At 38.4% G+C, this 72089-nt stretch overlaps 1 protein-coding gene across 1 annotated transcript; it reads right to left on the bottom strand.

Moving 5' to 3' along the window:
• Positions 1-21683: 21683 nt before the first annotated feature.
• On the bottom strand, positions 21684-62245 carry LOC126235739 (TATA box-binding protein-like 1). The gene is made up of 5 exons (XM_049944522.1): positions 62106-62245; positions 53412-53728; positions 31923-32173; positions 31624-31718; positions 21684-22987 (listed from the first exon to the last, which is right to left on the bottom strand). The coding sequence occupies exons 2-5, from the start codon at positions 53709-53711 to the stop codon at positions 22752-22754; spliced, it is 882 nt and encodes a 293-aa protein (XP_049800479.1). The 5' UTR covers positions 53712-53728; positions 62106-62245; the 3' UTR covers positions 21684-22751.
• Positions 62246-72089: the final 9844 nt, after the last annotated feature.

Genomic DNA, 72089 nt, shown 5'->3' with positions numbered 1-72089 from the left:
TTTATACGAAGACAATCCTGTATCATGGTTTGCGCTTGTCGAGCTTCTTTTCGAGTTGCGTCATGTGTCCGACGACAACTTACTGTGTCTCGTCACGCACCTCCATGATCACTCGGACTTAATTTGCAATCTACTCCTCTCGCCACTGCCTCCACCAAAGTACAAGTTCACAGATAAAATGATCATGGAACGACTCACATGATCACCACAAGAATTAATCATCAAGATCTTGTAAGAGGAACACCTGGGGGACCGAACTCCATCACAACTCTGGCGCCACCTTCGGTTACTTGTGAGTGAGTATACCACACTGGACGTCACTCTGTGGGTGGTGTGGTCTGCCAGATTGCCTACCGACCTACAGATCTCCCTGCTACTGCACTCCTTCATGTCAATTGGCTCTCGTCTCCACATCACAGACCAACTGTATTCATTGCTATGACAACACCAACCAGCTCACCGCTGGTTGGCACAACTGCTCGTGCTTACCGGCTGTCTGCTGGCAGAGGCAGGGCTCACTCCGCCTCCATGCCTTCTATGTTGCCTGGCAGTATCCGCTCACTTTCTCCACCGTCTGAGCCCACCAGGACCGCCCACGCACCATATGTGCCGGTATACATGCCGGAACAAATCAACAAGAACAAGCCTCTTTCGCTGCTGCAGTCATCACCACCACCGCATCCAGCTCATCCGTACTGCTGGTACAACAAGATTTTCGGCTAGAATGCCAATAAGTTCCGATTAACTTACCAGCAGACAAACGCCGACTGCAGGATATAAAAGACACCGAGTCCTGCAGGGAACCTCACAGGTGTCCTCATACATTGCACTCCGTCCAGTCATCCATCCGGGCGAGTGGTCATTTGTAAGTGAGTGACATTTCATCACAGCTCGTTTTCCTAGTGGACACTGGTGCTGACGTGTCTATCATACCTACAAACCTCAGGCTCTGTCAAAGCTACGGAGTGGTGAGCTCCTTCTCTGTGTTTTCCGTGGACTTTCTACATTGCTGACATCAATGAACTAATTCTCGGTATGGATTTTTTGACCCACTACAAACTCTCTCCAAATGTAGTTCAGGGCTCAATGCTACACCATCCCACTAACACTCAGATACTGTGCTCCCACACTTATGTCACACATTCTGTTTCTCTCATGAGAAGTGAGTTGGTACGTGAGTGCTCTGCCATCACGGGCAACATTGTCCCCTGAGTCACTAACCTACTGTCAGAATATGACTAGGTGGCACAACTCCACCGGGAAAAATGACGAGCTGAAACAATGAATAGCACACACTTACAACGAGCTCGTCGTGGCTCGTACCTCGCAGCTGAAACTGCTGTACACAGTCCCGCCATCTAATCGTGTTTCTTCAGCAGGCACCAGCTCAGACACTCATCAGGTTAGTCCAAAAACATTAACTGTGTTTGACAATTTGGGTCTGGTAGACTCTGCTTCCCCAACACACTCGCCACATTCACTGCCATATGTCTCAAACAGTGCTCCTAATAACAGTCATGCACACGATACGACCATGCCCACTGTGCGGGCAGCTGTACCACATGTTGATAAACATTCACCCTCTCTCGCACACCAGCCATGTGACTCGGCGGCCATCGCTGTTCCACACACGACGCCAACGCCACTCTCGCCCGTGCTGGGTACCAAGTGCAAGGTTGACAGCAGACAGTCGCCATGCATTCTGACCCACTCCATGCTGTGCGCACAGCCGCCCTCTCCAAACAAGTGCATGCCGCACTCACGTACTAGACATGTGACTTTCGTGCTGCCTTTTCCCACTCGCACTAACGGCTATGCCTCGTTGCGCCCTACCCATCCAAAAACTTCGTGTTAGGACACTGATCAGTCTTGTGTGCAGTTCTCAGTTTCTTCTGTCACTGATGGAATGACACACAAGATAGTTACCACTGGCAGCCCTCCTATTAGGCACAAGGTTAGACGTCTCAACCCTATTAAGTTGCACGCAGCCTGGCAGCAAATTAACGAATTTTTGGAGGCAGGTATCCTGCAACCGTCAGACAGCAACTGGTCTTCACTGATCCACCTTGTCTTCCAACATGACGGTTATTTCCGAATGTGCGGTGACTACAGACATTTAAACACTCCTACTGTCATGGACAAGTACCCCATGCCTAACATAAATGATTTCAAACATATGTTATCGGGTGCTACAATCTTCAGTGTTATTGACTGTAAATGTGCCTACCACCCGACTCCCGTAGCACCGGATGACATCCCTAAAACAGTTATTATCATGCCGCTGGGTTTGTTCCTGTAGTGGACTGACAAGGCAGCCAGTCCACAGAGACGGGTAGCCGAGAGGGCACATGTACACACACGCCGACTGGCGCGAAGTCTGGAACAGGATTCGTAATGAATGTGATAAAGAAAAGAACGTAGCTACTAGAACACTTAACTTTTATATCGTCCTTTGGTATACAGCATTCTTGATGATACAAGTGAGACTATCTTGAGATACATGCAATGGTACAAATGGCGCCTTGCTAGGTCGTAGCCATTAACTTAGCTGAAGGCTATTCTAACTGTCTCTCGGCAAATGAGAGAAAGGCTTCGATCAGTGTAGTCGCTAGCAATGTCGTCATACAACTGGCGCGAGTGCTCGTACGTCTCTCTAGACCTGCCTTGTGGTGGCGCTCGGTCTGCGATCCTGACAGTGGCGACACGCGGGTCCGACATGTACTAATGGACCGCGGCCGATTTAAGCTACCACCTAGCAAGTGTGGTGTCTGGCGGTGACACCACAGTTCCAATAAAATTTCATGCCATTCGGCCTAAAAAATGTGGTGCAAATGTGGCAGTGTTTCATTGACTCCATCTTACGACAGTTCAAGTTTTGCTTTGCATATCTGGATGACATACTCATTCCCAGCAAGTCAGCTGAGAAACATGAAAATCATCTATCCATGGTTCTCCAGACCTTGAACTCCAACAGCATCGAGGTCAACAAAGAAAGCTTCCAGTTGTGTCAGCCTTCCGTCACTTTCTTGGGTTACACCATCTCCACCGACGGAATACAGCCTCCCAAATCTCGCGTGCATGCCGTCACTTCACTTCCACCCCCAGCTACTTACAAAGAACTCCAACATTTCCTGGGCACACCTGCCTTCTGCCGCTGCCGTGCAGGTCCCACTGACACAACCTGTTCGCTGGACTGCACCTATGCTGGAGGCTTTCGATGCATTAAAGATTTCTTTAGTTCCTGCTGTGACTCTCACCCACCCTGACCCCTCGGCGAAGTTGTTCATCACTACAGACGCCAGTGACATCGCTGTACTACAGCAATTGCAAAGCAGACACAGTTCCCCTCTTCATTTCTTCTCTACATTCTCATTTCTCTTCATTACACAGCTCATCTCCGAGCATTTCATTTGGAAAAATATAAAACAAGACTGTCAGACTTGGGCATGCAATTGCATCCCCTGCCAATGCAACAAAATCAGTCACCACACTGCCCCACCACTGGGAAAGTTAGACATCCCTCCAGGACGATTTCGTCACGTACATATCAATCTTATCGGTCCTCTTCCACTGTCAGAGGGCCACAGATACATTCTATCCACAATTGACCGCACGTCCCGCTGGGTAGAGGCAGTCCCCTTACCTAACATCACTGCTGAGACCGTAGCCAAGGGTTTTATCTCCTCATGGATTGCTAGGTTTGGTTGTCCGACGACCACCACCAACGACCAGGGTCAGCAGTTTGAATCTTCCCTGTTCACCATTTTATGTAACGTCTGCGGCATAAAGAAAATGCACACCACAGCCTACCACCCACAAAGCAAAGGGTTAGTGGAAGGGTGGCACCACACACTGAAAACGGCACTCAGGTGCCACGACTGCCTCTGGTCTGAAGCACTTCCATGGGTACTGCTCGGCCTCTGTTCAACTTTCAAGTTCGACTTACAGGGAACTATCTCAGAATTCTTTTTTGGGGAGAACCCTATCCTACCTAGGGAACTCATACAGCCTCAAGTACCTGAAGACTTCCCCCCCCCCCTCCCCGGATTTCATGTCACATGCGCACCCACTTCAATTGTGCATGCCTGCACCCACCTGCCGGCCGCGGTGGTCTCGCGGTTCTAGGCGCGCAGTCCGGAACCGTGCGACTGCTACAGTCGCAGGTTCGAATCCTGCCTCGGGCATGGATGTGTGTGATGTCCTTAGGTTAGTTAGGTTTAAGTAGTTCTAAGTTCTAGGGGACTAATGACCACAGCAGTTGAGTCCCATAGTGCTCAGAACCATTTGAACCATTTTGCACCCACCTATCAGCCACTCCCCACCGGACACTTAAGTGCCAACCGCTCTCAACACTTGCTCCCATGTAATGCTGAGAGACAATTCGGTCCGACAACGTCTGCAACCAACTTATCTCGGCCCCTTTAAAGTCCTCCGGCGGGGCGGTACATCTTTTGGCATCATCGTCAAAGACAGTCTGCAAACTGTTTCGTTACACCGACTCAAACCAGCTTTCGTGGACTGCAACGTCCCTCTGCTGGCTCAGTCTGATTCTCCTAATGACTCTCCCGCCAGTCTCCCTCCCACCAATGTCCCTCCTGCTGTGGAGTCCGACAATGTTTCTCCTCGGGACACTACACCGTTTTGTTCACCCGACACCTCCCCGTCACCTTTCGCGGGTTTCTCAGACACATAACCCCCAACCCCTTGTGCGGGTTTCGCTGCTACCTCATTGACTACAGAGACACTCTTGCCCATAGTCACCCTGCTCTGCAACATACCCCCACACCGCATGGACAACATTTCAGTTGTCACTCTTGATGACCGAGTTCTCATTCTACTTGCAGACAACGCAGCCTCGCCACCCAACAACCAGTTAAATGTCAGTGTTGTGCATAGCCTCACCCTCCCTCGTGAGTGCGATCTGATGACAATTCGCACCTTCATCTGACCGGACGGCTAGAAATTGAATCCGGGCTTGCCACACCTACACCCCACCATCCGACGTTCAACCCACCTGCTCTTGGGCTGGCCGCCGCATCGTCTGTTCTCATTGGCTCAACAACTTCAAGGTGGACCTGCCTCCCGTCGCTCCGCCTCCGCACCCCGCGCCGGTCAGGGGGGGGGGGGGGGGAGTTCCCAGTTGTGCATCTACCAGCTAGTATGACCACCAACAGCGTCAATGCCCACATGGTCTTCCCTCAAGACTGACATGCAGTACTCCATACTGGGGGAGGGTGGGGGGTTGGGGGGGGGGGCTGTGTGGCGTCGATAGGTCATATTGACCATAGAAAACATTAATCTTTGGGACTTGGGTCGCTCATCCGAGCTGCCACATTAATTCAGCCTGTTCTTATACCTTGTACTGGGTGCACGTGTATGATAATTGTCGAAATATATGTATGTGCAGATATTAGTGGGGACAGTTTATTCTGTATACCATTATTCGTATCCTGTTTCCGATAAGCTTATGGCTATTTGGGAGGTTTTTATCACCTATTTTATACATAGGTAACTGTGAGCTTAAGACATTCTGGGAAAACTTCTTCATGTGGTACTCTATTAGACAGTGAAAGAAGAGATATTTTGATTTCCTTTGCTATAAACTTTGTGATGAAATTTCTGAGTGCAAAATAGTCTTCTGTTTTGGAGTGCTTAGTTGGTGTATCAATTTATGAATATCATTTAAAGTGATTAGGATCCATATAAATTTTTCACTTGTTTGTTGTGCATGAGTTAGAAAGGCTTGTGCACTTAATTAGAATAATTGAGTGGAATGGCAGTGCTCACGATGTTTATAAAATATTCATTGACTGTATCACAGCCAGTAGGAATACTGCTTCATTTATTGACATTATTAATTTCCCTTTGATGACATTCCAGGCTGCTTTATATTTACTTTTGGTTTTTGAAATGTGCTCATCATCTGCGCTGCACTTAGCATTTTTTAATTTGGATCTGTAGAGTAGTATACTGAGTTAAGTTATGGAGTGTAAAAGTGGTATGATGCTGCTTATGTGTGATACCAGTATGATTTCTCTTGGTAACAGTGGGACATGTCTTTTCTACCATGCGCTTAATCTCTGCCAGAAAACTGGAAAAGCATTTATCAATACTTTTGTTATTATCAATTATACTGACACCAATCCATTTCCTTTAACAGGTATATCATATTATTTACATTGGATTCTCCTAGTAGTCTATAGTCACTTCTCTTCCTCCAGAGTCTCCAGAGTTGAGAGCTGAATTTTCAGCTCAAAACCGTAACAGTGCATGATCTGATATTCCTAATTCCATAACATCACACTCAAGAGATATTCTGTGTAAATTATTAATTATTTGCCAAGTCACAGATTCACTCTAGTGGGCTTCTAATTGAGATGGTAATACTTCAATAGCTTCAAAGAATTAACAACATTAATGACATTTTTCTCTTTGTCCTCATGTCTATGTTAATGTCACCTAGAATTATGATATTATGCTGTTTACATTTGGGCAACTGCAATATTTAAGTTTTAATTTTTTCCTATAAATGCTACCTCACCGGAGCCTGAGACAATTACAATTTGTGTGTGAGCATTATCATACCAGCTACTTCAAATAAGCCTATAAAGCATATTCTGCTAAGGTCTATGATTCAATAATGTAAATCAAGATTGCTTTTAATGTAGATTGAGACCCCACCCTGTGACTTGAGTTTACTGCAGTAGCTTTCATGGAACGTGTCAGTACGTGAAATTACAACACAGAAGTAATAACAGATAAAATCAAATGTTTATGAATCCAAGAAAAGACAAGCCACAAGTTTATATAAAAACAATCAACAATATAACACAGCAATGAGCTTAACTCTTCAAGAAACTTCTCGACAGAATAAGAGTAGTGAGGAGTGACCCACAAGGAAGCTCTTCAGTTTCAATTGGAAAACGTGGATTACTGCTAAGATTTTTGAATTCTTGTGGTAGCTTATTGAAAATAATGCAGCAGTATATTGCATACCTTTCTGCACAAGAGTCAAGGAAGTGCGAACCAAATGCAAATTGGATTTCTGTTTAGTATTAACTGAGTGAATGCTGCAAGTCCTTGGGAATGAGCTAATATTGTTAACAAGAAATGACAGTAAAGAATGAGTATATATACAAGGGTTGGAACTTTAATAGTGGCAACTATTTAACGACTCGTACAAAATAGATACGTGTTTCATAGTTTTACTGACTTTAAAAGAAGTCACCAACATTGTGTATAGCCCATTGCCAGCAATGAGGAAGTTGTAGGATACTCTTAGCAGTGCCAGTTGGCGAGTGGCACGGTCTATTGCCCAATGAATTTGTAGCAGTTCTGAAGCGAATTCCGTGAAGTGTTTCCTTCAGTTTAGAAATCAAGTTGAACTTGTGAGGGCTTAAGTCAGGGGAGTGTAGTACATGGTATAGCTTTTAGCAGCCCCATCAGTCAAACAAATCAGTAACAGCTTGCACTGTACATGCTTGAGTATTGTCTTACAAAATGATAGTCAGGTCCTGCAGAAAGTGTCGTCACTTCTGTCTCTAAGCTGGTCGTAGCTTGTGTTCCAAAAATGAACAGCATAGAGACAGAAGTGATGACACTTTCTGCAGGATCTGACCATCATTTGAGGGACAATGCTCAAGCACGTACAGTGCAAGCTGTTACTGATTTGTTTGACTGGTGGGGCTGCTAAGTGCTATACCACCTACTGCACTCCCCTGACTTAAGCCCTTGTAAGTTCAACTCGATTTCTAAACTGAAGGAAACACTTCATGGCATTCGTTTCAGAACTGCTACAAATTCGTCAGGCAATAGACTGCACCGCTGTCAACACAACTGGCACTGCTAAGAGTATCCTACTACTTCCACATTGCTGGCAATGGGTTATACGCAATGCTGGTGACTACTTTGAAGGTCAGTAAAACTTTGAAACACGTATCTATTTTGTATGAGTTGTAAATAAATAGTTGCCACTATTAAAGTTCCAACCCTCCTATGTTGAGAGGCCAATGTCAGAATATCTAGTCTAATGAACAGGGGTCGACAAGAGGTTCACGAAATTATGCCACTTATTGCCCAAACTGCCCATTTCTGAGCCAAAAATATCCTTTGAGAACTGGAAGAGTTACCCCAAAATATAATACCATATCTCATAAGCAAATGAAAATAGGCAAAGAAGACTACTTTTTATGTTGAACTATCACTTACTTCAGATACAGTTCGAATAGTAAAAATGGCAGCATTAAGTCTCTGAACAGGATCCTGAATGTGGGCTTTCCATGACAGTTTACTATCTATCTGAACATCCAGAAATCTGAACTATTCGGTTCCACTAATCACATGCCTATTCTGTGAAATTAAAATGTAAGGTTTTGTTGAGTTGTGTGTCAGAAATGGTAAAAACTGAGTCTTACTGTGATTTAGCATTAGTTTGTTTTCTACATTAGTTAATTTGAAAAGACGCCTAGCATTCAAAACCTTTTGTTTATACCATCCAGTACCTTACAGAGAAAATAGAATATAGCATTGTTAAACCACTTCTAAAACTGAACTGTACATTTGATAGTAAATTATGTGTAATAAAATGATCCAATTATCCTTATATACACAACCTTTTCAATAATTTTAGCAAACACTGATGGCATAGAAATAGGTCTAAAATTATCTACATTATTCCTTTCATCCTTTTTATAAAGCAGCTTTACTACTGAGTACTTTAATCATTCAGGAAACTGACCATGCTTAAAGGGAAAATTACAAATATGGCTAAGTACAGGACTAACATGTGCATCACAGTACTTTAATATTCTGCTAGGTACTCCATCATATTCATGAGAGTCCTTAGTCTTCAGTAATTTAATTATTGACTCAATCTCCCAATTGTCTGTATCACAGAAAGGTATTTCAGACATCAGTCTTGGAAAGGCATTTTCCAAGAGAGTTATATGATTCTCTGTAGAAACTAAGTTTGTATCTAATTCACTAGCAATGCTTGGAAAGTGATTGTTAAACACTGCACATATATCTGAATTACCAGTAACAGAAATAGTTTTACTGTGAACTGACTTTATATCGTTGACCTTTTGCTGCTGACCAGACACTTTCTTCATGACTGATTTTATCTTGTGAATTAGCTATTCTATTTGCATACTACATACTCTTTGCCTTCCTGATAATATTTTTAAGCACCTTACAACACTTTGTAACTGGGTTACTGCAGCTTGATTGTGACTACTTCTAACATTTTGATAAAATTCCCACTTTTTTACTAGCAAGGATCCCAGTGGAACACACAGGCCTATTTCAGACTCTTTCACCCAGTGTTCACTGATATGCAAAATGCTGCAGTTAATTTTATCAAGCCAGTCTTGAAGTTCACTGACTGAGAGATTGTACATTTATATGAAGAAAGGGAATACTGTTATTAGTACAGAAAGGTGTTTTGATTTCACTAGGTCTTGCATGTTCATTTATTTTCACTGGTGATCTGAAGCAGTATAATCATCTAAATGAATTAGTCTGCAGCAGTTTCTTCTTAACTTGTGGTCTATGCTTCCTACCCTTATAATATCATTTGCCATAAAAAAACTAGGTACATTATCATGCATTGAAATACTGCCTTTTAAAATAAGACTGTTGTGTTCATGAATTTCATTTATAATCCTGTTTATCTCTTGACACAGAAATTTCTTCCCATGGTAATTCAGATGCTCACCACCTTCAGTGTGCATAGTTTTCTCTAGTCGACTAATACATATCTACTACATTGCATTTTGCATTAAGTGGAGCACAGGTGTTTGATTTTAACATTGGTTTTACAGATCTCTTTGTTAACACACAAATTAAAGATCAGGTTATGTCTGTGAGGTATCATTACAACAACTGTGTTTTTCATTTTATTTATATCTAAAAAATTCTTAAAACCTGTTATATGATTTTCAGCTTAGTTATGTGGCATGTCGTTTGCTCCAGTCACAAAAACAACAAAATTACTGTCCTTCAGCATATTCTTATGTTCCAAGACATCTTCAACATTTTCCATTCTTGCGACAGGTTTCATGATGCCAGTCCACAGAAGTCAATATTCACATCCTGTAAAATGCTAGCTAGCTTTCTTCTGTGACTGTCTGCCTGAAATAGCACTTTGCATTTCTTTGTCCACTTTTTATGATTGTTGCTGATTTTACTTTTACAACTATCCATTCTTTAATCTTCACATTGGCTGGAATGTTTGCTCACTTTTACAACTTTCCATTCTTTAACCTTCACATTAACTGGAATGTTGCTTTCAATGTTTATGAACTCACTGCGGCTTTTTGATAACTTACTAAACCTGTTTGTGCACTTGAGATTAGTTTCATATAGCAAATTTTGTTGAGAGTGTGGCACTTTTTTAATCACTTTGTTAGGCATTTCTAGAGAAATAGGAAGAGTGTTTGAGTTGATTACACAGTGAACTTAAACATTTTACCTGGTGGACAAAGGTTATACCTAATGCTCAAGGATGGCTGATAGAGGATTTGTTTGTGTCAGTGATCTTCTGTAGTATTTGTGCTCTCTCAGTGAACATGGAAGAAGACTTGCAAATGGCTTATGCCCTCAGTTAACAAAACAATCAAAAATATTTTAAGTTCCATCATGCCATTGTTGCCTCCTGTCAGAAAAGCATGTGGTGTTTCAGCCTATTAGCTGCAAGAATAAGAGTTTTGAATCGTAGGAAGTTCCATGAAATATGATAAAAAGTATTTACTTATTTATTATAGGCGAATAAAGACTTGGCCCATGCTCACAAGCAAGGAAGACAGAAAATTGATATTCCTCACCGATGCAAAGGACCTGCTCATTATAAAATTCATCTACAATAACATTTTTTTCCCTCTCAGTGATCCTTTATTTCTCAGTGTAAGGATCACTATGGAAATTTATTAAAGGTACTCAGCAATGGTGCTTTCCTGTAGGCAGCAAAATTATGATTATTATTTTCATGTACAAGACACCAATTTACATTACACAATGACATGGGGAAAATGCGCACACCATACAAGACGAGAGATCAACTGTACAAAAAAATTAAAAAAATGGACTACACAGTGCAAAATTGTTTTACCTGAACAGAATTGTTTCATTACATTTCAACAGATCACACATAATAAGGGTTCATGCATTTTCCTGCAGGTATCTCACACAGCACTCCATGTCTACATAGTGACCTTCCAGTGATGTTTTTCGTCCTCCTACAGGTACTCCTTGTACCATATCACTCCAGTCCTCAGAGTGTTCAGAGCCTTCCATGTCACACAGGATATAAGGTATGTCATAGCTAGCATCATTTTCCGCTTTGACATCCTCAGGTTGAACTCCAAGTACAGTATTTCATCAGAGCTCTATTCAGCTGAACCTGACATATGAGTAAGTTGTCATCTGTGGGGCTGGTTTTCTTTTTCTAAGCCCAAAAATTGTTGTTTTGTAAATAAAAACCACCTTTTCCTGCTGCCACTTCATTTATTTATCCTAGACGTGTTTCGCCTTTTTCTTGTTCTAAGGCATCATCAGTGGGATCTGTAACGGTACAGTTTTTTTTAGTTTTAGATTATTAAACAGTTCATGTATCGATTTTTTATGTAAAAAATAATTACTTACAATTTGCTGATCTGTGTTTCCACTCATCTGGTCTGGAGGTTTCACTACCACTTTATTACTGACATATAAGCACAACTTTGCATTCTGGCCTTCTTTCAGACCAGATGAGAGGAAACACGGATCAGCAAATTGTAAGTAATTACTTTTTTACATAAAAATTTGTGATGTGTACTGTTTAATAATCTAAAACTAACAAAACTGTATCATTATAGATCACATTAATGATCCCTTAGAACAAGAAAAAGGCCGAATGCGTCTGGGATAAATAAAGTGGCAAAAGGAAAAGGTGGTTTTATTTACAAAACAAGTATTTCTATGCTTGCTGCAGAGGATGGCCATGCAAACAAACTTGCCTAAATACCGTAGAAGAAAGACTGATATACGTTTTTCTGCTTCATCTCAACTTCTATAGCTATCCTATGCCTGATATCTAGTGAGCTATGCTCATAAAGAATATACCATGCTGAATGGAACTGGTCATAGCTGCTTGGAACAAATCATACTGTCTTGTTCAGAACAGTCTTGAGCACTTTGACAGGAGCAATATTCCTTCAGATGGGCGCTGAATGTTCAGCTATAGAAAAATACAGAGCAGAGGCAGATGTATGAACGATATCAGGGTGTGTATCCATGGTCAGTCATATGTGTAATGTTACAAAATAATGAAGCCAGTGTTGTACCTTGTAGGGAGACAAGTTTCCTGATTTCTGTATGAACTGCTTTTATTAGTCAAGATGGCACAGAATAGCTTATTTTGTAGCAAACATTGTGTGACCCAAGTTAGGCATTAATCTCTTGTAGAAACATATAACTTCCCAACCAACATTTTTTGCCTAATAGTGTCTATGCCACTTTTAATTCATCAAATTCCATGTTTGTGACCTGAGCTCTTTCAAATACATGTGTAGTATGCTGGGCCAGATTGAGGATGTAATCACAACACAACCCCAGTAGATGGAACCTACACTGCTCTTTTATAAGATTTCAGAAATATGGTTAAGAATCATCCTTTCCACGACGTTGTGGAGATGTTGGAGGACTGCAGCTGCTGGGAGCTTTCCCAGTCTAATGGGTCCTTCCACAGTTTTAATAACACTACAAGCTTCCTTTGCAAGACATCTTGGGTATCATCAGTTGACTTCCTTCCCATTTGGCCACCTAAGGACCACTTGACAATTCCTTCCAATTTTCTCTTTTTCTTCTCCTCCAACATTTTTTATCTTTTCATTGTGTCATTTTTTAGGTTTTGTGCCTATAAGGCACCCTTATAGAATCACTTTGTTGTTTGTGTGTCTGACTGTTAAGACCAATTTTTCTCAGGAATTGAAATTTATGTCATATACTATGGTTTACAGACTTTAATGGTGTAAAACATGTACGCTACTGAGTCAATGAGCTCAAAAGATAGTCTTTTTTTAATGCTCACAGACCCACTATCGAAATGCCCCTTTGGCCTATAATCACGAAATTTGGCAGGAAGCAAGATTCCACAAGTTCAGAAAAAAATCGAAAAAAATGTTGATTTTTAATTACATCACATAAAAAAATATTTTTCTGCTGTTACAAACTGTTGCATTTGAAAGCTGTGAAAAATTCAGGAATCACTGTACAGATTTTGATCTGGTTTTCAGTAACAGGTAGAATGATTCACAAGGAAGGTTAGTAAATATAATTCACAAACATTTCGTGGTAACTGACTGAGCTACAATGAAGGGCAGTCCTCGGCCACAATAAAAATGATGCCTTTGCCATATAGCAGTGATACATGGAAGACCAGCCAACATCAGTGCTAGCATTGCATATTCTTTATGAATTGCTCATTCTACACACAAACATTCCTTGACAGTCTATGCACACGACATGTACAGCATCTATAATGTTTCAGACCAACGTAATACTGATAACTAGTGCAAAGTTGCACTTTCATTGTTGATAGGAGGTTCTAATATCCCACAAAATATCCACTGAAGCAATCCACAGAACAAATTGACAACTGCTTAACGAAAGTAGCCCTATAGCTTGCTGTACCTTTTCTTCTCTGGAGACTTCTGTCATATCTTAGCAGTAATCGCAACAGGGACAAGGCTAGATGAAGTCAACACATCTGCAATTGCCATTTAGTGTAGCAAGTTAATGTAACTCCAAAATTAATAAAATAAATGAAAAATTACAATAGTGACTGTGAAATAACACAGAAACTTTAGACTTGAAGTTAAAACTTTCTCGAAAGTCTTGAGATTCCCAGGATCAGTATAGGTATCGATAACATGCAAAAATCGTCAGGATTCTTGATTCCTGAGATAGATGAGCTATCCATATACATAATTAGGTTTGTATGGAACACTCGGAGTGTGAATCCTATGTGGACTTATCTATTTTATTTATTTTTTTCTTTCTTTTTACGAGCCAATTCTCATCTGTTGTCTTACTGCTTCTGCTTTAGGAACTTTCTGCATGTATCACTTTCTGTCTGAAAGTATCTCTGTTTACTGATCCTTCTGTTTTTATATTCTATATTTCCAGCTTTTTTATAGTTTCTTGGACCCAGTATATTGTTAATTTATTTCTTTAAAGATACTTGAAGATTTGTCATGCATCCTCGATTACTGTTTCAAATGTTCCTGCAATTTTTCTCTATTTCATATATTTCATCGCTCTCAATTTCCTGGCTTCTATGCTACTTATTGGACCTAAAATTTGATTCATGATTCTCCTTTTTAATATTTGTATTATTTGGCCCAATCAAATTAGGGCCTTCAAGTCCTCTTTTCCACCCAACCAGGAACTATACATATCAAACATTGCAACTAAACACTGTTTATCAACCTTCTCAACCACTAAGCATACTTGTGGGTCAGTTATGCATACATGAGGTAATATTGTGACTAATTACAGATACAAATGCATATAATAATAGTGATTAATAACAACATTTAGGATCCACTTCTAGTTTGCCAGATCAAAATTTTATTTATTTTACTCACAGATCATCAAACTCCAAGCATTCTAGACAGCATTAAAAGTACAAAATATTCAGAGAAGAATTTGTACTGTGGGCAAAAGATTATTTCATACGGTGTGTCATTCCCAGATGCAGTTGGCTCAATAAATTCTTTAAGAATGTGTCCAATTGTTTTAAGCTGTTGTATTACCCTATTATATTTGAGATAATCACATATTTGAAAAGACGTCCACTTGTTGGACATATATAAGTGAATGAAAGGAGCCATGTGTTTCAACCCATGTAATGCTTACAAAACAACAGATTTTTGTTTTTCAAGTGTAGTTATTATAACTAAGAATGACTATATTCTTGGTTCCTGTAACAGTCAGATTTTATAACCATTGTCACATAATCTGTTATTTGGAGCAACACTTCTTCTAACTGGCCTCTAACCTGTAAGTGGTGTCTATTTACCAAGCAAGAAATTCCACTTAAATGTAAATTATCCCAATGACTACAGCATGCATAGTGATTGATACTTCACAATCAGGCCAGGCCAGGCCAGGCTGTCATCATGCATGATGCTCTGCTGTGGCCATCAGCAGCCTCATGGCGTTCAACATGTTAAGGGGTTAATAACGCAGTTTGCCTTAAGTAATAATTAACAAAAAATCTATCTGGACATAGCCTTTCATTCACTTTCAATTGTTTCCTTCACTTTTCAGCACTCACAAATATCCAGAAACTGTGCTCAGTGTAAGAAGAGCCAAAATAAACTAACATGTCTCGGCTTATTCGTAGTTGCTTGGCCTTTTCTGAGAAAATGACTCTAAAAGTTTGTGCTATAATTTAGATTTCTTTTAGTGCAGAATCAGCTCAGCCCAACTGATGGTACAGAGGCTAGTGCCTCAGCCTTCCACTTTAGCATCCTGTGTTCGAAACCTGATTACTGTTGCTTTTTTCATTTATGTACCCTTGTCCACATAAGGTTACTACATAAATGTTTCTAATCAGTTAGGGGATACAATGGCATTATATTAATTGTAAAATTACAACTGGGTTCACAATAACTATCATAATTTATTATATATTATACGTCTGTGTGGAATTTCCAGTGGTTTAAATTTTTTAAAAAATTCTAATATTTTTATATTTCCTTCTTATATCAACTCTTAATTCTTATATTTTATTCTTCAGGAAGATATGGTGCATTCCCTTGGATGATACTGATTTTAGAAACATTCTAAACATTGAAACTACGAATCGCATGAGTGTCATTCACAGGCTGGGTTGCCACAGTGACATATCTTCATGTGAATTCCACTCTGGAAAGAAATATCGTTAACGTTGCTGAAGACTTCATGCATCAGCAATAGTTTTGTTGCAAACCTCACATAATGGATCATTTTTTTTTTAATCTGGCATTCGCAATTGGTTACGGTCAAGATACACAACAGGGATTTCACTGAAAACAATTTCAGATAATTGTGTTATTTTTTAAATTTATTCACCAGACATATAATTAATAGACAAATAAGGATGACATCAAAAAAAATTTTTAAAATCAAGTTTTGAAGGAGCACAAAGTGGGATATCGCAATTCAAACGACTGTTATGCGTAACTGTTTACTCACTGAAAGGCACACTGAGTGCGTCAAAAACTTTGACCATTGTTTTCCCAAAAATAGTCAAGTATCTACAGATAAAACGACACATGTTCACTTATTTTGACCCCTCTTCCACAGAGTTATGCTTCTCAGAAATCATGTTATGGCACTTGCTATTTTCCTCATAAGCAGAAGTACTGCACACATGCAGCCACGTGCATGTTGGTCTGAAGGTGACAGAGCAGATTCATTTTCTATGAAAGTGCACTCCCCTATAACAACACCTTGCAATAAGCAATAATTTAAATTTGTTCAGATGAAAGGCAATTATTTATGGACTTTCAGCCAGCAGCTGATATTATCATTAACACACTCATGGTTAATGTAAGTTCTGCCTCATTGATTAAAACCACAACACCTGGGGTAATTCAGATAAAAAAAAGGCATTTGGTGAAACAGGATGGGAAATGATGAGCATGTTGGAAAAGCGTGGTGTAGTGAAGATTTCAAATGATCGCATTCAGCTAGGTCACTGGTGCAAAAGAATTGTATTCAGAAAGGAAAAGAGACCTCAGAAGTATGAAGGAATACCTACCTGAGTTGCAAGAGGTACAAAAATTGCAGAACTTGCTTGGTGGACTTAGCCTGATTCGCATTTCAGTGCAAATTTATTTAGAAAAGTTAGTGTTTATTTGTTATTTATGGATCATGCCAAGTGATAACTTTCTTTCCTAAAGTCTTCCAGCAAGTGTTAATGTGGAGTTAGTGCATATTTAGGTTCTTGCTATTAAAATAAAGTATATTCAGAATAACCGAGAATGTACATTTTACTACTGAGCCCCTTTAGCATGATAACCCCTCAATCTCTTTCACCCTTCAGTGGAATGTTCAACAATCTGAAAGATCCTGGCAGATTAAATCTGTGAGAGATTGGGACCTGAACCTTGCATTTTTCAGACAGTGCTCTGATTGAATTATTTATTCAGGCATGTCTCAAGGTCTAAACCCACAGCTCCAATTTGCCAGTACTTCTCTCCTTTTCGGACTTCACAGAATATCTCCCGAGTATTTTCTAGAGCAGCACTCCAGGAAGAAAGGCTGTTGTCAAGCTGCTTCTCTGTAATGTCATAAGGGATTGCTTCTGCAGTGAATCTTTCACCTTGAAGCAATGTTTATGCTATATTGGAACTTCCTGGCAGATTCCAATGCACAGTGGCTGCCAGAAATGTAGTTGCGAGAACAGGTTGCGCGTCATGCCAGTATGACTTGACCAATAAAATCAATGCCCACAAAAGGCAAGGTTCCGTATTTGAGTCCTGGTGTGGCACATAGTTTTAATCTACCAGGGATTTTCAAAATAGTGCATATTCAGCTGTAGAGCAAAGATTCATTTTGGAAATGATTCCCGACGCTGAGGCTGTGCCTTTTTCCTGCAGTACTCTTACTTCGAGGTGTGCTAGATCCACAAGGTGTGCAGAAATGTTTCTGTTAAATTTGGAAAGGAGGAGACAGGTGCTATCAGAATTGAGCCACATCATGAGTTGTGCTGGATAACTCAGTTGGGAAGAGCAACTGCTCTGTGAAAGGTAAAGTCCAGGTTTGAGGTCCATCCCAGTACAAAGTATTGATATCAGAAAGTTTCAAAGAATTACTGGGACAGAGCATTACGTTCTCTTACACAGTTATACAAAAGCCAGCATTATGGTTAATTCTTACCAGAGCAGCACAGAGCTAAGAAGCCACAGAATGGGTAGATATGCAGTAGCTAGGGGACTATCACTTAATTCACTTGTCAACAGCATCATTTTTCAATTATGTCACATGCACTGTGCCGTACAAATTGAACTTTTAGCGCTGAAGTGAATGTTAGTGCAAGAATGGTTATTTTGTGAAAACCTTCATTATGGATGACACAAAGGAAATACAACAAAATATTACATAGACAAGTGATAGTGGGTTTGATCCGTGTATATCAATTTTTTGAGGCAGGATCAGTATTAGGTTAAGAACACTCTAAAGAGACTAAGCCGTGGACATTGTATGCAGAGTTATTTCAGATGCACAAGGAACTTTTATATTGCCCATTGAACTGAAAATTCAACAAATGCCATACTTTGTACAGTGATGAAAAAAAAAATTGCAACACCAAAAAATTATTAATGTAGAGCAATCAAATTTTGGGGATACACTTCTCTAGCTAACATATTAAAGTGATTAACACAGCAAGATCATAGGTTAATGTAAGCACAAGACAAGCCATTGCAAATGTGAAATGCTGGTACATTAGTAGCTGATGTAACCACCGGAGTGTTGAATGCAAGCATGTAAATGTGCAAGCATTGTGTGGTAAGGGTGCTGGACGTCACTTTTTGAAATGCGGTTCCATGCCTGCTGCACTTGGTCAGTCAACACAGGGATGGTTAATGCTTGTTGTGGATGATGCTGGAATTGTTGTCTAATGATGTCCAATATGAGTTTGACTGGAGAAAGATCTGTTGATCAAGGAGGCCAAGGCACATGTTGACTCTCTGTAGAGCTTGTTGGTTTACAACAGCAGTATGCGGGTGAGTGTCATCCTGTTGGGAACCACCACCTGGATTGATGTTCATGAATGGCAGCACAAGTCGAGTCACCATACTGACATACAAATTTGCAGTCAGGCTGTGTGAGATAACCATGAGAATGCTGCTGGAGTCATACAAAATTCTACCCCAGACCATAACTCCAGGTGTAGGTTCAATGTGCAGACAGGTTGGTTGCGGACACTCAGCTGGCCTCCTCCGAACCAACACATGGCCATCGCTGGCACTGGGGCAGAAACAGCTTTCATCAGAAAACACAAGAGCCCTTCACCCTGCCCTCCAATGAGTTCTCATTTGACACAACTGAAGTCACAAATGGCGACGGTTTGAGGTCAGTGGAATGCACACTACAGGGCATCTGCCTCAGAGCACTTCTTGAAGTAATCGATTTACAACAGTTTGTTGTGTGGTGCCGATTGCAGCTCAAACTGCAGCATGATGCACAAGAGCCGTACACCGAACACAAATGTCTGTCCTCTCGGTAGTATCACATGGCCATCAGGGGCCCGGTCTTCTTGTGACCACTGCTGCCAGCAATAATGTGCAATGGCTACATTCCTGCTAAGTCTTTCTACAGCTTCACAGAAGGAACATCCAGCTTCTCGTAGCCCTATTACACAACCTTGTTGAAACTCAGTGAGGCACTGATAATGTGTCATCTTAAAAGCATTCTTGACTAATAACCCACCATGTAAAATCTCAAAGGTAACTAAAACTTATGACCGATACAGCATGTATTTAAAGCAAATCTGATTTGCACCCTCACAGTGGCACTACTAGTGTGTGTCTTTGTACAAGTGGCACAAAATTTGAATAGACATCTCTGAAATGTAGACACACACCTACCTATTTAATGTTGTTGTTGTTCCTTTTCTGGCAGTGTATTTTCCAAATTTTGTTTGAGGTTCCAGTCCCTTATTTCCAAGCCAAAGAATGTTCAAATTCAGAGCTATGCTTTCTCCGGCTGTTTTCAAAAGTTGGGCAATGGGTCATTTAATTATTAAACTAGACGTTTTCTACTTGTTTATTTCCAAAAGCCATGTCATCTCATTACTGCTGTATATCAATCACAATTTATAAAAATCACAGTTTGCTGTGCAACACTGCCAAGCATCAAAGCATAAGAAGCTACTAGCTTCCACCATTGACTTCTCTCTCTGATCAACTGCCAAAGCACTCTCCTATTATTTGTACACAGAAACAGACCCTTTCCGATACATGGTAACGCCACATGTACTAGTTAATTCAACAATTTTGTTTTAATAACTGATTCTTGGAACTGTACAAATGTCTGGTTCGTTATATTTAGTTTCTATAAAAGCGCAAATAACTGAAAACATAAGAACAACTCGCATTTTTATGTCTTTAATTAAGCTAGTCAAATCTGGTCATTAATCGGTCTTTGGATCCAGAAATATAAATGCAGTTGTGCAAAAAATGCCTTTAGTTTGTGTGCACTAGTAAACATTTAAATAAAGTTACAAACCCATTCTACTTTTCCTCTTAACATAAAAACATAAATACAAAAATTAGAGGAATTTTTTGCAGAGATCTAACATTTTTCTATTATGTGATAAAATTGGTTTAATTATTTGGAAATGTAGTTTTAATGTGAATAAAATGGTGTGACATCAATCTCTTCATTAATGGTAAAAGGTGTTCTAAGGTCTTTTTCATAATACAATTAAAATTTGTGCTGGATCAGGACTTGAATCCAGATTCCCCGCCTTATGCGAGCTGTCACCTTAAATGCTTTGGCTATCTGGGCACGACTCCTGGCCAGACCAAAACTTCCATGTCTTCATTTGTGTGTCACAACCTGTACTTTTACACATTATGTAATTCCCATACAGCGGAGGGCATTTTTAAATTAAAGTTGCTGCCTAGTATCGGTGGACAAATACAATATTGCAATGCCTGTGTTAAAAAGAACAATGCAATGTTCCTTCACACACACATGCACGTCCAAAGGGACACAGCACTGTTGTTCTTAACACATGCACTGCAATATCATACTTATCTAATAGAAGAGGTTTCACAGTAGCAAAGATGAAGTACACTTAGCTATTAAGGTATACATTTTTGAGCCCATTTACCAGATTTTTCTTCTTGTTTTGGTGTAAGGAAACCGTTTCCAGAGTTTGAAGTAGTGTTTTTGAAACACCATGTATAATTAAACCCCTACGTCTTGCTTCTTGAAACTTAAAGTCATTTCCTCACTGAATATTGTATGCTCTAAACTTCTGCCTCATTTTGCAGAAAGCTGTGAGTTACTGGTAATCTGGAAGTTGGAAAATATAAGTTTTCTCTTTCTGTGAAACTACTGAAACCAATTTGCTATGGTTGGTAAATAGTGGCTTCACTATTTTTCTCTGGGTTTGATCCAGCGATTGATTGGAATACTCACTAATTATTTTAAGTTCATGAAAAGTAGATTGTTCAAACATGAAAGAGCATAATGACATAATGATGCAAACTGCAAGTGTTATTCTGAAACTAAAATCGTAAAAGCATTTACTGAAGTATGTTGAGCCTAAGGTTTTAAACAAGGCAATTAACTAATTCATCAACAAATAAAAAAGCTGTTAATCAACAGCTTTTTGCAGATTCGTTTGTAATGAGTCTGCCGAGCTGGAAACACTACTACTACTACTACTACTAGTAGTAGTATTTGCTACATATTCTAGTGAGAGTGAATCCCACCTCATTCAATCTTGTTACATCACATTCCTACCTGCTGTATCACATTGTAACAAGAAGTAGCTTCAGGACTCCTAATGCATCTCTGACCAACAGAGAAATTTGAATAAACCACAGCACATTTTACCCATACACAGTAACCTGTGGAACTGCTGTTACATATACAAGCTTGCACCAAGGAAAATTGGGATTTAATAACTCCAAATGAAATTACAGCATATATTGATATATTATTAAGTAACTGGTGAACAAATACAAAAATTCACTAAATGACTAATAGTGAAGACATTCACAAATGCGGTGGAACAAAAACCACTTCGGTTATGGTTTAGCAGTAGCAGCTGTATCACAAACTCTTCAACATCATCCTGTTTCTTACTGTCTGAAGTAAAATATGTAACAAAAAACTCTTGTTAAATAACAATTAAAATGAAAACACTTAACACCACGAACACACACAATAGTTTATATTTGGAATACATCACTGGCACTGGTTAACACAGAAACAGGCAGTCACATTTATTGCAGTTACCAATGCATTGAATGAAATTGCTTCTTCCTTATTGTACACGTCAACCTGAAGTCTAAAACAAAATTTCAGTCACAAATTACTTTATAAAATGAATCTTAATAATAGACTGTATTTTCTTTGTACAAGGGTTGATTATATGTTTTGCACACTATTGCCTCATTCAAAACTGTACAGAAGCAATTTATTTCAACATGAGTAATACATCTTTTGTTCACAAACAACACTATAAACACTTTCTGCAAAATGTAAATAATTTTTGTTCCCACTTATTTTTTAACTGCAGTCATCTTTTGTGACTCAGAATGCCATAAACTACTCTTAACTTACAAATGATAAACACTTGCACGAGTAAAGTTTACAAATGTGCATTCTGCAAAAAACTTATGCAAGTTTATTTATAAAGGTGATTTCTTTAACATGCAATGTAAATAAATAACATTATGATGTGATGAGACTGCAAAAAAAATGCGGTCATAAATAATGAGTATTATAGCAAGCACATTCAAGGCATTCTAACACTGTGCAAGTAAATTAAAAGTAACAATATACATGAAAATGTTACTTCTCATTTCATTTTTGAAAATGCTCTGGACACTTACTGCTCATAATTCAAATCACATGCACTTTATACAATCATGTATTACCTACAAACACACTTCAGTCTGCAGCACAAGTCTTTCCATGATATGAGTTTACACAATCAGTTTTCCACACTTTTCTCAATAACACTCCACAAATTTGGAAGTTCAATCCCAGCTTTTTTCACTGTCATAATTTTCATCATCATCCTCCGTGTCCATCAAGGGGTCCTCAAAACCATCTGGTTCTTCAATCTCTATGTGCGTGTAACTGCGTTTCCGTTTCTGTCCTCTGCGCTTCCACTCCATTGCAAGTAAATCTTCTTTTGTACGCTCCTTACGAAATTCATAGACTAGAGGAAAAATACGCTCTATGGCTGCCTGAACATCAGCAACACTTGGTGCTACAAAAAACCAAGACAGAAGATCTTACTGGATTTGTACTATTCTTTAATAACAATGTACACACACACACACACACACACACACACACACACACACACACACATTTACATTCTCCAACAACTTTTCTACTACATTTATATTACTCTTGTTCCATTACAAAAACATTATGTGGTTCATGGAATTTGAAATATATTTTTAAAATTCTACACACATTTTTATGCCTACATTTAAGCAACAATACAGAAGTGAGATACTTCTCAGCTAACTGTAACTGAATCACTCGTCATTGAAGAAAGCAACTAAGTCAAATTGACAAATTCATTTTGCATTCTGAGAAGAAAGATGCATGTTTTGGTGCTGAAAGGAACCATGTCCTGGCAGCACCTGTGCCGTTACCACAGCTGTCAGGTCAGTAACTGTATGTTGGAAGGCAGCAGTAGCCGACAGACATGCAGCAACAGGGAAGTAACCGCTGTTGTGTCATTTACAAGTTCCTAACCAGGAGCGAATTTTATTGTATCATCTGTGTGTTTTAACAGTTTAGTTTCTTGAGTTTCTGCATTTAAATTTAATATCTAATAGCCACAGTTGACACGTTTTCATTTGCGTCGGAAAGTAAATCGATTTTGTGACATCGTACAAGTTCCTAGTAAGGGGCAAATTATTTAGTTTCACCTGAGTGCTAGTTAGGTTTTCGAATATCTGCATATTAATAGACACAGTTTGTGTGTTTCCATCAGGGTCTAGAGTAGCATTGTGCAGCATGTGCCGATAGCCCGTTTATCTGCATAGTTTAGTTTTCCACGGTCTTTAGTACGGACAGGGACTGCGATTGTTGTGTGCAGATGCGAGCCGAGTTGGTGACACTTCGGTCTCAGCTTCAGGCCGTGATGGCTTCGGTTACACAGCTTGAGGCTGCAGTGGATTGGCATCACTGTTGTGGGCTAGCCGTGGAGATCAAACGGACGTCCAGCATGTCAGAGTCCTCCGATCAGTCCTCACCAGTGGCCAACCCAGTTACTGCTCACACTGAGGCTGACCCTTCACCTATGGTCGAGTGCGAGGTCACCCTGGGGCGAAGCAGGCGGCGAAAGACTTCTCAGGCGGCCGCATGTAAGGCCTCCCCAGTTTGTCTGACAAACAGGTTCCAGGTGCTGTCCGTGGCTGACACTGCCATTGAGCCAGATGCTGTCGCCTGTCCTGTTTCAGAGGAAACCACTCAGCCTACAAGATCTGGGCAATCGTAGAGCATGGGATTATAGATAGTTGGGAGCTCCAATGTTAGGTGTGTTATGGGGCCCCTTAAGGAATTAGCTGACAAGAAGGGTAAGAAAGCCAGTGTGCACTCCATGTGCGTAACAGGTGGAGTCGTTCCAGACATGGAAAGGGTCCTCCTGGATGCCATGAAGAGTACAGGGTTCACCCAACTGCAGCTGGTTGCTCACGTTGGTACCAATGATGTGTGTCACTTTCGATCAGAAAAGATTCTCTCTGGATTCGAACAGCTAACAGGTGGTAAAGGCTGCCAGTCTTGCTTTCAAGATGAAAGCAGAGCTGACCATTTGCAGCATAGTCGACAGGACCGATTGTGGACCTCTGGTACAGAGCCGAGTGGTCTGAATCAGAGGCTTAGACGGTTCTGCGACCATGTAGGCTGCAGATTCCTCGACTTGTGCCAAAGAGTGGTTGGGTTTCAGGTTCCGCTGAATAGGTCAGGTGTCCACTATATGCAAAAGGCGGCTACATGGGTAGCAGGGGCTGTGTGGCGTGGACTGGGAGGTTTTTTAGGATAGAGGGTCTCGGGAAAACACAAGATGGGCTTCAGTCACAAAGAGTGCTGGCTGAACGCAGGAAGAACATAGATAGAGGAACCATTGGTATAACAGTTGTAAACTGTTGTAGCTGTGATGGGAAAGTACCAGAGCTCCAAGCGCTGATAGAAAGCACTGATGCTCAAATCGTTATAGGCACTGAAAGCTGGATAAAGCCGGATATAAGCTCAACCGAAATTTTTGCGAAGAACCTAAAAGTGTTCCGAAAGGATAGGCTAAACACAGTTGGCAGAGGCGTGTTTATTGCTGTCAGAAGTAGTTTATCTTGTCGCGAAATTTAAGTAGATACTTCCTGTGAGTTAGTATGGGCAGAGGTCATTCTTGGCAACTGAAATAAAATAATAATTGGATCCTTTTACCGACCTCCCAGTTCAGACGATATAGTTGCTGAAAGGTTCAAAGAAAACTTGAGCTATTTCAAACACGTACTCGACTCAGACAATAATAGTTGGTGGTGACTAAGTTAACCTTGATATGTTGGTGAAAATGTGTGTATAACTCTGGACGTACGCATAAAGTATCATCCGAAATTGTGCTAAAGACATTCTCCAAAAATTATTTCGAGCAGTTAGTTCATGAGGCTATGCGAATAGTAAACGGTTGTGAAAACACACTTGACTTCTTAGCAACAAATAATCCTGAGTTAATAACGAGCACCAAAACGGATTCAGGGATTAGTGAACACACAGTTGACATAGCGAGATTGAATATTGCAATCCCCAAATCCTCAAAAAATAAGTGAAAAATATACCTACTCAAAAAAGCAGATAAAAATTCACTTGATGCCTTCCTAAGAGACAATCTCCACTCATTCCAAATTAATCAAATAGGTGTAGACCAGATGTGGCTTCAATTCTAAGAAATAGTATCGGCAGCAATTGAGAGATTTATACCAAATAAATTAACAAATGACGGAGCTCATCCTCCTTGGCACACAAAACGGATTAGAAAACTGTTGCAGAAACTACAAAACAAACATGCCCAATTTCAACAGATGCAAAATCCCCAAGATTGGCGATCTTTTACAGAAGCTCAAAATTTAGCAGGACTTCAATGCGAGATGCCTGTAACAGTTTCCAAAACGAGACTGTCTCGAAACCTGGCAGAAAATCCAAAGAGATTCTGGTCGTATGTGAAGTACGTTAGCAGCAAGAAACTATCAATGCCTTCTCTGCGCGATAGCAATGGAGATACTATCAAAGACAGAGCTGCCAAAGCAGAATTACTAAACACAGCCTTCCGAAAAGCCTTCACAAAAGAAGACTAAATAAATATTCCACAATTCAAATCGAGAACAGCTGCCAACATGAGTAACGCAGAAGTAAACATCCTCTGAGTAGTGAAGCAACTTAAATCACTTAATAAAAGCAAGTCTTCTGGTCCAGACTGTATACCAATTAGGTTCCTTTTGGAGTATGCTGATGCATTAGTTCCATACTTAACAACCATATACACCCGTTCGCTTGACGAAAGATCTGTACCCAAAGACTGGAAAGTTGCACAGGTCACACCAATATTCAAGAAAGGTTGTAGGAGTAATCCACTAAATTACAGGCCCATATCGTTAACGTTGATATGCAGCAGGATTTTGGAACATATATTGTGTTCAAACATTATGAATTACCTCAAAGAAAATGGTATATCGACACACAGTCAACACTGGTTTAGAAAACAACGTTCCTGTGAAACACAACTAGCTCTTTATTCACATGAAGTGTGGAGTGCTATTGACAAAGAATTTCAGATTGATTCCATATTTCTGGATTTCCGGAAGGCTTTTGACATTGTACCAGACGCGCGGCTTGTAGTGAAATTGCCTGCTTATGGAATATAGTCTCAGATACGTGACTCGATTTGTGATTTCCTGTCAGAGGGGTCACAGTTCGTAGTAATTGATGGAAAGTCATGGAGTACAACAGAAGTGATTTCTGGTGTTCCCCAAGGTAGTGTTCTAAGCCCTTTGTTGTTCCTCATCTATATGAACGATTTTGGAGACAGTCTGAGCAGCTGTCTTCAGTTGTTTGCAGATGAGGCTGTCATTTATCAACTAATCAAGTCATCAGAAGATCAAAACAAACTGCAAAACAATTTCGAAAAAATATCTGAATGGTGCGAAAAGTGGTAGTTGACCCTACATAACGAAATGTGTGAGGACATTCACAAGAGTGCTAAAAGGAACTCAAACTTCCGTTACACGATAAATCAGTCTAATCTAAAAGCCATAAACTCAACTAAATACCTAGGTATTACTATTTCGGACAACTTAAATTGGAAGGCACACACAGAAAATTTCTGTGCGGCAGGCCAACGAAACACTGTTTTATTGGGAGGATACTTAGAAAATTTAACAGACCTACTAAGGAGACTGCCTACACTATTCTCGTCTGTCCTCTTTTAGAATACTGCTGTGCGGTGTGGGATCCTTACCAGATAGGACTGATGGAGTACATCGAAAAAGTTCAGAGAAAGGCAGCACGTTTTGTATTATCGCGAAATATGGGAGAGAGTGTCACAGAAATGATACAGGATTTGCACTGGAAATCATTAAAAGAAAGGCGTTTTTCATTGCAACAGAATCTTCTCACGAAATTCCTATCATCAACTTTCTCCTCCGAATGCAAAAATATTTTGTTGACACTGACCTACATAGGGAGGAATGATTACCATGATAAAATAAGGGAAATCAGAGCTTGTACAGAAAGATATAGGTGTTCATTCTTTCCGCGCACTATACGAGATTGGAATAATAGAGAATTGGGAAGGTGGTTCGATGAACCCTCTGCTAGGCACTTGAATGTGATTTGCAGAGAACCCATGTAGTTGTAGAAGAAAATTAGTCCTGCAGTTAGTGTATTTCAATACAGAACGTCTATCAGTGCCAACCAACCTATGCAGAGAGCACTGCTATATTTCAGATGTTAAGACTGGCGCATTCTTTCTGTTTTTTTAGATGGACACTGAGTGCTGTTGCTGACAATATATGCTATACGGTGGTTGTGCTGTGCATATTATCAAGCTATGCAGGACAGGTAGTTCCTCAGGGAAGTATTGACTGCCCTGCAGGTACGGTGGAAATTATTGTTTTTACCTAAATATTATCTGTTCAACCATTCCACTTCCACAAAATGGATTGGAACGATTACTGATACTGAAGTCAGATTACCTAATGGGTGCCTAACAAAGATTTTACCTATGTAACTGTGTGTGTGTGTGTGTGTGTGTGTGTGTGTGTGTGTGTGTTTTCAGGTGCAATCACCACTTCATTATACTGCAAGAAGAATAGAGGCTGGAGATATTTAGTGCTTTCTATGATTGTGGAACCAAAAATGAATAGGATACCCACCTAACGAGACTGATTGAATGGTGTCTCATTAAATGGTGAAGACCAAGGGCTGTTAATCAAGGAGGAGAATGATCAAAAGGGGAATGTGAATCTGATACATATTTTGTAACTGGACATCAGGATCATCTGCGTGTCTGTAGGCATGTATTCACTAGTTCACAGTGAGTAACAGAAGTTTGTATTCAGGATTGCTAAGCTGCTGGCTAAAGGCGAAATCCCAGTGGGCAAGAGAGGATTCAATAAGAAGATGCATGCTACTATGCCACGTGAAATCTGCGCTGAAATCCGGGACCACATTATCAAGTTTCCTGTCAAAACATCTCATTATGGGGGTTAAGCAGTAAATTACTTCGATACAAGACCCAACCTTAAAAAAGGTATGATTTATTTTGAGAGGAACAGCCAAATCTTGAAGTAAAATATGCCTTTTATGTTAATTATTTCAATAAGAACTTTGACTACAGATTTGGCAGGCCCCAAACAGACGTGTGCAGTCTCTGCAAAGAACTTCAAGTCAAAATGAAGTCTGCACTTATCACAAAATGTTAAATTAGCAGGGGCAAGTGAGGTAAGTATTCACAAGTGCGTAAGTCTCAAATTTTATTTCTCAATGAAACCACACTCAGAATCCTGCCAGTCCAACGATACAGTCTGCATTGCCTTTCATTACATGCAATGATTTACCTCTATCTCATAACTGTTCAGGAAATATTCTACCAAAGGCAGCTATGGAAACATATTTACTATGCATGACCTGCAAGACAACAGGTATCATGACGGCCAATGAGATGTGCACATTCGTACTGGACTATCTCACCAACAAGATTAAACCACCCACAAAGAAACTTCACTTCGCTTTACTTACACGTGTGTCCACGCCAAAATAGGAATCTTTCATTTATTTGTTTCTGCATGGGTTTGGTCCACGATAAAAGATTTTGGGGAGGGGGGGGGGGGGGGGTCATTTCTGTTAAGATGCCATTCCTTCCGTGATAGGTATTCTGGTGTATTCAAGAAAATAAATTAGGTGTTGCGACAGAGTCTACACTCCGAAAGAATAACTGTAGAATCATTGCTAATGCAAAAAGGTATGCTGCAATAAAGATGGTGGAAGGAACTGGGATCACATATGCATGCAAGGTGGCCTAAGCATTATAGGAAAACAAGTAAGTGATGAATCAACAGCAAAGGACGTTCCTAGAAGCTTGAAGGCGGTGTTTGCTCTTTTGTTGTTCTCCAACTTCCAGTATTCTCCAGATCATTCTGGCAAGAGTGGTTGCTCGTCCCTTCATTGGGAGTATAGTCCATCACACATTCCATTTGTCTCAGCATGGACCAAGAAATGGCCCTCTTATGAACCTGTAGAGGAAGGTCTATGAGGCAGGATGAATAGCAATCAAATCAACAAAACAGGAAGATCCCAAGAAGGTTCATCATTATGTCACGACTTCTGAGACGAGTACTAGAATGGACTCGTCAGTGAAAATGCATTACCTGCCTTTTCCAACAGTATGATTTGATTTAATAACTGTCTTTTTTTCCCTTCAGTATCTGTTGACTATAGCACAGCTGTTTTATCAACAGTGGGTTTGTATAAAAATACCACATAAGAAAATAATCAATGCCATGTGTTGTACGAAGAAAATAATATTCATTCCATTTATGTTACCTTTTATTTTCATGCCTGCATGTGCATAAACTCATTTGGAAATAAAGGAAATAAACCAAAAATGTTAACATTATCGCTCACTTACAAATTTTGTTTGTTCCATTGTAAAGGAATTATGTCTAGTTATGTATTTTGTCAGTGAAAGTGTTAGTAACATACAGAACAATGCTATTCTGGCTTTATTATTATGGTTGGTGTGCGTGTGGGCACGCACTTTACACATACAAAAATTATGTCTCATATTGCATTACAAGTGTGGAAAAACATTTTTTTCTTCTCAAAACTTTAAAAATTGGACTTCTTGCTTTTATACAATGAACAATTCCATTGTAAAAATTTAAATAGCGAAAAGGTCAGGGCAAGCATTTGCTACATTCTTGCTGAACGTCGCTGCACTGTGCTTGACCGATGTTCAGAAAATACCTGAACTAGAAACCACTGTTCAAAATTCATGGTTGTTGGTCATACTGTAATGGACTGAGATTCCATGCATTCGGCAATCTCTACAGGGCATAAAAGACGGAAAAATGAAGTTGCCCTCTGAGGAGTACGGCCAAAAGTGCAAGAGGAAAGTGTGAAAAACCTTATGTTTTTCACGAAATAACCCACAACACAATTATCAATTCGAAGTATCATCTTAATCGCAACATGTCTAGAAAGAAGATGTGACTGGGAAGTCACTTGGGCGGCAGATGATATGTCGGTTCAACTTCACAACACAGCACCCGTTTGTTACAGGATTTAGAGAGGATTTTAACAAGTTTAGAGCTCTGGATTGTAACAAGGAAATAAGAAAAATCAACAACATCCCATTGTCAGACACCAAATCTTTGTACACCTCCATCCTCCCTCTAACAAAAGAAGTACAGTGATTTGATGTCCCTGTTCTAGTCAATTCTTTCCACATTAGGAAGTGAGTATCTGACATTTTACAAAAACCTATGATATTCAGGTGATCCAGAAGGATGTGATACAACATCTGAAGATGCAGTGAACAACTTCTGACAATGACCATTGTTTCCTTTGTGGTATGTTTGAAGGTGGAAAGAGAATGAATAACAGTGGATTCCAGAAGATTCAACATTGCAATGTGTGATTAAAACAATTCTTGTATATTTCAACATTACTGTATATTGCTTTGCGAACAAATATGTTTATGACAGATAGCAGTTGGTTCATTCTGGAAATCACAAGCAGGTAAAGCGCCACCTGGATCAGTGCAACAAGTAATTATCTCCGTTTTTAGTGAAAATAAACCAATTTTGAAAGTAAAATCACATAAAATCAAACTAAGTAAGTGCATCACATCAGAATTATTTCAAACATTTTGTGTACAATGAAGTTATAATTCCAAGAAATTTCCAAATGTGTTTCTTTCAGCAACTATTTCAAGTTATCTAGTTGACAATATGGCCATGAACAGTTCACAATTTTATGCCTTGAATTCTGTGTGCAATTTGCACTGCCTTTGACAGATCAAGAATGAAGTAAAAATTTAAAAAAATATAAATCCAACAGGAAGTGTACATTTTCAAGTTATGTAAAGTACCCAAATTTATGTAAGCCAAGAAACAGATGAAATAATTTGAGGTGGTTTCACACAAATTATTGCGAAGAATATTGCCATTTCCAGTTTTCAAAACAAAGAGAGCACAATACATTATGTAGAAAGTGTGTTGCAAATAACATACAATCAACATGTGTGTCATCTTTTTTAAGCAACAATTCCCAAAACAGAAAAATCACAAACTATACGAGTACAAAGTACATTAGTAATGGAGAAGCACTTACCTGTTACTGTGATGCTACCAGTCGAAAATATTTTGAGTGTTGCTTTTGGCTGTTTAAGCTTATATGTAACACCTGGATGAAGCTCAGGTTCATAACTGTAATGCAAATATGATAAATTTAAATAAAAAAGTTGCGATACTAAGCGTATAACGTAAGTTTATCCAACAACTTAGGATGGTCACATTTGCAACTAGGATTTATGAAATCTTGTAGTTTTTGTGTGTCTTATGAGATACAAAAGGATTATGTAGATCTAGAAAATTTATAATAAAGGAAATGACTTTATAATGATTACTTACTCAGCAGTCTCTTTGTAGCGTTCAGAAAATGCTGTTATTTTAATAGCAAATGGCATGGAACATGTGCCTAGCACATTTACTACCCTAAAATTGTTGAACCTAGTGTTGAAACCAAGTTTCTGTAAGCATCTTGCAAAACGTCTTGCTGCAATTTTTGCTTGTTCTTCACTTGTTGCCCCAGTGCAAGTTATTTTACCAGAAGACCACATGGATGCAGTTGTGTATGGCTTCCTAAGTTTCATGGTTATCATCTGGAAAGAGAAGTCATAAATTTAGATGTTGACAAAGCAACCAATGTCATTATGTCAAGCTGTACCATGGAGGCCCCAGAAGTATTAAAACTAAGGCAAAGTGCAGGAAAGTATTAAGCAACAATGAATTACTCTCAGCATATTCAACTCTCAAAGCCTATCACCTCTCTTTTGGTACAGTTTGGTGTATTGCTTTCCTTTCTTTCTTCACTGCCCCGTCAATGCAATATTTATCGGAATTCTGCATCTTTTCTACCAACTGTAAAACACACTGCTGATATTCCCCATCAGCTACAGGAATGTTTTTTGAACTGATAATGCTGGCGGTTGGCTAAATTAAATGCACACAAACAGGACAACGCTGGTGCACAAAGTGGGGAGCGAAAGGGGGAGGGTTCAAGTTCATGAGCACCTCTATATATCTTTTTAATTTGATTTATTGGTCAGTTTCTTATTGTATGACTGATTTAGTCCCCATGGCAAACTATGAATCAAGAATTTCAGAGTGCAAATAAACTGTAGAATTTCAGAACATTATTTACACCTTTTGCACATAGGATATCTTCCATACTCTTAAAATCACAGAAAACAAATTCCTGTTTCAACTAAGTATCCACATGCACTCCATAATAACTTACAATTTAGACTGAAGTAACAAGAGAACAGATTAATACAAAAACCATACATCTGTGTCCTTTGAAATTCCATGGAAATGAGTATTGTGGTGTATATTTCTAATATTCCTTGGAGGTTAAAATTATTGATCCATCATTAACTTTCAATCATTTTGCTTCATTTCCCTTTTCGTACAATATTTCAAAATAGGGCAATGCCAAATTATGGTTTCCCACCTCAATAAACCTCTCAACTTTATCCACACTGTACAAAACTACAACAATCTATTGTTCATATTAAGGTGGATGTGAATGTCTTAATCCATTTGCTAAACCGTAAAAGGAATGTTGAGGAAGTGTCCTTCCCATGTACTTCACAGATGATCTATTATCAGCCAAAATAGTCAGTAAAAAGGACTGCCACTCACTCAGACATATTCACAGAATACCAATATTTTATTAACAGTCCTTAAATGTGAAGCCTTTGAAAGACTTATTTCACAGAGCAGATACCACACAGTAGCAGAAAGTTGTGTGGTGGTGGAGGAAATAACTGCCAATCAAGCGATGCACATGGGTAATGTTGTCAGAGGAAGTTGCTGTTCAATGTTCACTAGCAAGTTAAGAGCCTGGGAGGGGGATGGCATAGGCTTTAGAGTAAATGTAATTCTGACGAGTATCTAATACACAACTTTCATTTTCTCACTGAAAGCTGGAAGAGGCTGATCAACCAAACCAGACATCAAGTGTACAAAAATATGGTTATCTTGCAACATTTTGGTGTACTCAACATGCAGGAAGAACACCAGAGCATGAAGTTCAGTTGGATTAAAGAGTATTGTTGGTTGAACTGTAAGGGCTTAGAGATAGAGGTTTTCAGGCAATTTTGCATATCTATTTGAAATGCACAAATATAGTCACTATGGCAGATGTGGCAACTAGTAAAAGTCCTACATTAATAATTGGGAGTAAGAGAGACCACTCACTGAATAGCTAAAGCAACTAGGTGTCAACAGACACATGTAAAAGAATTAAAATGAAGCTTTGCCAGCTTTTGTAAGAATTTTTTTGAAAAGGGCGCGCGCAGCTTTTCAAAAGCACGTGCATGAACGCACACACACGTACCCGCATTGTGTGCACGTGCACACAAGCACACACTCAATATCTTCCAATAGCTAGCAATGATTAGTGGGTACTACTAAGGGGTGTGTCCACCCTTTGCCTTTATAACAGCTTGAACTCTGCTGGGAACAGTTTCAGTGAGAAGTCAGAATATCAGCAGAGGAACAGTAGCCCATTTTTTTCCCTCAAGAACTGAAACTAGAGAAGGTAGTGATGCTATACACTGGAGTCTGGAGTGAAGCTGACATTCTAACTCATCCCAGAGGTGTTCCATTAGGTTCAGATCGGGACTGGGCAGACCAGTCCACGCAGGAATGTTATGGTCCAAAATATACTGCCTCACAGATGCTGCTTTATGTTGGGTGCACTGTCACACAGATACAAATCATCATTGTCTCCAAACTTCCTGTACTATACACAGTACACAATGCTGTAAAATGGGTTCATATCCTTCTGCATTTAGCATTTTTAATAAGGTAATCACAGCCTAACCATAAAAAATATCCCGTACCATGACACCACCTCATCCATACTTCACTGTTGATACCACACGATGGCAGGTGACTTTGTCCAAGTATTCAACAAACTGTGTGGCTTATGAGGGGCTGCTCAACCATTATACACCATTCTTCTTGACTCCCTTTGTGCAGTTATAACTTGGATACCCACGAGTGATTCATTCCACTGTTTCACGCCTTTTGCTACCACCGACTGCCACACTTGACAAGTCCTCCCCTGTCAGCACATGAAGTCTGCAATTTTCTTTTCCACCTTTACTTCACATTCACGCCTCTAGTTAACTTGGGCAGCTTTAGAAGGGTTGAAATTTCCCGGGTGGAAACAGCTCTCAATTGACATCCAATGACCAGTCCTCAGTCAAAGTCACTGAGCTCTCCTGACTGGCCCATTCTGCTGTTCTTGCTTCTCGACTGACAACACAATATTCCCCACCTTTTATACTGACAGGCTCATCTCTTGATATATATTGGTCACGATGCATAGTTGTCAATTCTGCATTACATAGGGTTGTCCAGGTACTTTTGATCCAATAGTGTGTATTTCAATGTACCACATACTTAGAGCAGATCTCTCATCTTCTGGAGGTCAGTTTTTTTTAGTGAACAGTCATCTCCATCTAGTCCAAAGTTCAAAAAACTTTTCTACTAGTTATCCAGTGTCCAACCAAAGGAAATCATTTTTCCTTTCTCATTAACAGTATTTCCTGTTCACCAGTAACATTCATCTTTACTGGACAATGAACATTTACGTTCTAGGGCTACAAGAACCAAGCTACATTCTTAAGTCAACCTTTTCAGGCATCACTCTGTGTTCTTGAATAGTTCAATGACTTTCACTGTCTCATCTACTAATTATATTTATAAATATTTTCATTAACTGGACTGGTGGTTAAGCTGACCACAAAATTTCCCTGAGCCCTTCCTTAAGCAGATAAAATATCTTTTTCCTCAATCTGTTACACCATCTACACACAATATTGGCAATTTGTCTTTGGCTGCTCATTCCAGAAGAAACAATACCTCCCTCTTAACGTTGTTTATGTAGCAAAATATATCTAAATATTGGTTTGCTGCACAAATACAGGGCTACCAGAATCCCTTCAGTTACCCCAATAGCCAACTATACAATGTATTTGTCAGCCATCTCCAAAAAGGATATACCAACTGAAGAAACAAAAGAATTACTTTGTTATGCAACAACTCGGGGCTAGAGTTCATTAGGCCATTTTTCTTCCAGTGTTAAGATTTTCTGAAGTTCAGTTTTGAAATGAAGCACACACTGCACTAGCCTATCACCAACCTGATGTCTAATCTGTTGCATGGTTCGCATCCTCCCCTAATAACAGTACCTATGGCATTCCCTATTAAAAGTAAAACATGAAAGTAAGAGAATTATGAGATCACACATCACATACCCACTGAGGAACATATTTAGTTTTCTATGTTAGTACGACAACTACTAAACTTACAGTGAAAGATGGGTGTGAAGTATATTAATAACACTATCATACACTGCTTTACTTCCAGTACAGCACATTAGAATTTCACAAATAGCCTTTTCTGTAAAAAGAAAAAAAATTCACAAATAGCCTTTTTTGTAAAAAGAAAAGGGGAATAAAAAGGTAAGCAGTTTCCACTCCTCCACACATCTGACCAAAAATTACACAACTCTCATCCATTTGTCTACTGTTCACACCCAAACTCCAGCCACTGCTAGCTTCTTGCTATGGGTGTGTAATTTTAGTAGTTGCTACTTTTCATACTGGCTTTTTGCAACACCTCCTCTTTAGAATTTGTAGTTTCTCACTCTGAATTGTCCTCTGTTTTCCAACAACTCCACTTTTAAATTTTTTGTTTTATTGGTATATCATGGTATATTTAGTGTATTCAGTGGATTATTGCATCCACTGAATCATGGTTCTGGGTGACCATGTAACTTTGTTGAGGTTGCACAACTTTCAAACTTATATGAAACAAATGTAACCAGTACAAAATGAAGAGTAGTGCTATTTTCTGCACCCTACCTAGTTCATATACCTGCAGCATCATTGTATTATCTGATATAATAATCTGCGAATTTTTCAGTTCATGCAGTCACTGAACCAGCATTTCTGTAATACAGTACAATGATGACTGTTTTATGTAATTTCAAATGTGCTCTGATAACCAATCATCATAAATATGTGCTAGCTAATGCAAAAACTGAATACCACACAAGAGCAGATCTGAAAAGAACAAATCTGAACTCAATAAAACTGCTATTCAGTGTAATGAAATTAAAACTATATGATGTGTGGCACTGTACCTTTTAAACATTGTAAGTTTTGCTCATTTTTATGCTTCCATACTACACTTTTGTCTTCCTGCTACTACGAGCACAAACATATGGAAATATTAGCGACAAATTATATAAATGTGAATGTTGGAGGCTTAAAAGGTTCTCTTGTTTTTAAATAAATCTTTTTATATGTAGGTAATAATCATCTCAAATATTTTATTCTTCCTTCAGAGTTACAGCCCAACAATTTAACAATAAGGCAGTATTCTCTTAAAATACTTGTGTATACAGTTGCGATAATTTTTGTATATACTGTGCTATGCACAGAGATCCATCATGTAAAATGAAGTTCAAATCCCACTAACACAAGAAAAGAAAGGAAAGGAATACCATATTCAAATATATTATTACTATCATTATACAGTTTCAAATTTTGTTTTCTAACAGAAGTATTAGTTACTAATATGCATCAGGAAAGACCCTGTAACACATCAAGAGGAGATAAAGGAAGAAACCAAAGCAATGCAGAAAAACAGAAGAAAAAGTGCAATAAGAATACTAGAAAAGATGGAAAGTTGTGGAATATCTTTAGCTCTGTAAATGTCCACCCTACAACCTTTGGAGGGAACTGCAGTCACACAACAAACAAGCTTTTAACAATAGTTGAATTTTGTGATACTGAGTTTGCTACTGCTTCAGACTGACATTAAAGGGGTATCAGTTTATCAGCAAACACACTACATGATTTTTGTAGGTGGCATCACTCAATGACTCCTGCAGTTTCAAAATAAAATTTAGCTATCAGCTCTGACAATGCTGTGTATCACTTAATACTTTCTACTTGCACCCCTGCAGAGTTTTATCAGTACCATTTACATGGAAACAATGTGCTGCAACTGTTTTAATTGTTGTTTGTTGTTGTCCTTGCTATCTACACAGTTAAACTTGCATTGCATTATAGGATGGCAGTAGTATTTACCAAATACTTGTAATACGAGTGTTTCCTAAGAGTATACCACAAGAATATACTTAATGTCTATCCCCACAGAACTGCTCATCTCAGAATAAGAATCACACACTCAGCACATTTCTGTTGTAAGAAGATAAAAGTTTTTACCCTGCAACAGGGATTTTAACATTATATAAGGGAAACGGCACAGATTGTTTATTGTGCATGATGTCACAAAGGTGATTCTTACAAGTTTGAAACCAGGCAAAAATCTCAAGTATTGGAAGACAAGGGAAGGTGTCATTTTCTTAGCAGCACTTTCTCACATTCTGATTTTGATAACACCAGAAAAGGTTGTATTACAGCTTACACACACACACACACACACACACACACACACACACACACACACACACACATTGATAAGTCACACTTGCCATCTGGGCCTCCAATGTGATCCACTGACTGCACCATCAGAAAAACTAGCTGCTCCGCCAGGAAAGGTTCCAACTAAGTCTAATACATGAGAGACTTTGAAAACTGATGTTATCTGTCTAACAAACATCTACCTTTCTATGACGAAATTTTAAAGTGGCCTGTAAAGAACTACAACCAAGGCAACGACTGAGTGGACTGTCAAATGGATAATTGTTGTAGAACAACACATTAGTACTGTGAAATGTAGAACTGTACGCGTAATATTGTATGTAACCAAGAAAATGTAAATAGAATGGAGTGTGTAATTTCAATAACTTACTTTTTTTTAAAGGCATCAGTTCCCAGCTTTCAACGATTAATTATACGGTCAAAATAAAACAACAGAAATTCAGTCTCTTGTCTGACAATCACATTTGCATCATAACAACAACACTGCCAATGGAGATGTCCGTAGACAGTTATTATACAAATTAAACAGTTTTTCTCAATTTCCCATAAATGTATGTCAGTTAACTTAAGCACTTTTCAAAATTTATGATTCAATTAAGATCTCAACATTACAAAATACACATACTAGAGTTAAAGAAGGAAGTCACATTCGGTAAATGATTTTAAAAATGCCCCGTAACACAAGCGTTTGCTTACTATGATCCTACATACAGTATGCCAAAGAACATGCTCCTCTTCTAGCAGTTGTCTGCTACAGGTCATTTCCATTTTCAAAATGGGCCAACACACACACACACACACACACACACACACACACACAGACACACACACAGACAGACACACTATATGCCTATATCTCTGAAATGGGGCTATTGAATTATTTTAGAACATGTTTTATGTTCCTGTATTGGATCTTTCTGAGGGACTGGAAATCTCCTCTGTAGAAATGAACTTTAGTTCCATAAAAAGATCATGTGACTTTCAGTTTGCTCGTTTGTCAACAAGACTCAGAAGACATTAGATATCAGCACCCAGACTAATGCTGTGTTCAACTTCTGGAAGGTTTTGGTGAAGATCAATATTATCACTTAATGAACAAAATACAAGTGTATGGAATATCAGACAGCTTTGTGATTGGACTGAAGAATTCTGACAAAATAGAACACAGCATATCAGTCTTAACAGAAATATTCTGATGTAACAGCAGCTTTGGAGGCTCTATGAGGCCATTTGTGGATTACACAATTGTGTATAAACGAATCTCAACACTACAAAATTGTAGCGAAATGCAAGGAGGCCTGTAGAGGACTGACAGGTGCAGATGTCAGTTGACCCTGATCATAAACAAGTGTAACATATTGGCATAAATAGAAGACCCATTATTGTACTATTACAAGACTGCTGAACAATTAATGGAAGCAGTCACATACATTAAATACATAGGAGTACATATAGAGTGATTTGAAGTGGAACAATCACATAAAACAAATAGGATGAGAGGCAGATGGTAAACAGATCCATTGGGATAGTGCTTGAAGTGGAGTCCACCCATTAGAGAGGAAACTTGCAACCATTTGTTACACCCATTGCTTATCTGTCTGGAACTTTTACCAGGCGGGAATGACAGGGGACACAGAAGATGTAGAGAGTATCTTATCACAGGTTCATTTAGCACCTGCAAGTGCCTCTTTAAGATGCTCAGGATCTAGTGGTAGATGCTACAAGAGAGGTGTTGTGCATTATGGTGTGGCTTACTGTTAAAATTGGGGAGTGTACATTCCTCGATGGGTCAACCAATGTAGTGCTTTCTCTTCTGTATGTATCACAGAAGACCTCAAAAGTAAAGTTAGAGAGATTTGAGCTCACACAGGGGTTTAACAATAATCTTTTTTTTCTGTGCATCAATCAAGATGAACAGGAAAAAGGGGGAAGTGACAGTGGTACATGAAGCTGCCTCCAACACAGAGACCATAAAGTGGCTTGTGGATTACAGATGTAGAACAGCCAATATATACTGACAAAAAATGGGTTTGACCACAGCACTTCTTAAGAGCCAAGCCACAGTGTGCACTATCACCTTTTTATGTGGAAGTAAATTAGACAAACTGGGGCTACTCTAGTCATAATACTTTGTTACTAACTATAAGTCTCTTATTATTTTCCTCCCCTTCTTATTTTCATCAATGAATTATTCAATACACAGAGATTTAGTTAATCTAACATGACCTACCTTAGCTGCAAAGTTATCTAATAACCTTAGTAAATGTAAAAATTTTGCCAAGACTGAAGAGTCATTTAATATATAACACTGACATGTAAGGTACCATGCCTGCCACTTTTCAAACAACAGAAAATAAAAGGAGCCCTTGAGGAACAATGAATCATTTATATACTGACATTCTGGGCAAAGCAAGGTGGGAAAGGTGATCTTTAGAGGTTAGATAAGTGAATGTAGTGCCTGGTTTAATTGTAAGCTGGGGAAGTAGATAGCCCAGAGATTCAGCTGCAGCACTGCAATAAATTACACAAAAAGGTAAACTGGCTGATCGGAATATAACTGTTCAAAAAGAAAGATAATAAAGGAAGAACAGAAGAATGTAATATGACAGTAAAAAAAAGACTAGAAAAAAAAACAGAGAAAGGATGTGATTGAGACATAAAAGTTAAGAACTAGCGGAAGGGAGGACAGGGGTACAACGAGTTGGTGGGAATGCTTTTTGGAGACTAATATCATATGATACAGGAGGCCTTTTTTGGGCTACCTTTGTTAACAGTGGATGAATGAGGTTGCTGTCTAGGATGAGTTCTGGTTCTGCTACATCAGTAGTGAATTTAAAATAAACATTCCACTTTTTGTTTGCAACTTTGTTTCCCTACGCTGTCATTTGCTTTGCTGTTCCTACAGTCTCGCAACCTCCCCCTCCCATCTGTCTAAAAACTATGTGAGGTATAAAATCTTTACTTGCGGCCTCATCCTGAATGATAGCAAGAGGTTAACAAATGTATGCTATGTGACCTGCCTAATGGTGGCATGTGAACACCTCATTTACAGTTTCACAGGAAGTATGTTCAGATGTGAATGTGACGAAAGGAGACTGTGGTTTAAACAAGACTTAAGTAATATAAACCTGTTATGATACCTGGAATTGACCATGATTAAATATACTATATCGCAATCTCTTAATCCACCTCATGCTGCCTCCCACCTTTTATCAATCTTCTTCCACTAATGTCTTGCATTCTCCTGCACCTCACAATCAATAATCATCACTGTTGGTTAATTTTCCTTAAGAAAGTAGTGTTATTTTGATATTACCACAGTGGTGGTCTGTTGTCTCACTCCTTAACAACTGCAAGAACACAAACTTGTTCCAAATATGAAAATGGAGCATGTGACTGGCATATTATTCCCAACTGAGACTGGCCTTCATTCTCTTCATACAAAGAGTTTATTATCTTTTAAGTCAATTCCCACAAATCTTTTTTCCTAAATGTTGTGCTTTTAATTAAGTCACTTCATATGTAAGTATTTCACATTTCAGGGAACATCAGTATTTTTTTGTTGTCTTAATTATCCTCATCTATTAGACTAAGTTTTTAATATCCATAACTTCAGATAACTTACATGTGTAGCAGAGGGCACCTTTTATTGTAACAAATATCAGGGCGCATACGCGGACAAGAAAAAAAATTTTGAATTTTTCCCAGATTTCCCAGTTAAAAACGCACTTTTTCCCATGTGAAAATAAACTACTTCCAAGGTGAAAAAACACACTTTTCCCATGATAAGTGACAATATGCTTTCCATTGGAGCTGTAAAAATATAAATTCTTTGAATGGTAAAGGTTTTCTACACCAGCGTAGAACTTCAGAGAACGAAAAAACTCGGCAAAAAAAGTTTTGGAAAGATCTGTGATGTGCAGCAACATTTATGCTGTGTATTTTCATATTACAGTATGCTGCATATTTTTGTATTCGTATTACAAAAGTATAGATTTGAAACAGCACATTAGTTTCCGAAGCATATTGGACACATGATGTAGTCAGCCAATAGCAACATCACTGTTGAGTAGTGTGAACACGCGAATAGGAAGAGTTAATGATTTAAATTAATGTACATAGTGTAGCCACAAGGAAAGTTAAGCTTTCACATATAATATTGGTCTTCTTTACATGTGTTGCAAAGATACATCACAAAAATATGCGAGTGAAATTTTAAATGATGACAATGTATCGTCTTCTGAGCTCGAAATTCTTCTAAGTGGCTAGTCCTTGATGTGTTAAGTTTTAAATGAGAGTCAAATGCTCTGCAATTTAAGAAATTCATTGCACATTCACACACGTAACCTAATCAATCTTGTGTACAAGGAAATTTACTTAGAAACTAAGGCTTTTCAAAGTACCACTAGCAATATTTTCCAGTGACCTGTTACAAATAGCTTCGTTTCAGCAGTTGCCAGAGAATGCTAGGAAACATGTTACTGTGCGTGGGCAGCTACGACGAAGTAGGAAGCCCATATGTTCGTATATACATAGTATTAAGGGATCTTACATGACTTCATAAAAGAAATAGGTTACTCCAAGAGGAACAGAATTTCTTACACCATACTAAAATGGATAATACGGCTTAAAAGTGCACATTCATATGTGCAGATTCACACTGAATTAGGCTCCAACCTGATATTAAGATTTCAGTGCGGTTTTTGGGATGCAAATTTTCTTGGAGTATCAGCACTGTATTATCTCCTGTTTGGTTCTTTAATATGGCATAATGCCATACATGCCAGAAGATCAAAATGTGCACTTCAAATTCAATGAGCCGTTGAAACTAGCCAATAGTGCGGAATGAAACACTTTGATTCTGACAAGTTAAAAGACTGCCTCTAGAGAAAAGATTAGTAAAAGCCACATTTAACAAACCAACAAAAATAATTTCATTGTTCTGCAAGGCGATTGACTGCCAAAATTGCGGAAATAAAATCAAATCATAAAAACTAATAACATATGTTGGCCTTCTGTAATTATGTGAATGTATTTTAATTCACTTTATAGCTCTCAACCACAGAAATCCGTTTTGTTTCCATTTGATGTGAGAAGTGTAAAAAAAGAGGAAAAAGCAAAATCACTTAACATAAATACGGCTTATGTGGGGACGAACCCCCTCCTCACTACAACCCAGACTACTATGCGCAAGCGGCAATCTAATAGCTTGGGCGCACCAGAGAAATTTTTCCGGATAGCATCTCGCTGCTTGTTGCTACTGCTGATATAGCTAACAGCCACACTTGAAGTAGCCAGAAGCGGGCGAAGGTACTACCCATAAACAAAAGGACTGCTCATGCGCATGAGCCTGCGGGCAACTGCTCAAACAAGACATCACACTTGCTGGCAGCAGTTTATTGAAATGAAGTAGTCCATAGTCCTTGTCCTAAAGCCTTTGACACATTTTGCTGTTTATCAGTTCTTACCAGACAAAATTACAAAAATTTAACTGAACTCTAAAATGATGAAAAATTCCCAGAATTCTAAAAAATCCCCGGGTTTTACCCCATTTCCTCCAAGATGAAAAATTTCCAGGTTTTTCCCCAGATGTTCTGGAGCGTATACACCCGGATTATGGTTTATTTCCATTCTGTTCATGGATGGAGTAAGAGAAGAATGACTGTACAAGAGTTATTTGAACAGCATAATCTCTCTGGATATTTATTTAGGGACATATACACATTAGCAAACACTCTACTTTCGGTTGCTGAAATATGGGAAATGATATCAGGCTGCTCTTACCACAGAGGGACACCATTTTGAGCACCTGCTGTAAATAAAGGTGAGCTTAAGTTGATCAGATGGCAACACTGTTTATGCTTATCTCCAGGGAAGCATGTGCGCAGCCTACTACTGGCAGATTAGTGTCAGAGTCGGGTGCAGTGGTGGCTGGTGGTCGTGCTAGGTGACCCGCGGACCCCTCCCAGGCATCTTTGGTGAGACATACTGTGGTTACATGCACGTCTTCAATGAGCCAAACACTAATTAGACAATAGCCAAACATAGGCACATTTCTGTGGTAGAACGAGTCACGATTTTGCCTCTTTTTCAAGTGATGCAAAGTGTTGTGTGCGTCAACAGCCCAATTAGTTGTTTAACCCACAGTGTGAGGTGGGTGTGTTTCAGGCCAGCTGTGGTTCTACAGGGCTTTGAGAGATTTCCAAACTGTGACTTTAGCCCAATCGTGCAGTTTACCATGAACGTGAACCAGGATGTTTACTTCCACATTCTTTACGACAAACTGCTCTGTTACATCTTCATGATGTGTATGCTGCAGACACACTCATCTTTCACATACAGGTGATCAACATCCTTGCAATTTGGTACCTCCAATTAGCAATCAGAGGATTCTGTTGCACATGGCATACCTGAAGAAACTTATTCACCTTCTTCCTCACTGAAGAGAAGTCACTGTCAAGGCTAGAGGCAGTGCCACGAAGTATTAGTGTAATGTCTCCTGGGTGAGTAATTTTTTGTCTGGTTTGCTTATAACCTTAGTTAAAAGTTTGTATCTAACATTTTTCAACAATTTACTTGTAGATTAACTACCGTGCTTGTAGCTTGGTGCTCTTTCGCCATTACTTTTCTGGATATCTAACGAGTACTGTAATACTTTAAAATATAATGCATATGGATATGTAAAAAACTACTTGTCATGCGGTGGCAGAACACACACATAAAAGAAGGTTACAAGCAGTCAAGATTCCAGAGCCAGTGGCTCTTTCTTCAGGTGGAAAGGCTGAAAAGGGGGGGGGGGGGGGGGAAGAGGGGTGAAGGAAAGGACTGGAGGTGTCTACGAACAGGGGTACATTTCGGAAGGGTCACCCAGAACCGTGGGTCAGGGGAGACTTACTGGGCGGGATGAGGGGGAAAGTTAGATGCCTCCAGTCCTTTTCCTTCACACTTCTTCCTTCCCCTTCAACACTTCGGCCTGAAGGAGGAGCCACTGGCTCTGAAAGCTTGTCCAACTATTACCTCCTTTTATGTGCATGTTCTGCCACCGCTTATTGAGTACATTATACTGTCAAAAAATTATTATTTTCATTGTTACATACTTTAAAGTGTTACGCAGTAAAAATGACTAACATTTCAAAGCTACACTCAACATCAGTAAAAATACTGTATTTATGTGAACCTTATGCGCCACCGAATGTAATGCACACCCCAGTTTTAAAAATTAAATCAATAAAAAAAAAAGGAATTTTGGCAATCACTGATAGGGTATTTTTGTATTGTTGAAATCTGTTTTACAATGCTAACTTTATTTTGAACAATAGTGAATATATACGTGAACTATAAAAAACAATTTATTTTTGGGTTACTCATTACAGTAGTGACATTTTCATTATTAAAAAAGAACACCCAACTTAATTACCTACATGACGTACAAAGAAACATACTATAAATTACAGGTGTTATTCATCATTATGCACTAATGTCCTCATTAATGGAATCCTCGGAAGAGTCTACATCAGAAATAGATTCTTTTCCTCCTTTCCTGCCATCCTCGGTAGTCATTCCAGAGCACATTGTCTTCACTGCCATACAGATTATTTGAAATACAGCATTTCTTGGATGATTTTACGATCATTGGTGCTTCAATGTATTTCCAAGCAGCCCAAACCCAGTGCACAATACTGTAGGGTGCAGCACGTTTAATTTTTCTGTTGGAGTCAGTTCATGATTCGGTTCGTAAAATTTTTTTTTTATTGTTCCTGAACCTAACCTCTGAAAGGTTTATTTATACAAACATCCAGGGATTGTAATACATAAGTCATTCCTCCAGGAACAATAACAAGGTGACTGGGTAGGCTGTGGATCACCTTTTTTACATAGACAACCACGAAATGCATTAAGACCACAGGGCAGAGTTCCCGTAAGTTTCGGACCCAGTCAAGTACCAAAGTTTCAGTCGGCCATACCTTCTCTTGATTCTGAACAATGATATCAGGCAATAGCTTTTAATTTTTTGGAGCCTTAGGGCTTGTTTTTCGCTTTAAGATTAAAAAAGGGGGAAGTTTGTTCCCATCTTCTGTGATTGCTAGCATTACTGTTATGTGCTGTTTTTCACACCCAGATGTTTTGACGGTAACTTCTTTTGTACCCTTCTCGTCAATCGTGTAATTACATGGCATATCAAACCAAACTGAAGTCTCCTCAATGTTGCATATTTGGCCCATCGAAAAATTCTTCTTTTTCCAAAGTGTGATAACACACTGCTGAAATTCTTGAACTTTCTTCTCAAAATCCTGTGGGAGTTTTAAGCATATTGTTTTATTGCATCACTCATTTCTTAATGTGTTCAACACATCCCCAGCTAGCCTTAAACTCTTGCTTCAGTATGTTAAGAGCTGCAGCTACCTCTTTTGCTTCTTTTTTATTATGGTGTCACTGGTCACAGGTTGCCCATTCTTCCTCCTTTCCCCGACAAGTTCCAGAACATTTACTTCATTGTCAGGATGTCTTGATATGTGAGGTCCTGTGAATTTCTTTCTAGAAATGGTAGTTGCAAATAATCCCAATTTCTGTTTCTTCCATAAGTGAATGTTACTCTCAGCTACATTGAACTCTCTTCCTGCCTTCTGTTACCACATTTTTCAGCATAAAGAATTACTTTACACTTTAAAGTAGCTTCATACGATATTTTTCTCTGCTTACCTTCCATTTAGTGACTAACTAATGCAAACACAATGCTACCTAGTACTGTAGCAGCCCAACAATAATTAAACGAGGTTGCAATGTACAACAATGTGTTGTAATGTATGGGGCAGTACCTAAATTTCTACAAGGAAAAACAAAACACACCGAACACGTTATATTTGAACCGACCACTAAGGAAAATTTCCTCTCGTGGCAGTAATGGATTTTGTTCTGACGCCTGCGAACAGAATTCAGAACTGGAAATATATACCAGCTCTTTTAACACACTAACCTCTTACCAGATTTACATCTTCCTTACTTTAATTCAGAGGTACCGTACCTATATTTTCTTGCTAGAGTTTGATTAATGTTTTTCTACTTCAGATTACATAGGGTAAGAAATACCAATGAATGATTCAAGTTTGTACTCAAATCTAATGCACCATCGAATCTTATGCACACCCCAGTTTTCAGTACTTCGTATGGTAAAAAAAGTGCGCACTAGATTTGAGTAAATACGGTAGTTGACATTTCCACAATAGTGGAGAACCTCACTGTAATACTATATGTTACGGCATTAAGTTTGTAATTTGATGGTATCTCATCCAAAAGTTTCGTAATCACATTTTGGAAAGTTGTACCAAACACTTTAGGAAACAGAGAACATCCAAAATTCAAGTAATTGTAGCATACAATAACACAGCTGGCATTTTGTTAACTTCAGATGCATTAACCTTCATTTACCAATTCACTAGAATCCAAAATGAAGGTCTTTACACTTAACACAACTTTTTGTGCGCATTTGCATTAGGCAGCAGATTTTTTAAAGTTTAATCACAAGGGAGTATTTTGAGTGGTAGCACTTTGGACGGAAAACACAATTGTTACATCAATTAATCACATTTTCTTGTGTTGAATATCTCCATTTTATTCATGTTTTCATGACTGCCCTTTCTCAGTAATAAAGATAGCTTCCATTGGGAACTCCAGTCAAGAGAGAGCTCTGTTACTGTTTCCAGATGTCTAAATTGTTATTTGTCTATCTTTGGCCGTAGCTCTTTCCTTCATTCCCATTACAACAAAGTGTCTTCTGTCAACAAAGTTCTCATCACAATGTAACTTTTCCTTCAGTGAACAGTACAATTATTTTAGTACAATGTCTGTTACTCATCAAATACAGAATAAAGTAAAATTTAAAGCCTGTAATTACTGCTACATATGTGGGTAGCCAGATACTGGTGTGCACATCAGAACTCCAGAAGAAATGGAGAAACGGAGGGAGCCGCCAGACAAGAGGGCTGACCAGAAGAGTAACACAATCTAACTGTAGGTGAACTAAATGCGACACACAGACTGCAGACAAGACTACAGACCAGGACAAGGGCAAACCTTTACGACAATGAGGTGCTACACAAAGCTGTCACCGGAACTGCTACAACAAGACCAAGAACAACAGAGAGAGAAATCCATGATGCAACCAGAGAGAGTAGCTAGATGACAATCAAGGTAGTTATGAAATGATCTTAGAACAGTGAAGAGATATTTGAAAGTATCAAGTACAAGCACTGAACTAACTGGCTGTGCAATTGCCTATATACCAGCCACATGTAACACTATTTGCCGCCGTACTCATGTGGCGAGATAATAGTCCTCATACTGTGCAAGCACAGGACAGCTGTGGTGGTCCTAATGGCTATTCAAGTCCATCTCCTCTGGTGGTATTCAACCTCCAGGACACCAGAACTACACATATTTTTGATCAAATATATGGCAATACACTTATATATCTACACAATTACCTCACAATTCACAATTAAGTGCCTGAAAGAGGGTTCATCAAACCACCTTTTAGTTATTTCTCTACCATTCCTATCTAACAGAATGTGGGGAAAATGAGCACTTTAATCTTTCTGTGCAATCTCCAATTTATGTTATTTAATGATCATTTCTCCCCATGTAGGTGGGCACCAACAAAATACTTTCATTATACAAGGAGAAAGTTTATGATTGAAATTTCACACGAAGATCCTGCTGCAATGAAAAAACACCCTTGGTTTGATCATTACCACCCCACTGAACACATCTTGTCCATTAGATCTACTGCATATTGTAAATGTCTTGCCAGTAAATTACAGTCTTTGGTTTGCTTTCCCCACAACATTATACATGTGATTGTTCCAATTTAAGTTATTTGTAACTGTAATCCTTAAGTATTTAGCTGAATTTACAGCCTTTCGACTCGTGTGATTTATCATGTGACAAATTTAGCAGATTTCTCTTAATACTGATGTGGATGACTTCACACTTTTCATTATTTAGATTCAATTGCAACTTTTAGCACCATACAGATATCTTGTCTAAATCATTTTGCAATTGGTTTTAATAATGTGATGTCTTTACAAGACAGTTAACAAGCACATCATCTGCAAAAAGTCTAAGAGGTCTGTCCAGCTTGTTTCCTATGTTGTTTTAAGTAGATTAGGAAGAGCAGAGAGCCTATAACACTTTCTTGGGGAATGCCAAATATTAAGTTTGCTTTACTTGATGACTCCGTCAATTACTATGAACTGTGACCTTTCTGACAGGAAATCAAGAATCGCTTTGCACAACCAAGACAATATCCATAGGTGCACAATTTGAATAGAAGTTGCTTGTGAGGACCATTGTCAAAAGCCTTCTGGAATCTAAATATTTTGAACCAATATGAAAGCCCTCCTGTCAGTAAGTACTCATTACTTCTTTGTGAGAACAAAGAGCCAGTTGTGTTTCAAATGAATGTTTTCTGAAGCCATGCAGATTATCAGTCAATAAACCATTTTCTTTGAGGTAATACATAAAACACACACACACACACACACACACACACACACACACACACACACACACAGTAAATGTTCAACAAACCAGCATCAGTGATATGGGTATGTAATTCAGTGGATTACTCCTATTACCGTTTCTGGGTATTTGTGTAAGTTGTGCAACTTTCACATCTTTAGATACGGATCTTTTGACAAGCAAGTGGTTGTATATGATAGGTAAGTGTGGAGCTACTGTATCATCAATCTGAAAGGAACCTGACTGGTATGCAATCTGGGCCAGAGGTCTTGCCTTTACAAAGCTATTTAAGCTGCTTTGCTACACTGAGGAAGCTACCTGTAAGTTGATATTGGCAGGTGTTCTAGACTTGAATTCTGAAATATTTACTTCATTGACTTTGATGAAGGAATTTTGATAAAAACTTGTTTAATAACTCTGCTCAAATGGTACTGTCATCAGTGACATCACCACTGTTATCCACAGTTAAGGTAATGAAATGCACAGTGAAGTTATTGACTGTCTTGTCACTGGTGTACTTTCTACACAACCATAATATCTTTCGGTTTCCTTCCAGATTTCAATATGGAGGTTTGTTGTGGAACTATTAAAAGCATTCTGCATCAAAGTTTGTGCTAAATGTTGAGCTTCACTAAAACTTTGCCATTCTTGTGGATTTTGAATTTTTAAAATTTGACACTATTTCTGTTACTTCTGCAACAGTATTCCGGTCAGTTCTGTGTACTGTGCTGTCGATACTATTTCTTTGCATTCAAACCACATCTGGTCAATGCTTAGTGAGGTCGGAAGGAGGAACGACTATCTTTGGAAGGTGTCAAGCAGATTGTTGTCTGATGTTTTAAATAGCTGTACTTTGATTAATTTTTGGTGGTTTTGGATGTTATGGTAGTCAGTCTCAGTGCAACCACCTTGTCATCACTAATCCCTATATCCATCACTATGCTACCTGTTTCCTCAGGATTATTTGTCACTAAGAGGTCAAGTGTATTTTTGCAACCACTTACAATTTGAATAGGCTTCTGAACTAACCGTTCAAAATAATTTTCTGAGATAGCTTTGCATACAATTTTGGATAATGTTTTGTGTGTACCACTGGCTTTAAACAAGTATTTTTGCCAACATATCTAGGATAGATTGAAGTCACTAACTATAATTGTAGGTATGGGGTACCAATCTGAAATAATACTAAAGTTTTCTTTGAACTGTTAAGCAACTGTATAATCAAGTTAGGAGTTCGATAGAAGGAACCAATTAATTTATTCTGGTTGCCAAGTACATAGCCTCTACCCATACCAGCTCACAGGAACTATCTACTTCAATTTCACTACAAGGTAAACTACTACTTACAGCAATAAACACTCCACCGCCAACTGCAATCCATCCTGCCTCACCATAGTTAGTCTTTTGCAAAAATTTTGGCTGAACTTATTTCCAGCTTTAGACAGATTTCCTTACCTCTAACAATTTGAGCTTCGGTGCTTTCCATTAGTGCTTGGAACTCTGATTCTCTCCCAGCACAGCTACAAAAATTTATAACTACTATACCATTTGTTTCTAGGTCTGCCTCTTCCTATGTTTGCCTTGCACCTTTTTACACTAATGCCATTTATGTAGTTCCCAGAGACCCTATAAAATAACCATCCAGTTATCTCCACACAGCCCCCAGTGTCCGTGTAGCTGCTTCCTGTGTGTAGTGGACTCCTGAGCTATTAAGTAGAACCCGGAAACCAACCACCTGATGGCACAAGTCGAGGAATCTGCAGCCTGCACAGTTGCACAATGGTCTGAGTCTCTGATTCAGGCACCTATTCAATTCTGTCGATAATGCTACAGATGGTGAGCTCCGCCATCTTGCAAACAAGACTGGCAGTGATTGGTGATCTTTACCATATCAGCCAGCCACTCAAAACAAGAGATAGTCTCTCCGATCAAAAACACATTGTTAGTACTGATGTGAGCATGACCCACAGTTGGCTGCACCTTGGTATCTGGTAGCACCTTTACCACATCTGGAGTGACTTCTCATATGCACATTAAGTGCAAACTGAATTCCTTCCTCTTTTTGCACCCATGTCCCTAAGGGATCCCATTATGTGCCTAACGCTAGGGCTCTCAACTACCAGAAATCCCAGCTGTGTAAATGCCCATACCTCAAGGGCCGAGAGGCTCTCTGGAACAGGGCAGGTGACTGCATCTCGCTCAGGACCTTCATCAGCCACAGAAAGTGTCCGAAACCTATTGGTCAGATGAACTGGGAAGGCCCTTTGATCAGCCTCACCTTGGCATGACCTCCCACTAAACCACAGGTGAAGGGTCAACCTTAGTGCACACAGAGAACTTCCGTGAAAGACACTGAAAAATGCATTGAAACACTTCTGTCAGTGATGTTAAGAGTTTATGGTTCTCACACCTTCAATAAATGAACTGCTTTCAGATAAATTTGTTTATAGACAATGGATTGCAGGACATTGCACATAATACAGATGAATGTTAGAATTTAATGCCCCACAGTCACAGAGAGTGTTTCAGTACTTGTTCAATTAAACAAGGCACGGAAAGAAAATCTGCTGCAGCCTGTTTGAAGAAGCAACCACTTTGGAGGTAACAAAGTGATCTAAGAAAACCCTAGAACTCCTAATTCAGGAAGCCTGGACACGTATTTGAACAAATTGATAAAGTCCAGCATCTTAACCACTACAACACCTTCCTCATCAAGTACAGCAGAACTTAACAGATATTAACGACAAGTTCACACTGAGTTATCAATTTCAATTTGACAGGTCATTTGGAAGTAACTGCACATTTAGCAAACTAATGAGAGGGAACACAATGGCCCCTTGTAATGGACAAAATGCCATTTACTTGGAACGATTAGATAACTAACTGATCATGGCCAAATAGTAATATATACCACTGCACCCTTAAACATTCAGCCACACACACACACACACACACACACACACACACACACACACACACACAGACACTGCATACTGAGAATTTTCAACAAACATGGCACAAAAGGTAAGAAAGCTACTCAAAACTGGCATTTCATATTTGGAGTATCAATTTCTTTACACCACCATCCCTAACAAAACAAAAATGTCGACTGCACAAACCTTCAACTTATAGCCAAAGGACCTAAAAACACACATCAATCCAGACATTAAAGACAGTAGTAACAAAGAAAGTGGTATGTATAATGTGAGAAACTGCAACTCAAGGCAATTATGTCTCTAAAAAACCTAAACTTGATCCTAATAAACTCAGGAATAAAATATTTATAAATAACTGCAGAGAAGTTAAACATGCGCAGATGTCAAAGTGCCAATTTGTATCCATGAGGAAAGCATGGCATGGCAAATTACCACCAATGAGTAAGAAAGCGAACACTGTTGCATCAATTCTATAACCGCCAGAACTTCAGACCAAATTGGAATGATAAAAACCATTTGATGCTTTCTCTGCTATCAATCAGGCAATATTACGTAACTGACTTCTTGTTTTCTAGGCTATAATATGAATTTAACAAATAAATTATCATTTTCTTACTACTGCTTTACCACAAACTGCCCACAACAATTCATAACATGAATAAAATGTAAAAGATTCACAATAAATATGACTATTTATATTACACAGTTGACATAGCTACTCATTTCAATTACATTATAGATAATCATCAATCAAATTCAGATCAGTTATAAACTTACTTCCTATTAGAAACAATTTAGTGCTGATCCATTCTGTCCCATTTGAACAGTTATTAACCAAATGACATACATGCTATTAATGACCTGCATGCAATCTACATCGAATACATAATCACTGTTTAGACTTGTATGATACACACCCCGTTCTCTTTCCTATATTCAACGTTGGCACCATTCAGTGCGATCTGTCGTAGATTGAGATGGCACCTCACACTAAAGCTGCAAACCACATTGTTTATTACAATGTCTATTTCAGGTGTTTCACCACTGTCAGTCTGATTTTCAGCCTGTGCGACAGGCTGCTGAGGGCCTTCAGCAGGCATGAGACGCTGGGAAGTCCCATCAGGCTCCGTCTCTGGCACAACATTACCTATATTGTGGGCTAGGTTTCCATTTGGTAATAACTGCAGCCCATTCTCCTGTATAGCTGCAGCCATCATATTTGTGACCAGCGTATCTGAAACAGGAGCATACGTTGTCATCTACCAAAATCAATAATAGTCAACTTAAAATTTCAATACTTGACCCCTTGAATGTTTATAAACTTTCACAACACCTGCTTTACTTTTACATGTTCATATTCAATTTCACAGTAGAACAACAGTAACAAGTACATTATTTGCATATTTTCACACTCCTTACTGCAGGATGCAAGTTAATTATGTACTAAAATGTCCTGCAGTGAACTAAAATTGTGAAAAATGAGATCAATTCACCCCACCTGACTAATGCAGCTTATCCTGCGATTATTAGCTGATGACTGGTAAGACAACACACAGAAAGTAGTGTTGAACTAAAGAAGACTTTTAAAATCCAGTAACATGCTGAAGGTCTTTTTGGAATATGAAACAGAAACACTGAAAGGAGGTAAGGAAAGAACATTACACTTTAAAATCTTGTCCATAACCAACAGATGGCACACAACTGTGATTGAACATGAACTAAATTGTGGAAAATGAGAGAAATGGTATTTATAACAACTTCCTCACATTCACCTGGCATGCCTGCAGGATGCTGTGCAGATGCTGCAAATGGCTGAAAGCAAGGGGGAAACTGTAGCTGCTGTTGCTGCTTTAAAGATCTTAGAGTGAGAGAGAGAGAGAGAGAGAGAGAGAGAGAGAGAGAGAATCTGAAGTACAATGATTGGCCTAAAACATGCTATAGTAAAGTACAAAACATTGTTTGCAAATATATGTGTGCATCAAGAAATTTAATGGCGAGACTGAACAACACTGTCTGATAAACAAAATGCATTATTTAAGTACAAAACAACTGTTACTGAGTATCATCACGAGTGATGGTTACACTTTTTCTTTTTATAAAAAGTGTAAACAGTATAGTGTGTTGTTAAACTGTATTAAGCAAACTCTTGGGGCCAAAGGTTTGAAGTAGTTTAAAGATAATGGAATTACTGAGAGTAGTCTTCTTTTAGTATCTTGAGTAAATAATAATCAATGAATAGTAACATCATTTGTACTTGTGCGAAGCAGAAACGGTAAATACAAGAGATCGATGTGTACTGAGCTGGGCCACTAGATAGCTGCGTTTCAGCAGTAGCACTACAAAACTTATGTCATTGAAGCATATCCAGGCCAGTATCTTTAGTTGGCCATGCAAAGGGTATGTGGGGAAAAAACAATAGACATCCATCTGTATAAGTCTGATTCCATTAACTTTACACCACAACCATTAAGTGAGGTGAATATTTAAGTGAATATGAGCTGTTTTGGAACATGGACTATCAACGAACAGGATTTAAGGTCCCCAAGGTGACTGTCTTTCTAATTTTGTAGCGTGTTTTTAACACTAACTAAACAACAATGCCTCTACACACACAGCAGATATTTGTGAACAGCCCCCGAGTATGATTTTAGGGTACTCAATGATGACAATGGTTCTTAACACCCTTACTGAATGTGAATATGAAATTCATGAAAAATCATTCTTAAGCAATCTTACTGAAAATATTCCATGCACACATTAACAGCTTTTGGGAGGATGTCTTGTCTGTGTGTAACATTTGGAAGAGCAAGGAAGGCTGCTCATCTGGGCGGATCTGAGAGGAGAGCCAACACTCCCGATCCCCACACTGCCTGTTCTACTGCTGTCAGTGGTTGGCATCACTCCACAGCACAGCAAGTTGGGAAGCTAACAGATTGTTCTATGAAAAATGAACTATTAAAGTAAGTTATTATGAAAATTGTCCCCCATTAACCCCCCCCCCCCCCAATCACAATTAAAACAAGAATGCCTGGCCATTTGATCATAAAGTTAGATCAGCGCATTTAAAAGGTTATCATTGTATAGGTTTTACTACATGATGTATTATACTTTATTAACTAAAAATCTTAACTGAAGATAGAACTAAAAAGAACTTTACTACAGAGTAATGTTACTATCTCATCACTTGGTAAAAAATGGATGAAACCTTGTTACACACAAAAATCATCCTTAATGAGGCCCAACAATAAAAATTTTTGGAAACTTTTGCAGTGTGTGTTGGCAATAATTCCCACGTGTTGGCATCTAGCAAAAAGGTACTTCTCTCCATTGGTTCTGAATGTTCAGGAGAAAATCTGAAATGTGCTGAACCATTCTCAATGTAATGTAGAATTACGCTACTGACTGAAGGACAAGTCTCAGACATACAAGCATTATTTAACAGGTGAACTATGTATATACAGTAATGAAAAGCTGGAATCAAATCAAGTTACAGCTCCTCAAATTAATATTTTTACTTTGAGTATTTAAGAACAAAATTTCTGATTACTGCATATAATTTCTTAACACAGGCTTCAAAACTAAATTTGCATAAGATGTCATGTTTAACAAGACAATGGTGTGACAGTGTCCTCAACCCACTGGATGGTGTGAACATTGCAGTGTTTTACTACACATGGTCCTATTTATAGGATGCCCTTGCATTCCCCTAACCTTTTTAACTGGTGTATGCAGCCAGTTACTGGGGAACCTACACTTAAACACAGATTCCTAAACAGTAAAATGTGTCATTTTTAAAATCAGCAACTGACACAAAAATGTCGCAGTCAGTAACAGCCTTAGGATCCACTGAAGACTGAACTAAACTCACCATAACGGAACTGATACGTATCTACACTCACAAAATTACTGAAATGACCAAACTTTATGACAGATTAAAACTTTGCTGGGCTGGGAGTCAACCCTTCCCTTTCACAGGGAATGCTGTTACCCACTGAACTATTTCAGCATTCCTCATGGGCAGGTGAGGTAGAACCCCTACTATAGAATCACTTCAGGTGTCACAAAACATGTTCAAGTAGTTCAGAGTGACAGCTTTTTAAGTCGCATATGAAAACAGAGGTTTAATCTGTCTGAAAATTTAATTGTAGCATCCACTACACAAAGTGAAAGATTCAATATGAAAGAAGAACTTTTTAGTACTGCAGAATCATGCTCTTATCAAAACAGCATATAATGCTGAGGAAAAGCTCTCGGGCTAGCAACCAGGGGCAGTGTTTAAAATCAACATTTTTAGGAGTGTCATACCTATTACCTTCGCCAGAGTCAGTCAGTTTCATGTTCCATGGATCATTTGCACAATTAAATCATAATGATGTGGAACAAGTCATTTTATATTCACATCAACAAATATTATGTAAACACTGCTACATGCTGACCACATACAAGTGTGTTTTTTTTAAAGGGTTCTGTCACTTAGTAAGTAAAAATGGAACCCTTATAGGATCAATGTTTCCCGTCCGATTGTTAAAAACAGGTAGATGTGTATCAAGGTGAAACTTGTGCCATGTGCTGAAATCTATGGTCGCTTAGCAGAGTAAAAATATGAACTGCTTATGACCATGCCATCGGAAGATAAGGCCATTTATGTCACACAATCTGACATTCATTCATAAACTTGTCATCAAAAACTGTATGGCAATACTCACCGATCTAGAATAATGCAATTGCCAAGAAGCACAGTGCATGCAAACGAAAAAACCGAAAATTGTTAATCTGTAATCATGTGTGACAAAAAATACATCTAGTGTCATTTGTCATGTAACTTCAAACTAAAAAAAAAAAATTCTCAAAAAGTCTCAATTCCTGGGATCGATAACTTGCCTGTATCAATGTCCTAATAGTTGAAAGTCCTCTACATTCTAGATTTCTGGAATGGATGACTGTCTATACACGAGGGTTGGAACTTTAATAGTGGCAACTATTTATTTACAGCTCTTACAAAATAGATACATTTTTCAAAGTAGTCATCAGAACTGTGAATAACCCGTTGCCAGTGATATGGAAGTCGTAGGATACTTTTAACATTGCCAGTAGTTGTGTTGACAGTTCATGCGACACAGTCTACTGCCCGACGAATTTGTAGCAGTTCTGAAGTGAATTCCATGAAGTGTTTCCTTCAGTTTAGAAACCAAGTTGAACTCACGAGGGCTTAAGTCAGGGGAGTGCAGTAGGTGGTATAGCACTTAGCAGCCCCATCAGTCAAACAAATCAGTAACAGCTTGCACTGTACATGCTTGAGCATTGTCCTGCAAAGTGACGGTCAGGTCCCGCAGAAAGTGTCATCACCTCTGTCTCTAAGCTGGTCGTAGCTTGTGTTCCAAAAATGAACAGCATAGAGACAGAAGTGATGGCACTTTCTGCTGGACCTGACCATCATTTTGCAGGACAATGCTCAAGCACGTACAGCGCAAGCCATTACTAATTTGTTTGACTGATGGGGCTGCTACAAATTCTTAGGGCAATAGACTGCACCGCTCGAACTGTCAACACAACTGGCACTGCAAAGAGTATCCTACATCGCTAGCAATAAGTTATACACAGTGCTGGTGACTACTTTGAAGATCCGTAAAACTTTGAAACACACATATATTTTGTACGACCTGTAAATAAATAGTTGCGACTGTTAAAGTTCCAACCCTCGTACATAGTTAAGTTTGTATGGAAACTTCAGAGCGCGAGCCCTACTCGCACCTGGCGAATTCCTTATTATGATGATACTCACCAAAACGTCAAGTTTGCCAACAGTCATGTGGCTAGGACCTACAGAGATTCTCATAAAGAAGAAATGAGCTTTTCCCTGCTTTACAATCAGCATAAGCCTTGAAACTACAGATGTTCACAGGGAAGTCATCCAAAAATAACTTTAGTTTACTAGATATGCAGTGCTTACCTGAATTTTATAACATCTGCAACATTAGCAGATCATGAACTATCTTTTTGAGAGAAAATAAACAGTTTAGCTGTTGTTCTGACAGCAATTTTCAATAAGACAAATTTAAGAAGTGATACAACTTAAGCAGGTGTTGACAGATGTGAAAATTACCGAACTATCAGATTAATAAGTCACGGCTGCAAAATACTAACAAATTCTTTACAGACGAGTGGAAAAACTGGTAGAAGCCAACATTGGGGAAGATCAGTTTGGATTCCGTAGAAATGTTGAAACACGTGGGCAATACTGACCCTACGACTTATCTTAGAAGATAGATTAAGGAAAGGCAAACCTACATTTCTGGCATTTGTAGACTTAAGAGAAAGCTTTTGACAATGTTGACTGGAATACTCACTTCCAAATTCTGAAGGTGGCAGGGGTCAAATACAGGGAGTGAAAGGCTATTTACAATTTGTACAGAAACCAGGTGGTAGTTATAAAGAGTCGAGGGGCATGAATGAGAAGTGGTGGTTGGGAAGGGAATATCCCCGATGTTATTCAATGTGTATATCGAGCAAGCAGTAAAGGAAACAAAAGAAAAATCTGAGTAGGTATTAAAATCCATGGAGATGAAATAAAAACTTTGAGGTTCGCTGCTGATGACATTGTAATTCTGTCAGAGACAGCAAAGAACCTGGAAGAGCAGTTGAACAGAATGGACAGCGCCTTGAAAGGAGGATATAAGATGAACATCACTAAAGCAAAACGAGGATAATGGAATGTAGTCTAATTAAATCATGTGATGCTGAGAGAATTAGATTAGGATAAGAGTCACTTAAAGTAGGTGAGTTATGCGATTTGGGGAACAAAATAACTCATGATGGTCGAAGTAGAGGGGATACAAAATGTAGACTGGCAATGGCAAGGAAAGCGTTTCTGAAGAAGAGAAATTTGTTAATATCGAGTATAGATTTAAGTGTCAGAAAGTCCTTTCTGAAAGTATTTGTGTAGACTGTAGCCATGTATGGAAGTGAAATGTGAACAATAAATAGTTTAGACAAAAAGAGAATAGAAGCTTTTAAAATGTGGTGCTACAGAAGAATGCTGAAGATTACATGGGTAGATCACATAACTAATGAGGAGGTATTGAACAGAATTGGGGAGAAGAGGAATTGTGACAACTTTACTAGAAGAAGGGATTGGTTGGTAGGACACGTTCTGAGGTATCAAGTGATCAATTTAGTATTGGAGGAAAGTGAGGAGGGTAAAAATGGTAGAGGGAGACCAAGAGATGAATACACTAAGCAGATTCAGAAGGATGTATGTTGCAGTAGGTACTGGGACATGAAGAAGCTTGGACAGGAGAGAGTAGCATGGAGAGCTGCATCAAACCAGACTGAAGACTACAACAACACAACTTTTACAAGTTAAGTTTAGTGGCAGTATGTTGGACAGATCCATACCTGTTAAGTTTAAGCAGGGGTGTATAAAACATTTTCTGTGAGGGTTTGTTCTTTGACAAAGTCAATGGTTGGTACTGCGACAATTTTACACTAAGTTCAAATCACATCAGTAACTAAAATTAATCACATTGTAAATTTTTCTCTTGGAATTCAATCTTAGTTCCTGTTCTTGCATCGTGCTAATCACTGGAACAACTAGCTTTCTGTAAAACTGAAGTATACAGTTTTATGTAGGGGGCCCAAGCGATTACATGTATGAACAAATGGCAAAAAACTATAGAAGTTGTCCGGACACCCCAATGACTACTGCAGCCACAGAGTTTGTTGTTGGCAAGTCATCGCATTACAAAGTAAGCACCAGAAGACCCACACTGTGTAACTTCCCCCTAAGTAAGGCTGAAGAGAACACTACAACCCAATGGCTTTGGTCTACTGCACCAGAGCAACCCAGTAACAAAAGAAATACTGCTGAACAGAGGGTATAGTAACTAAGTAAAACAAAAAGATGACCCATCAACTAATCTAAGACTAAGCGCAAAATTTACACACATTGTTTGAAACACAGCCAGTTCTAAATGAATGACACATAACTTTACAACATTCCACGAAAATGTCACTAAGCAACAAATCCGTAACTGGTTTGCAGAAACAACAGCCCATGCAAAAACACTTTTGAAACAGCAAATGACAAGTGGTTTCAGTTCAGATGAAAACATTTTTCAGCCTACAGGGGAAAAAAATATTACCAAATGTAAGGGGAACAAAGAGAAAAAATCTGACTGTACTTTTAACAGCGAAATGCTGCTGATAAGCTTGCTCCTCCTATGACTATAACATGGGCATTGCTGGTGTACGTTAATAAAGAATATCACACACAGGATGTGGGGCATTGGTCAGTCTGTTAGTAGTTAGATGTGTGATCCCTTATTCTATGAATACACAGCAGATTGCTGCCTTAAACAATCAATAAAAAATTGAATATCCTATCATATTTTTCATTGCCGGTTACGTACCTCTCGTGACTAAGCTTCTGACCTCTGCTTGGAGAATGGTATAGTGATTATTGCATTTTTCTTTAACTCAGCACATTTTTAAATCCTAATTACCAAACAATGATTCAAAATCCTTTAGCTGATTATGTTCCACTAACTATCAATGTCTAGCACAAATGAAAATCTTGTGTCGACGGCTGTTGTTAATCATTTGGCTTACAAAACAAATTTCTTAAAGGTAGCACAAAGAATACAAAGTGAAACATTACACACGGTATTCAGTAACACTAAACGAGTTGTAGAATGTGAAAAAAAAAATTTTTTTTAAGGTAATGGTTTGAGAACTTTCTAGAAAATACAAATCTCTACACAGTAAACACTGTTAAGTCTATGTTATCATGCTATCATGAATCTGAATATGACAAACCAATCTTAAACACTAAACAGAGAAGCTAACTGCTACAGTGACGATAGTAAACTATGTTTGTATTGGTGTCTTAATTTCCAAAATACTCCAGCTCTTGTTGTGCACTACACCTCCATTTTCAAATGGACATTTTGCATCTCCTTTGGGAGACAAATTTGTGAATACTTTGACGTGAAATGAAGCGCCATGTCTTCGCTCGGAGATTTTGAACACAGGTGCACTGTATCACCACAGAACGTAAACCTCCGCATAACCTTCCTCAATACAGTGAATTTTAAATGGAAGTTTTCGAATAGTCGTTATTAAAAGACTGAGTCAAAGCCGACTTTACAAACTGAAAGTCTAATGATCTCTTTGATAATGTCAGCAGTAATTTGTTTCATTTAAGTCTACGAACGTAATGTTTTTTAAAAGAAACCCGTACGCAACGTTGCGATACATTTACACAAGATTGCATTCTCTTTCTAAATATGCGGTGAGAGCTTCCACTGTCGGTTAAGAAAATATTCATAAAGACTGTCAAAATATACAGTAACGAAGTGGAATCATTTCTTTATAAATGAATACAAAATAAATTCTGCATACACATGAAATGATGGAGCGCGCGGTTGATACAGTGCACAAGCCCTAAATATCTGATTACTGGCAAACAGGTGGACAAAATCGTTCAAACAGAGTAACACTTGTGAGAGTAGAATTCTCACTACTCCTTTACGGCCGAGCGGAAGTACACAATAAAACGGTTTAACCACAAGGACCGAAAAAATTATAGCGCTGGGTGTATAATAGGTACTTACTCGGCAAATGTAACAGACGTAATCGTTATACTACACTCAATAAACACTTATACCGCACAATTTAAGGTAAAATCCGAAAACCGTAACAAGCACCCTTGCCATTGTCCTCGGCCATATTGCACATTGCACAAAAGTCGCTGCCTTAGTGATTTAAGTTTCAGAGATGATACAACCTACCTTGCAAGCACAATGAGAGTAAAACAAATATACTGTATAAATTTTCGGAGTTTGTCGAATTAAATAACGAGATATATCGAAAATGCTATCAATTTCTGACAGAAGGCACGGTTGAAAGTAGATAAAAGCACATCACTTTAGTTACAATATTACAGAAGCTTGATTTTCACAGGATATTGATACGACGTACAAAATTTCCATTGTATTTATGGATTGCCGTACTGTTTATTATATGATGTACAAAAGGTACGAAAGGCTGCTGGTACTTGATAAGGTGCGACATTGAATTCTCGAAGATCAAGTTTTCCGGTGTCAAGTACTAAAGCTACATGCACAACGTTACACTTTACGTTTCTGAACATCCGGCACTCTTCCTTAAATATGATGATACTGACATTTTGCATTTGTTTTATCCTTGGTTTAATTTTCGAATGGCCTACAAACAAAATGAGTAAAGAAGATTGGTAATAATAACAGATGCGTTTAGGGGTAAAGTTCATAATCAAGGACTCTACATGTAGTTAGCTTCAGATTTTCCGTCGACAACTGAAACTGTTAGTCTACAGCAGCTCTTTTTTATCCTGCTGGTTCTTTTTATTTCCATGCAATCCTTTTCTTGCTATGGAGATTAAAACGGGAATGCATTTTTTGCAACAATAATTTTCTTTGCATAGAAATAATCAAAATTGTTAAATAATTTTTTAAAACTGTTAATACAATTTTCCTGATATACTTTCATTTGAGAGAAACTTTAAAGGAACACAAAATGAGTTTGAACAACCAGGTGTCCGGAAAAAGAATCCTACTTACATGACAGAAACCAAAGAGTTACCCCAACATGTGCAGGTGAAACATAAAATCAGAGTCGGGAACTAATAAGTGTGGTGATCCTGCGACCAACGATCTTATTAGTGCACGGTAATGACCTACCCGCAGTAGTAAATAGCAATGCAAATATAGTAATGTTTGGTGATGATGGTAGTATCTTGGTCAATGATATGAAATCCTCAATGCAGATTACAATTGAAACAAGTAGTTTTAATTTTTTCCTGTCATTTTCAATTTATATTCAATTTTTATTTTCTTAAGGAGCTTGTTATACTAAACACCCAGATTTGAAGACAAAGATTTTGAGAAATAATAAAAAAAATTACAATAACAATGATGGCTAAACTGAAAAAGTTTTAAGCTCAATATTTTTTCAATAATGAATATGTCAATGCTTTTTCTAAGTATCAAAAATAGAAGACGTATAAAAAGACTATTAATTTGGCTTTTTTAGTTACTTGATACTGTGATATGACAAGGTACCAATCATGCTCGATGAGGGGGTCGTCCAGAAACTTTTGTTGGGAACCCCTGCTGTAATATATCGAGAGGTTGAAACAATGGAATATTGTACTGAAAGGCAGGAAGATCTGCAATGAATTGACGCATGGTGCAGGGAATGGCAATTGAATCTCAATGTAGACAAGTGTAATGTGCTGTGAATACATAGAAAGAAAGATCCTTAATCATTTAGCTACAATATAGCAGGTCAGCAACTGGAAGCAGTTAATTCCATAAATTATCTGGGAGTAGGCATTAGGAGTGATTTAAAATGGAATGACCATATAAAATTAATCGTCAGTAAAGCAGATGTCAAACTGAGATTCATTGGAAGAATCATAAGGAAATGCAGTCCGAAAACAAAGGAAGTAGGTCACAGTACACTTGTTCGCCCACTGCTTGAATACTGATCACCGGTGTGGGATCCATACCAGATAGGGTTGATAGAAGAGATAGAGAAGATCCAACGGAGAGCAGCGCAATTCGTTACAGGAAAGCGTTACGGTGATGATAGATAAACTCCAGTGGAAGACTGCTAGAGAGATGCTCAGTAGCTCGATATGGGCTTTTGTTGAAGTTTCGAGAACATATCTTCACCGAGGAGTCAAGCAGTATATTGGTCCCTCCTACGAATATCTAGTGAAGAGACCATGAGGGTAAAATCTGAGAGATTAGAGACCACACAGAGGCATACCGACAATCCGTCTTTCCATGAACAATACGAGACTGGAATAGAAAGGAGAACTGATAGAGGTACCCAAGGTACCCTCCTCCACACACCGTCTGGTGGCTTGCAGAGTATGGATATAGATGTAGATGTAGCAGTGATAGTAGTAGTAGTAGTAGCTTTATTTATCAGTAGATCTCTTTTCACAAGGATATAGGGCATGTCAAAGTATTTACGAGTGAAACAATAATACAATACGAATACAAGAGGTTTGCAGCAAATAGTCTATCATTAAAGCTTTCCAAAACAAATTCAGTGCTGTTTCAGACAGCAAATAACAAGCTCCAAGAGCTTGAGATAGACATCAGTATTCAGAAAATATTTGACACTACACATATAAGATGCCTAGCAGTAAAAATGGATAATAAATTAAGAGGGAATGAATATACAGATTATCTGCTCAAGAAACTAAGCTCAACATGCTTTGCACTAAGAGCTATTTTGCCCTTTTTTGCCAGAAAAACAATAATTTTGTCAAAATTTATATATTTTCACTCTCTTATCTCGTATGGTATAGTATTGTGAGGAAATACCAAAAAAGCGATAAAAGTTTTTAAAATACAGAAAACGAGCTGTGAGGTCGATCTGCGGTGTTTCAGATTGGATGGCCTGTAGGCACCTATTCAAGACACTTGGACTAATGACACTCACAAGTCAGGACATCTACTCAGTGACGATATTTGTAATCAATAAGAAAACAATTTCCCAAACAAGTTGTGATATTCACAGTTGTAGGACAATGCAGAAGCAAAGCCTTTACAACGACTCAGTTTCACTCAGTATAGTACAAAAAGGTGTTATCTAGGCTGGAATAGGAATTTACAATAAGTTACCCCTGGATATAGAAAAGGGCATTGACAACCATCACATTTTCAAGAGGAAATTGAAACAGTTCCTCATAAGACACAATGTATAAAATTTCCAGAGCTATAAGATTTGTAAAAGATGTTTTACATTATAAATATAATAATCTGTTCATAAGTGTTTGTAAAGCGACTTGAAACAACATCCACTATATTCCTTGGAAGAGTTTTTCAACAGTGGTTCTAGTGAATGGACAAAATAATAAATATTGTTATGTTTTATATATAATTTTGCCTAAATTTAATCTTCTTTTTATGTTCTCAGTTAACTGCACATTTAATTTTGTGTTTTACTTAAAGTACATATTTTGCCAAAATGAAACTTTATGTGTGTGATCTACATGGTTTTGTAAACATTTTGCTTTATGGTATTTTCATTTGCTGCTATGAAGTTTTACTTTCCTGTTTAGTTATATTTCATTTTCTCTATGTTCTATGTGTTTTTGTGCACTGCATAAATATTTTCTTTTATTTGTAATATAAATTTTGTATATGGTGTTGTATAAATGTTAGTTGATAAACATTGTATTTGTGATGCAGTCTGTCCAGCCATGGCTGGTAAACGACGAAGATATAGTAATAAAGTAATATTATAAGTCTCGTATGTATATTGTCTGCAGTATAGTTGCTTTTCTTGAAACCATGTAGGTAATAGTAAACAGCCTGTATTTATATTGTTTACATTGTTATTTGTTTTTTTCTCTCTTTTTGCTCGTATAATATTATATTCATTGACTTTGTCCTACAGGACCAAATAACAATCAGACAATCAATAAGATTTGTTTCATTCTATAGTTACAAGTCTGTATCCAAATATTTTCAATGTAAAAGTGAAAAAAGCTTGTTAGTGCCATGACAATATTCCTTATAATCCTTATAATCTTTCTTGATGCATATTGACCTTCTAATAAGAGATGGTCATACTGGTTGATTTCTCTCTACTGTAATTTTCGAATGTAATAATGCAGATGGTTGTTCAGTAGTAAGAAACTTGTGTCTCATGAAGGTGTGATAATTCAAGAAGGCTTGAAGGTTAGAAATGGTGTTGTTACTTCTGTGAGGTAGTGAACAACTGAATACAGCTTAACCCACTGACACTTCGATTGTTTACTGTAGATTATTCTATGCACACCTCAGAGTTAGATTTGCGGTAATACGCTTTTAGTCCGTTTTACAACAATGAACTTTTATCATTCCAGACGTAATTATTGCTGCAGATGAAACACCACACTCGTTGAGAAGGGACTCATCTGTCGGCAGTACCAATACAAACTTTAAGACGATTTGCACTGGAGTATAGCATTGGACAATCCACGTTTTAAATCATCTGGCCCCATTGCTTGCATTCATTGTCTATGTACCTTTCATGACCAAGTTGACAACTGCTTATTTATGAATTTTCTGTCACATCCTCTAGTAGGCTACCGTGTTCTCAAATTTTTCAGTGTGAACAATGCTTTGTTGGGACTGCAGTCAGTTCTCTGTGGTTTGACAACACAGTTGTCAATAAGTTTGTATCTGTGTCGATAAATTTCTTTCAAGTAAGGCGACTTCTGACGTGAAACTTTACTCTGTGCATGCCTTCAGTTTTCCAAGCACTTTGCTTTGCTGTACCATACATTACATGCTTCACCATTTATTAAATGCATGTCTGCAACTTTCTGTATGAGGTAATACCAATCTTCAAATACTAGTCATGAACTGGAAGTGGAGGTAAAGTTTACTTTAGGCACATAAAAAAACTATTGTGCACTGTGTTTGCAGGTGTTGTCACCAATGTCGATGCAACAGCCAGTTATTTGTTATGAAACATAAACAATTTACAAACATGTACCTCACATGCATTCCTAATTCAAAGGGTCCTAGCACATGGAATAGGTCTTTCTAACCGTTTATTAAAAATAAAAATAAAAATTAAAAATACTTGGTATAGTATTTTTTAACATCTGTGTAATTTTGACCTTGAAGGTATGGCACATCACATATACAAAGGCTGAGATAAAGTTCTTTTTAAAATGTATTTATGGATGTTTCAGGCTTTTCTACACTTTTCATGCTGCATGGTTGTTTATTGTACTGAATGACTAAACTGCTCCATTTCAATAAAGTTATTCTTCGTATAAATGCACTAATTTTATGGGGTTAAGGGCTCACACAAAATGATAGAAATCGTATTTGGGTGACAGGTACCAAAAAGTAGAAATGTCAAATAGGTGTTGAAACAAGCAGCTCTCAGATATGGAGAAAATCCAACATGTCGTGCCATAAAAAGGAAGATTACTGGAGCCATGCTCTTCTTCGTCTATCTTGACGACCTTCCTGAGGATATCAACAAGAAATCCACTGGATTTATAGATAAAACAATACAATAAATACAAAAAAATGAAACTAACTTTTAAAGGAGTTGAAAGTATTCCAACACAACTGGATAAATGTTTTACCAATAACAAACTAGTAATAAACAAAAATCATGAGTTTCATAAAAAAAAAATTCAGAAACATCGTCCAGTACGCCTTAGATAAGTTCGTACCGACTAAGGTCCAAAGCGAGGGGAAAGATCCACCGTGGTATAACAATCATGTACGAAAGGTACTACGGAAACAAAGAAAGCCTCATCATAGTTTTAAGAGTAGTCGAATCATAGCTGATAAGGAAAAGCTGAATGAAGCGAAAAAGAGCGTAAAGAGAGCAATGAGAGAAGCATTCAACGAATTCGAACATAAAACATTGGCAAACAATCTAAACAAGAACCCTAAAAAGTTTTGGTCATATGTAAAATCGGTAAGCGGATCTAAATCCCCTATTCAGTCACTCGTTGACCACGATGGCACCGAAACAGAGGACGACCGAAGAAAGGCAGAAATACTGAATTCAGTGTTCCGAAACTGTTTCACTGCGGAAAATCGTAACACGGTCCCTGACTTCAGCCGTCGCACGGACGCCTAAATGGAAAATATTGAAATAAACGATATCGGAATTGAAAAACAACTGCTATCACTTAGTAGCGGAAAAGCATCCGGACCAGACGAGATACCCGTAAGATTCTACAGTGATTATGCTAAAGAACTTGCCCCCTTTCTATCAGCAATTTATCGTAGATCTCTGGAAGAACGTAAAGTACCTAGCGACTGGAAGAAAGTGCAGGTCGTTCCCATTTTCAAGAAGGGTCATAAATCAGATGCGAATAATTATACGCCTATTTCGCTTACGTCAATCTGTTGTAGAATAATGGAACATGTTTTATGTTCTCGTATTATGACGTTCTTAGATAATACAAATCTCCTTCATCATAACCAACATGGATTCCGCAAACAGAGATCATGTGAAACTCAGCTCGCCCTATTTGTCCAAGAAATTCACAGTGCCGTAGACACTGGCGAGCAGATTGATGCCGTATTCCTGGACTTCAGGAAGGCATTTGATACGGTTCCGCACTTACGTTTAGTGAAAAAAATACGAGCTTACGGAATATCGGACCAGGTTTGTGATTGGATTCAGGATTTCCTAGAAGAAAGAACACAACATGTCATTCTTAACGGTTCAAAATCTGCAGATGTAGAGGTAATTTCGGGAGTACCGCAAGGAAGCGTGATAGGACCTTTATTGTTTCCAATATACATAAATGACTTAGTTGACAACATCGGTAGCTCCGTGAGGCTATTTGCAGATGACACGGTTGTCTACAAGAAAGTAGCAACATCAGAAGACTCGTACGTACTCCAGGAAGACCTGCAGAGGATTAATGAATGGTGCGACAGCTGGCAGCTTTCCCTAAACGTAGATAAATGTAATATAATGCGCATACATAGGGGCAGAAATCCATTCCAGTACGATTATGCCATAGGTGGTAAATCATTGGAAGCGGTAACGACCGTAAAATACTTAGGAGTTACTATCCGGAGCGATCTGAAGTGGAATGATCACATAAAACAAATAGTGGGAAAAGCAGGCGCCAGGTTGAGATTCATAGGAAGAATTCTAAGAAAATGTGACTCATCGACGAAAGAAGTAGCTTACAAAACGCTTGTTCGTCCGATTCTTGAGTATTGCTCATCAGTATGGGACCCTTACCAGGTTGGATTAATAGAAGAGATAGACATGATCCAGCGAAAAGCAGCGCGATTCGTCATGGGGACATTTAGTCAGCGCGAGAGCGTTACGGAGATGCTGAACAAGCTCCAGTGGCGGACACTTCAAGAAAGGCGTTATTATCGAAATTACGAGAGAGCACATTCCGGGAAGAGATGGGCAACATATTACTACTGCCCACATATATCTCGCGTAATGATCACAACGAAAAGATCCGAGAAATTAGAGCAAATACGGAGACTTACAAGCAGTCGTTCTTCCCACGCACAATTCGTGAATGGAACAGGGAAGGGGGGATCAGATAGTGGTACAATAAGTACCCTCCGCCACACACCGTAAGGTGGCTCGCGGAGTATAGATGTAGATGTAGATGTAGATCCAAGACAAATGTATTGCATTATTGCTAGAACACAAGGAGAAGTGCTCAATATATAAAATTTGCATCTCCATCTGCATGACAAACTGACTCAGGTATAGTACATCAATAGCTTAAGTAATAAAACAAATCCAATGTATTTCAAAACGCATCCAAAATTGCTAATAACAGTACTAAGTTTTCAAACTCTTTTTCTATACATACTACCTCTCTATTATAAAATGTGAAATACCTCCATATGGGAACTCAATAAATATGAAAGAAATAGTTATTAGATGGAACAGGCCTATCTATACAACAAGCAATAGAGGAAGTTAAGGAGCTGAAACAAATATGTAAATGTTGACATCTTCAACTTTTGTAGTCCTGTCTTCCTCAGTTGCGTGTAATATTACGGTATATTGATAACTTTTACTTATGGACCGTCTGACAGCAACTAAATAAAACACAATTTTAGTGCCATACGCGTTTCGCCTTTATTTTCTGCAAGGCATCATCAGTGGCAGGTTGCGTGGACAGTTTCTTACATATTACGCTCCTGTTGCATTTTTGGTGTTGTTCTTCTTGTTATGAACGCCAATTTGCGGTTTTTTTCCACATTCCACAGCACTATGCACTGAAACAAGCGTGGAATGTGGAAAAAACCGCAAATTGGCGTTCATAACAAGAAGAACAACACCAAAAATGCAACAGGAGCGTAATGTGTAAGAAACTGTCCACGCAACCTGCCACTGATGATAACTTGCAGAAAATAAAGGCGAAACGCGTATGGCACTAAAATTGTGTTTTATTCAGTTGCTGTCAGACGGTCCATAAGTAAAAGTTATCAATATAGAGTAATATGTAAATGTTGGTTTCTACAGCCATTGTCACTGTCAATAAAATTCTTCAATGTGTGTGACCCCATATCCAAATTGCTAAACACTGGAATGATAACAAACATTATAATGGTAACAAATACTTAAATGCACTAAATTTTGGAGCACATTATGTAATTAAAAAATGAAGATGTACATCAGTATGAACAGTAACTGTTCGAAACTGAAAGCTGTGTAACAGTGGACAAGTTGTTAGGAGATAATTTAAATGTACATAAGAATGTGCCTTCTGAACATTGTTCACCAGATGAAAAACACTAATGTCCCTAAAAACAATGTCGGGCATATAGTGGAGGAGAATAAGATTCATTCCTTAAATGAATATTTTGTTAGTGGCAGAGACAATCAATAAATATAAAATACATAAAGATAAATTAATTGAAATGTAACTAAAATTTTAATTTTCTTAACATTGTATATGCTTATGTAGTTCATTGCAAACAATCCTACCTTGTAAAAAATGTAAAATGTGAGCCACCTATTCATTACTCATTTTTAGTTATTTAATTGTAAGTAAATAAAATTGCCAATGATGATGCCAGTATGTAATTGCCTGTACTTTCATTCAGTGCTCATGAACTTTTATTTTAATATGCTGAAGCTTATGTTGGAGAAGACACTGATGTAACTCTTGCCTGTGGTGTATCTTTAAGCTGTATTTGCAAGCAATTTATAGTCTTGTATAGCTTTTAGAACTGTGTTGCGAAGTCCAAAGTAGATAGCATTTGGCTGTACTGATTCCTTTGTACGCATTTCCATAAAGTTACAGTGAGAGCTTGTTCATCTCATTTCTTAATTGAAAGCTGAATAGAATCATTTTCACTCCTGGTGTAGCCCTTGTAATTTTCCCCACCTCAAAAGAATTGTATTCTGAGGCAAAATGCAATCCAACATTCCATTTTTTGCGATAACATGCAACATTTTTTGTGGGGAAATATCACAAAGAGCTCCTTTCAGACAGGAAATTGTATAAACTGTATGAATGTTTTATGTGTATTAGATGTTATTGCATTGTTGCAGTCTGTTTGTCTTTATTTCATCTACAAATGACCAGTGCATAATATTAGAGAAAACTGATGATAAATAGGACAATCTATTAAAAAGAGGAAAAGCTGATAAATAATGATGAATAGATTTAATTGGAGCAACAAGGGAAATTACAATATATTAAAAAATTGCTGGCTGCACTCAACATATAAAGACAGATAAGCATGATTTCATTTATTACAATAGCTTATGTGCAGAGCAGACTCATTTACAGTGAGTACTCATTCAATAAACTTGCTTATTACAGCAGAATTAATAAATTCCATAATAATGAGTTCTAACAAGAGCACGTAAGTTGGTTTACAAGATCACTGAATTCCAATCTCAGAAGTACATTATGGTGCAGCACTGTTTCACTATTTCAGCTTAGCCATGTTGTACTGTGAGAATACTCTTGTTTAACAGAATTGGTCACTTGGATAATGAGTTTTTTTGAATGATATTTCATACAGAATCTGTAAATTCTGTCATATTGCTTTGTTATGGTAACTATAGGA

The sequence above is a fragment of the Schistocerca nitens genome, chromosome 2 (genome assembly GCF_023898315.1).
Source record: "Schistocerca nitens isolate TAMUIC-IGC-003100 chromosome 2, iqSchNite1.1, whole genome shotgun sequence".
NCBI classification, from domain to species: Eukaryota; Metazoa; Arthropoda; class Insecta; order Orthoptera; family Acrididae; genus Schistocerca; species Schistocerca nitens.
The sequence above is the reverse complement of the archived record's forward strand: the minus strand, read 5'-3'. Positions and strand labels throughout refer to the sequence as shown.

Bases quoted from the DNA above. Each gene is read 5' to 3' on its own strand.
- LOC126235739 (XM_049944522.1), bottom strand. From the start codon at position 53,711: ATGATGGCTGCAGCTATACAGGAGAATGGGCTGCAGTTATTACCAAAT. The intron at 32,174-53,411 runs GTGTGTATCATA...TTCTCTTTCCAG, and splicing joins AATATAGGAAAGAGAACGGG to ATGATAACCATGAAACTTAG. The intron at 22,988-31,623 runs GTAAGTGCTTCT...GGTTTTTTGTAG, and splicing joins TGGTAGCATCACAGTAACAG to CACCAAGTGTTGCTGATGTT.